This window comes from Aquila chrysaetos, chromosome 26, assembly GCF_900496995.4.
Source record: "Aquila chrysaetos chrysaetos chromosome 26, bAquChr1.4, whole genome shotgun sequence".
Classification (NCBI taxonomy): Eukaryota; Metazoa; Chordata; class Aves; order Accipitriformes; family Accipitridae; genus Aquila; species Aquila chrysaetos.
Genome location: NC_044029.1, coordinates 6,006,589 through 6,078,677, shown reverse-complemented (window position 1 = coordinate 6,078,677; position 72,089 = coordinate 6,006,589). Strand labels below are relative to the sequence as shown.

Sequence of the window (72,089 nt, the reverse complement as noted above, 5' to 3'; positions counted from 1 at the left end):
TGATAAAGGTTTTACAAGAGGCTTAAGAAAGGGTTAAGAAAGATCATAGACTGCTTTGAGGGAGGGGGAAAAGGAAGAAGTGGAGCCAAGGCAAGACCCAACACGTCTCAGCTGTGACATGACATGATGGAGCATGGCACAAATTGAAGCAAAGCAAAAGTTCCTCTCCTGAACCTCTGGAAAATTATAGTTTTCCTGGATGATGAGTGTCCTGGTTTTGGCTGGAATAATAAAGTTAATTTTCTTCCTAGTAGCTGGTATAGTGTTATGTTTTGGATTTAGGATAAGAATAATGTTGATAACACACTGCTGTTTTAGTTGTTGCTAAGCAGTGCTTACACTAACTCAAGGATTTTTCTGCTTCTTATGCCGCCCTGCCAGCAGAGGCTGGGGGTGCACAAGAAGCTGAGAGGGGACACAGCCAGGACAACGGACCCAAACAAGCCAAAGGGGTATTTCATACCATATGACATCATGCCCAGTATAAAAACTGGGGAAGTTGGCTGGGGACACCATGGCTCGGGGATTGGCTGCGCAACGGGCAGTGGGTGGTGAGCAATTGTATTGTGCATCACTTGTTTTACATGTTCTTTTTTTTTCCTTTTCTGTCCTATTAAACTGTCTTTATCTGAACCCACAAGTTTTACTTTTTTTTCCCGATTCTCTCCCCCATCCCACGGGGGGAGGGGAGTGAGCGAGCAGCTGCGTGGTGCTGAGTTACCGGCTGGGATTAAACCACGACAATGAGATTATAACTTGAGTGTAACAAGGACTTCCCGGTATCAGGAGAAAATGAATGAGACCTCACCGCCCTTTTGAAGGATGGCTTGCAATGTTGATCTGTGGTTAAATTCCACATCTAATGAAAGAAAAAAACTGAGGACATTGGAACAAAGCTTGAAGTACTGAGATGGCTAGAGAGCAAAAAACCTAAATACCTCAGCTCTGTGTGGACTGACTGCATGCTGATACTGTTCTTTAGCATAACCCATGGAAAAAAGAAATGAAAACTCATTCTTTTTGCTCTGCAAAGCTATGTATGTACTCTGCTTACTCTGTTGCTGCTGCAGATGTATGATTTGAACAGGCTATCCTGGACTAATTCCAATAGACTAGATTGTGACACTAATATCTGTGTGAATGTGTGGATGCTTGAATGTTAAAAGAGTCGGTTCTTTCCATCATAACAAAAAGTAGCTAGTTTGATTTCACAAGACAATAATACTGCTGAAGGCAGTTGCAGAATCTCATTATATTGGCTTGGGAAAAGCACACACATGTATTGAAATGGCTGCTTCAATGGAGTACATGCTAGTGAGCTATAAGATCTTTTCCTTTATTAGTTTTGCCAGGCAAACTGTTTGTGTAGCAAAGAAAGAAAGTATAACATAAGTGAAAAATCAGGATTTTCTTTTCAGCTGCTGCAGTGTATATATTTGACCACGAATTACATACAAGGAAAAACTTCTTCACTGTGAGCATAGTAAAATATTTGAAGAAATAGCCCAGAAAGTCTCCATTCATGGGAATGTTCAAAACTCAGCAAGTCTCTGACCAGCCTCATTTAACTGGACCGCTTCAAGCAGGGGTTGGACTAGATGCCCACCAGATGTCCCTTCCAACCTCATTTATTCTGTGATTAGAAATGTTGGGGACTGATTGTGCACCTAAGGCAAAAACATCAACTTCAGACTGAAAATCAGAGTGAAGAGCAAGAGAGACATCTGCATTCAGAACATAACTTGGAGTAAGGACGCCTATTTTCTAAAGCTGTTTCTTTCCAAACAGCTGTGCAAAATAATGTTAAAAATACTTGCCTTTAGGTCAAAGTTCAATTTTCCACTTTAAGTTTCTGATGTATTCACTATTCATTTAAAGTTAACATTATAGTAATAATTAAATAAAAGACACCTAAGTAGATTTGATGCTCAACTTTTAAACTAAAGTTAGGTGAGAAAGTGCCAGTCTTTACAGTTGCCTCTGTTTTTTTCCATGCAGGACAGAAAGATGAGAATGAAAAATGTTGAAGAGCTGCATCGTTTCTGGGATGCTGTTAGTTTTGAGTGCTGACTAAGGCGGAGGTACAATAAAGACTGGACTTCAGCAAAGCGTTCGACATTGTTTCCTGCAGCCTTGTCCTGGACAAACTGGCAAGCTACAAATTGGATGGATGGTCTGTCAGACGGGTAGGAAATTGGCTCGCAGGCTGCACTCATAAGGTGGGGATCAATGGTTTTCACTCAGGCTGGCAACCTGTTACAAGTGGGGTCCCCCAAGGATCATTACTGGGCCCCACGCTGTTCAACATCTTCATAAATGGTCTGGATGATAGGATTGAAAGCACCCTTGCCAAGTTTGCTGATGACGTTAAACTGGGTGGGTAGGTGGACATGTCAGAAGAGAGAGCCATCTTACAGAGTGACCTGGACAGGCTGAACGAGTAGGCTAGCAAGAACTGTGTGAAGTTTAACAAAGACAAGTGCAAAGTCCTGCACTTGGGATGAAATAACTCAAGAGCCCAGTGCAGGCTAGGACCTGTGTGGTGGGAGAGCAGCCTTGCTGAAAGGGACCTGGGGGTCCTGGTGGACAACAAGCTGAACAACAGTGCCCTGCTGCAGCAACAACGGCAAATCAGATCCTGGGCTGCATCTGCAGGGGCATTACTAGCAGGGACAGAGACATGATCATCCCACTCTACTTAGTGCTTGTCGGGCCACGCCTGGAGTACTGTGCGCAGCTGTGGTCCTCACAATTCAAACAAGATGTGGACAGACTGGATAGGGTCCAAAGGAAGGCCACAAAGTTGGTCAAAGTGCTGGAGAACCTGCCCTATAAGGAAAGACTGAAGGAGTTAGGTTTTTTCTCCCTGGAGGAGAGAAGGCTCAGGGGGGACCTCATCACAGTATTCCTGTACTTAAAGGGGGGCTACAAAGAGGATGGAGGCTCTCTCTTCACAAGGAGCCACATGGAGAAGACAAGGGGCGATGGGTACAAGTTGCATGGGGACAAGTTTCATCTTGATATAAGAAAGAAACTTTTTACAGTGAGAACAGCTGGTCACTGGAACAACCTCCCCAGGGATGTGGTAGAGCTCTCATTGTTGGAGGTTTTCAAGATGCAATTGGACAGGGTGCTACATAACCTCATCTAATGTCCCTTTCCCATGACAGATTGGACCACGTGATCTTTCAAAGTCTCTTTCAACCTGGGCTAATCTATGATTCTATGAAAGAGAAAGAGATAAAGCATATTTAACATCACCTGAAATGCACCTATGTAGTAAGATATTGCTTCATTGGGGAGCATGTGGTCAACAGCTGATTTCAGCAAAGACTTGTTAGGATTTGGCATCTGTGCTCTCTGGTTATTGTCTATATTGACTGTTCTCCACCAGCTCCCAAACTCACTGAACAGGTCTCACACAGCAACAAGCACACACTCTTCTGTGAAACAACTTTCTTTGCAGTTGCTTCCGTGGCACTAAAACTGCAAACAAAGAGACTGTCTTTCCAATGTTTCTCTCGCTGCCAATCCTCCTACATAGGTTACAGGAGGAAAGTTTCCCTGGGTCAAATATGAAGAGGAGGAGAATTAAAGAAAAGAGCATGGAGCTGGACTGGAAGAACTGACAATTTGGCAGGGAGGAAGGAAAGGAAAGTTAGCAGATATCGGTCCATGTTCCTCTCTGTCTGTTGGGACTGACCCCGGTAATCCCAAATCTCTGTTTCTCTTACTGTCTAGAAAGAAACTGTACAGCCCATGTGCTCTCAGCTCATGGCAGAAGCACAGGTGAACAGGAGATAATTTTTCCTTGCTATGAGTTCCTCTCTCATCTCATGCTGCCATGCCTGTTAAAAATATTTAAAGACCCTGTTGCTGCTGAGGATGTGACCATTGGGATCTTTGCAGTTCCATGGGATGGGGCCTTGAACCATGTTCCTTGTTAAACAGTTCAGGAATTTCACCTCGACTGCCTTGATTTCAAAGATTATGTTTGTGAAGTTAGCTCAACATTTGCTGGCCCATAGTATTTCAGTTCCTGCTCTGACATGTGTGCTGTTACAATTGGAAAAGTTAATGACATTTGAATTGTTCCCTAGCAAGGAAAGCTCACAGGAGTTGATCACTAAGAGCTTGTAGATCACTCAAGTGCAGACCACCTTCCCATATGTGACTAATAGAGTCATGTTTTGCTATGAACTTATGTTTTGCTTCAGCTATCTTTATTTTTCTGTAGGGGGGAGGAGATAGGCTTGAATGTCTAAGGGTCTCAAGGAATGATTCAAAATGATTGTTGACTGAATCACAGTATGATATATTGCAATTTACTAGAGAAACCAGGAAAGGATGCACTTTGTGTCTGTGGTGGCAACTTTCTGGTAACCTTCTCATATTGCCTGTAGTTAAAAAAAAAAACCAAACAAAAAGCTTCTGGGATTATTTATTTATTATTCTAACTGAGGCCTGAACCGGCCTGGAGGGATCCTGCCACCTCCTGAATGAATTACTTCTGACATTTCACTTGTAATCTGAAACATGGAACCAAATCTCGTTTCAGGCAAGTTTTATTAGCTGGTTTCCTGCACTAAATATACATTGTGTAGAAAAAGCAAAGGTTGGGGAGGGAAAAACAAGCCCCACTACTGGTATGGATGCCTAGCCTTCTGCTGCTCTTTCTTGTTCTCATAGATTGGTAATTACACACAGGAGGCTGCATGTTTTTGTGGGTGACTTTGATTTTAGTTTCATAGACATTTAAACTCTTGTTTGAGTGAAGTTGGAGTTAAAGCAGGTCAGAGCTTAGTCCATCGCAACGTGGGGCTGTAAGACAGTCCCACCCTCCTGTGCCTTTATGTAAGAGCTGAAGAACGTGCCCCAAGACCAGAAGGTACTCAGTGTCCTCAGGCCTTACAAAGGGAAGGTGAATCTCTGATACTGAACTCACTGCACCTCCTCTTTAAATTGTGCCATGGCTCCACAGTTACTTTGAGGCATCTAAAAGTGTAGCTTTTTATTCATCTTTTAAATTTTATTAACCTTTTTTTTTTAGATAAATACTGGATATCTGAGGTCTAACTCAACTACTGCAAGCCAGGAACAATCAAAAACATATATTGTGGTGATTTTCAAGTTTCCTTCCTAATTTATGAAGACTGTGTGGGAGAAGACAACAATCTGTACTCAGGAGAAATGCAGTGAATCAGCCTGTTCTTTATGGTGAAGTGTTCTTTTACGCAGCTGCTGTACCTTGGAGAAAAAACAAATAAACTCCAGATTCTACTTTAATCAATCTCATTAAAAAAAAAAAAAGTAAGTTAAGCTGTTGTTCTTAAAACAAAAATACTGCTCAACAATGGAATCTACAGTCTACAGTCTTAATGCAATATTTGGTATTGTTTTGAAACACTGTATAATGCCCCCCTCCCTTTCTCTTTGGCTGCAGAAGCAATACTGATTAATCACACGACTATTATGGAAGTTCAGCGAAGACACAGAGGGGGAATAGTGCGGAGACCTATTGTCCCAGGGAAGGATCTGGGAGGGTTTCTTCCCTAAGTGCCCCCACGTGCAAACAGCGCCGGTTGAGATGCCTTTTTAGGAAATTCAGAGTGCTATCTGCATACCCAGCTGGCCAGCTAGAGGCAGAGGGAAGCAAGCACAGCCCTTGCTGCCTTTCTACGCTCTGCTGTGCAGAGTGCCTGTCAACAATAACCACGTCTTGCCTTGCTCCGTTACTGAGCGGGGACGTAAAAGGTGACAGAAGAGGTACTTAATGCACACAGAGTCACCGCAAAGAGGCATCAGGAGAAGTCAGGGTTAGTCTCATTTGGCCTGACTTGAATTATCACCCTTTGTCTGTACTCTAGGAAGTAAAGGACAATATGGAAATGGGCTGGTAAGCTCAATGACAGCATAGAGCAGTGGCTGTTCCTCTATGCCTTTCTGGAACAGAAACTAGCTGAGAAATTAATACAAATGTCCTCAACACGACTGAGGACTGACAGTTTTCAGTTTCAGCCTAGCTTACCAGTGTTACTGTGCTATGAGCATAACATCATGGATTTTAAAGGCCTGGGAACTTGATGTAAAACGTCTGTAAAACTTGATGTAAAAAGTCTGTGATGACTCAGAAGACTACTTGAATGGTCATGTACTCTGACATCTCTTCTACTTGTTGTCCCAGTGTGAGAACCTCCAGGAGTAAGGCTAGAAGCTCTCCATTCCTAGAAACTCTCACCAGTGATGTCTTTGCTGGGCACAGTCCTCTGCGGTTCAGATCTCTCTGAAGGCACAGTAGGATCGTGTTCCTTTGTGCATTCCCGCTTCTCTTTCTGGTCTGACCAGGTACAGCGATGGCCGGGCAAAGTTGATGACCTCAATAACAACTGTTCTTGTTCACTGTGAACATCTGCTGCAAGTCTCAAGGGACTTCTAAGGCTTTTGGCAGCACCTCCATTCCAGATTGCTGTTATGACTACACATGCTTTTTAATTTATATGAGGAGAAAGGGTTTCAAGTGTTTTTTCCTAGTGGCAGACCTAGCCTTGGTCACCGTGCCTTACACGGTTATTGCAGTCACAGCGGGATCCAGCAGTCAAAAAAGGCCAGCCCCAATCATCCACATGCCAGAGGCCACCAAGAACTTCATGTTCATGCTCAGGACTTTTTCCTGGCTCCCTGGAAACTGCCACATAAGGTAGAAACTGCTAACTGCACTAAATAGAAAATGGCCACTCACTATTTCTGCCCTTACTCTCCCAGAGGCAAAACTCATTGCCACTGAAGCAGGACCTTCACATTTGCAATACATTCCTCCCACTCCCAGCCTCCTCCAAACACACCTTAGAGCAGACTTAACATCAGGCAACAAGAGCTACAAAACACTTTCCTCAGAGCAGGCTCTGCAGCAAAATATGAAATCCTAGCTGACGGAACGGATTTGTAAAGGCACTCTGTGAAAAGTCAGTGGGAATTAGCCACCAAGGCATATCTACAAATCCTATTTGGTGAGGATTTGGATCTGGACACCCAAAATTTTTCTCAGGTCCTGAGTTTCACTCAGTGGATTTGCCCTGTTTCTTTTCCACCTGCAAGGTGTGGAAGAAAGGCAACAGTTTTCTTTTGTCCTATTTCACAGGCATTGTAAATGCTCCAGTTTACTTCAGTCACATACATGTTTTTCCCACCACAGCAAAATAGTTTATGAATTCAGATTCATGCAGTTGTCTCTACTGCCTAGGTTAAAATGTTTCAGAAGCTTGATCTGAAATGCAACAGGGATAAAGTGACAATTCACCTATTTGTGTTCACAACTTATTTTACTGAGCATTGCAATAGTTTAACTTTTCCCAGCAACACCCAAATATGTTCAGATGCAGCTGATAATGTGCCATTGTGAGCTTTTGTTATTTTGTTTAAATTCTTATTGGGGGTCCAGCTGCAAAGTGAAGATCCAGATAAACCTGCATACGAAGGTCAGAGGTGTTTACATTCCTATGTTCAGTCTGGGAAACTAAAAACGTGGGATGGAATTTTATTCCAACCTTTTCCTTCCCTGACATTCAGGGTGGCAGCAGCTGTTAGTGTTGGTGTTAATGACTTTGTGCCCAAAAAGACCCAGCAAGTGACAGATTGTTAATGATTATGTAGGGTGATCATCTTTCAAATGCTTCTAAAGTATCTTTTTATTATTATTGGTATCATTCATTGTCATGTGTGCTTGCACTGACCAGATTTCAACCCCATCACTCACAAACAGCCCTTCATCTGAGAAGAAATTGGACTGCTTATTTTAGGTAGAGCAGCAAATCCCTCACTGGTGGGGGGAAAAATTAATTCTGCTATTTAAGTTAGACATGGGAATATTTTCCTTCAGTCATGGAATACAAGGACCAGCATACTATTACAAACTTTAATTTCTACGTATTTGCTGATATTCCAGCAGGAATAAGACACGACAAACAATGGCCAGAGTGTTGCAAATACTTATGCAGATGCTGAATTTTAGACATGCAAGTAGTCCAGTGAATTTCAACAAAGACAGTAACATACAAGGAAAAAGCAATGTTTATATTTAGAGAGAAAAAAGCCAAACACTACTCTCTCGGTTGCTTCTCAGGGATGTGGGTTAGTAATGACATTATTGATGTAAGAACATGTTTCCTAGGCATACGTCAGAAGCTGGCCATCTTTCATTCCATTTTCTGCAGGAAATCCTACAACAGAGGTATAATACGTGTTTCTGTAGGATATGTAAGCCTCTCTTTTCTCTACACTCTCACTTCCATTTTTCAGTTGTGCATTGTGTGTGTTGGGAGTGAATCAGGAACCCGCGAGTGTCAGTGAGTGCTCAAATAAACAACAAGTTCTGCTCAACCCTGTGGCAGAGAGAGGCTGGGGGTGAGTACCGAAGCTGAGTCAATGTGCTCAAACTGGAGAGATTTAGTGGGAATACGGCAGCATCAAAAAAGTGATGGCTGGAAATGCATCTGAGCTCTAGGGTGGGCTATTTTAAGTATGGAGAATTAATTGTATCTGACCTCAGAATTAGCCTGCAGGTTGGACGCTCGTGCAATGCATGACGGTGTTGTCAAGTACTGAGAATAGGCATGTGAATGCATCTGGCTAGTGGAGCTGGGCTTCAGATCCACTTTCTTTTCCTTGGGGGCTGGTACCCTGATTGCTTGACTCTTTTGGAGGACAGGAACAGGAGCAGCAAGATGAGGGGGGGAACGAAGCTCTCACTTGCTCTTTTTTATTCCTGAAAAAGTTGAAATGTCTCAATTTCATCCCAATATGGAATGGAAAACTGTTTCTCGACTTGAACATATTCCTGGAATGGGAATAAATGGTTTCCTACTCATTTCTATTCATGGTTCTTCATTCCTTCTATTTACAGCCACGGATTTCAGATTATGAAATCTGAAGTCCAAACACCTTTGAATAGTGGTCCTCCCAGGAGATGCTTAGCATGGTTGCTCATGGGTGAGTGAAGATGGAGGGCAGTTGCCTTATAAAAAGCATCCCACTGCTTTCCTTCCTTCATTTTCACAGTATTCCATTGGCCTTCAACTAACACCAACCATTTAGGAGAAGGAAAAAAAGGTGAAAGCCTGTCATAAATAATTATATAGCCCTGCAGTCCTCCTAGCAATGTTCAGCAGTTATTTTTGAAGCATGCCAGCACTAATACACAATCGTTAAAGTGCTTCAAGTTATTTGTTTTTTGTGTAGTGGTGAATTTTTCCACTGATGTTTTTTATTAGATGAAAACAATACAACTGACTGGGAGCCAAGAAGATCCTGTATTCTAATCCGTGTGAGACAAGGATTTGACTGAGAGCTTGTTGTCATAAGTGTAGTTGCCCAGGCCAAAAAAAAAAAAAAAAAAAGGAACAATGTTAGTAGATATGGGAAAAAATGCACAAACATCCTCTGATTGTATAATTGGCACCTCTGTTGAATGAACTCGAGCAAGATGATTCATAGTATGATGATTTTATTAGATCAGAGATATTGCTAATTAAGTAAGTAGCCATTGCAGCCAAGTGCTTCATCTTCCGACCATTTTTCTCTTTACTGTTCTCTGGAATCCTGTGTCTCTTATTACGTTGTCGGATGCAGATCTTGTTATAGTTATCCATGCCTTTTCTACCTTTAAATTAATCTAACATAATATGCTGCATGGGAACTGTCTGCCAAGACATTCTGGGAAACGTGCTAGAGCAGAGTGTAGCTGGCCTATTACTGAGCAGCAGAGAACTTTACCTCAGTGCTCCGTGATCGGCACTATCGCTTCTTTATTTCCATGTGGCATTTAAAGTGTTGCTTTTAACCAGTGAAACTGAAACAGGCCTCTTTTACCTGGTTAACTTAAGAACCTGACTCTGCTGTGCAATGCTATCTCTAGAAAAGATGAAAGCTAAAATACCTAAGACTCTTATAATTACCATCAAAATTTGATATCTGGTAAGCTTGACTTGACCAGTCTCAGCAACTTTTGATGTCAAGATACAGAAGTTGCAAGAAATACTGAACTGGAAAAAGAGAAGAAAAAAAAGAAAGGAAGATGAAATCTTTATTATAATGCATTATTTTTACACTTAGATAACTTTTAACATTATGGGGAGCCAACAGAGCTGTTGAAGAAATTTTGCCAGTTTATCTGATCAAAAAAGTATTAAGAAGTACTTATTATCAGTCTTTTATTATGGTTCTATGAGAGACTGGGCAGAACTATATAAAATTATCTTCCCCATCACCATGCTGGGAATCACTTGCATTGGTTGTAGGTTACCTCTGCAAGAAAACAAAATGCTGCAATGAGACTGGCAGAGTGCTCAGTTCAAGCCTCACAAGCCTTGAACTTCCTCAGAGGAAGAATTCATTTCAGATGACTTCAGCACTTGCAAAATGAGTCAGAGGACCAGAAAAAATTTCCTATAAATCTTAAGAAGTACTCTGGGTAGGCAAATATCATATACAAAATATTTAGGAATGCTTCTGCATAAACCACAGTTCACTTCTGATTTTGGCCATGCAACTAATGTGATCAGATGAATGGGTCCAGATAGTTCCACCTTCACTCCACTCCCAGAGTCTAAGATGCAACAAACATTTTAATCTTAAGAGGACAAAATAGTTTGAACTAGAGGGGATCCAGCCAGATTGGAGTTCAGGCAGAATGGATACGTAACTGTCTGTACCTACCTGTGTAGATGTGTCTTAAATTTGTTTACTTGCAAACACTGGGGCAAGTGAAATGCAGGTAGCAGAGGGGTTTTCAAGGCTCAGGTAAATGTCTTTGTGAAGAAGTGCCATTTTGAGAAAAGGAAGGATCACTACACAAAGGACACGTAAGGATTAATAGAACAATAACAAATATTAAAAGGTAACTTGCCAACAGGAAGAGAAATATTTGCTGTAAAAAATGAGCACATCTAAACACACAGAAAAGAAGTAATTTCACATGAGCCTGAGGGCTATCATACAGTTTATACACAAAATTAGGAATGAACTGGAAGCTAAATTTCATGGGTGAAGAACAGAACAGTTCTAGTTAAAGATATTGTGAAAGGAAAAATTGGATAGTTGAGGATGATGTGTAGCATTCAGAGCAGGTATAGGAGGGGACAACAGAGTGGAAGATGAAAATACCAGAGGTCTTACTGACAACATCAGAAAGATAGAAATTAGCAAGTAGTTAGGGTCAAGCCAGGGTGCTTCTCCCAGGTGCTTCAAAGAGTGTAAATAATTTCAATTTTTAAAATTATTTTATTTTATTTTATTTTATTTTATGAGACTGTGTTAAAATTCTGGCTAGAGTTTATTTTTTTTGTCCCAAATGATTGTTGATCATTACATATGAGCAATAAAAAATGTGACTGTGTGGGCTGGGTATAATGAAGCTGGGATTTTGTGTTCATTCATCACAAGATGTAACTCTTAAGTGCATCTGTTACCTATTTCAAGATCTTTTTTCTTATGGGTAGCTTTACGGATAATTGAGCTAATGAGGATCTTTGTAGAAAATCATCAGGAAAGAAGGTACATAGAGGCTTCAACGTGGTGTGTCTGTGGTGGGCTCAGTCATGACAGAAGAATTACATAAAAATAGGGTTTACCTCATAGAGGTTTAGTCACACAAGCTTTAGCATACAATTTCAGACAGTTGTCAGGGCCCTCTCTATTAATGCTGCGTGGAAATTCATCTGTTATACACCTATCTTGTGATGTGGAGAACTGGCATGTGAAGGTGCTTATCCTTCTCCAATTAATATAGAGAACCTAAGTAGTAGCTTAGGTGAGACACTACCAAATGGCTGATAACATAAATCTCACTTTAGGAATACAATAAAAATCTCTCTGCTTAGGTTAAAGCCTCCGAGAAGCCCTCCAAGGAGAGAGAAACATACAGGTCCTGCAAACAGCGAGTGGAAGTTGGGTACAGACCTCAGCAGGCACCTGTAAAACTCCCGTCTCGGGCGTTAGGCTGTCGCTCTTCCCTAGAAAAGGAGGCATATGGTAACAAAAGCCTGCGTGCAAAAAAGCCTGACCTCATCTAAAGCTCTCCAGTCATGTGTTGCTTATATATAATTACTGTGAACTTCAGAACCAACATAAGCGGTGAGCTGCTGACACCAGGGAAGGGAACGGAGGTAGGCAAAAGCTTGAACATGGTCACATGCGTGAATTAGTGCAGGGTATGGGGACTTGTATTCATATTCTCTGTGCAAACAGCAGAAGCTGTTTAAGGAAATACCTTCTCAGCCGTTTGCTCACTGGAGGTTACTGTTCTTGTAACTGTGCTGGTAGAAAGGAACGTGTATGTGTCAGCAGCTCCCACTCACAGACCTGCATCTTCATGCCAGACCACTTTTATTACTGGCATCAGCTAAGATGCTGGACCTGATGTTCCCATCAGGGAGATGGGGGCATGAACTGAATTATTCTGATTCTCTCCTGAGGAGGCAGAAGGAAATGGTGGGCAGTGGAAGGCTGTAGGTTAATAGCCCAACATCCACCAGAGATGCGGTGTCAAAGCCCTAAATCAGTGCGGAATTTGATTGTTCATCTCCTCCCAAAGCCTCTGTCATTCATTCGCGAGTGTGGTACTCAGAGGTTTGCTTATGGTAGGGGACACGCTTCCTGCTGCAGCAAGTGGTTGAAGACAACAGAAGTCTAAAGGCATAAACAAGGATTAAATACCTGACTCCTTTTGACTTTTAGTGTAAGCTAGTGTTTAATGCAGCCAAGTGTTGCACTCTGCACCTTTCAAATGCTTCCCTGTGGACCTCAATGCGCTGCTTTTCAATACATTTCTGAGATGTGTTTAGTCTTCTCCTAGAAATTGCTGTGCTATTTTTGCATATTCAGATCTCTGTATCTGTATCATTCCAGTTTGGAGAGGCCAACTGTTCCCTCTGTTTTCATATGAAGATAGAATGAATCAGTGTTACTTCCACCCGTATTGCTGTTCCCCCAAATGCTTTCACAGATGTACTGGGAACATGGAGTTCTGCGGTCTATAATGGTAATACCCCAGACTGGGCTGCTTTCAAAAACCACCCTGTAGGAACCGTGCAATTATAAGTAACTCAAGGCTGGTAGGAGTTATCACATGTTGCATGAGGAAAGACCCCATGAGGGTGCTCAGGTGATAGCAAATCTCTAACAGGAAAAAAAAATCACAGAAGCAAATAGGCTTCCAGTGATCTGATTTGCATCCTCAGGGGAAGAAAGTGACTGTGACTCCAAGACTGGCCAGCCCAGTACTTATGGAAACTCTACTGATTGGCATACCGTCTCTTTTCAATTTGTTGTGTACATTTTAGCTTGCTGTCAAGAAGGCTGGTACCACTCCGTATATTCTTTTCTCCTCTGAAATATGTTAGAAATCTAGCATATACTCCTAAGTATAAGGAGACCGCTGATTTTATATCCAGCCTGCTGTGAGAATGAGTTCACATCACAGCATTACTGCTCATCACTTGTACTAGCCCAGCACAGGTATCAGTGTGAGCTCAGAATGGAACAACTAATTAAACCTACATTCTTGATGAGGGAAAAGATGAGGACAGTACTGAAGATAATAAAGTACAGTGGCCTGGTGATGAAGACAGAAGGGAGAGAAAGGTCTTCAGCTGGTAGACCTTTAACCTCTGCAAGCTTGGGCATTTTTTTCCTGACACTCCAATAGCAATGACATCAATAACAGTTAAGAATAAAGTGAAGCATAACAGTCAAGAATAAAATGAAGGCCATGTAAGCCTTCCCTATCTGTGAGACACTTAGGCTCCACCAGCTGTGCTGGCTTGCTTCCTACATCTGGGCTCCAAAATGGGTAACAAGAAAACTCTGAGAGAACTATTTTAAGAACTCTGGCACCAAGCAGAGTGGGGAAAGGAAAAAAAAAAAAAAAAAAAAAGGAAAAAAAAAAATCCCAACCTTCCACTTCTTTACTGAAATCAGTCTGTTGAAAGCATTTCTGTTTGGCTGCCACAGTTCGCCAAGCAGCCTAATGTGCCAGCTATTAGTACCCAGCAGAGAGCATGTTTGCAGCTATTCAGCAAAACTATCACATGTCCTTAGCCAAGGAAAGAGGGATCAGCTGCCGAACACTGGAGCTGATGAAGAGCAGAGCTATTAAAGCAAGCAATAAAAAAAAACACAACCCAGAATGGAGACTGATTTTTATTATTATTTTTTTAACCTAATGGATGACATTTATAACTGGAAAGTATGAGTCAGAGTGTGCTGTGCCAGCATGGGGTCTTTATGATATTTTCATCTTGCTTGTTCTTCTTCCTTGGCCACGACCATTCTGTCTTGTTGATTTGTAAGTTTTAGGTTCCTTGCAGTGCTCAGGAGATGGGCACGCGCGTGTGTTTGTGTATGCTCGTAAGTAGTGACCATAGCTCAGTGAAGTGGAAGTTAAGAGCTAAACTACTCAGCTCAAAAAATTTTTAGGGAGTAGTGAGACTACTTTACAGTGCTAGAACCTCTCAGATAAATTATTGCTGCCAAAGTGTTATTGCTGCCAAATGTGGCAGTGATGTGAGTGTGGGAGGCAACCACCCACTTGCTAGTGAGGACAAAATGGACACAGCTCTGTCTCCGCAACCACTAATCTCATCCAAAAAGCTTTAAAAACAGAGAACTGTTTGTCCTTTTGTAGCACATGAGCAAATAGAATCCATTTGCCACAGAGCTTCTCTGTAATACAGTATCTGTAGCATGTAACCGAGAAACAAAATTATACTACTTGTTGCGATGACATTAGAGTCTGGTTACCTCAGAAACAACACGCCCGATTCCAGATTCTGGTTCCAGAAAGTTCTCTGTACGCTGGGAGATCAGCCCTGCAGCATTTCGCAGGAGGAATGCACTGGGGAACCCCTGGTACGGCAGAGCCCTGTCCTGACGTCGAGCCAGCGTTGTTTTTACGGCAGCTTCTCCCACCCCGCAACGCCCTGTCGCGGGATTCCCGTCGGGACAAGCAACCTCCCGCTCGCGGAGCAATCCCCAAGGGCAACGCCGAAGAACCCGGCGCGGCGGCCGGGCCCCCCCACGGCTTCCCGGGGACGCGGGGAGGTGCGAGGTGCCCGCGGAGCCTTTGCCTCCCTTTTCCCGCAGCTGATACGGGTCACGCTCAGCGCAGCTGAAAATTGAGCCCTGGGGCAGGGAGCTGTAATGAATTCACTCGACCAGGCAATGAAAGCCGGTGTGAACAAAACAACCGGCTGGCTCAAGAATATTTCGCGCGGGTTTAAAAATGCTAGAGGAGAGGGGGGGGGCGGGAAATAAGCTCCCAAACTGTCCCCTTTCATTCCTCTGAAGATCTTGCCCGTCTTTTCTTTTATACGCATTGTTATAGCCTACATATGGCTGTGAAACTGAAAAGAAATAAAGGTGTTTTCATCCTCTTTGTACTGTTGTATGTTATAGTCATTAAAAATAGTAGACTGTGTCCTCATGTAAGAACGTGATGCACCTTGGTAAAAGACTGTTCATGCAGAAACTCTATCCAAAGCTCTGGGATGTCTTTTTTTTTCTTTTTTTAATTTTATAATGAGTATTGGAATCCAACCCAGTTGTTCAGCTCTTTGTGGTTATTTTTTAATTCTGGATAATTAAAAGCCTTTACAAGTATTTATAATCATTATTTCTAAGAATCTGAGAAAGTAAAATAACATACATCGGGTAGCAGAATTCCAGAATCAGAAACTGAAAAAGTGTTTTACCTTTGTTACTGGAAATGGAACAATAATTTCAGCATAGACTAGTGTGAGAGTAGACTCCAGTTTATTTCTTTGCTTTTGTCCTGCGTCTAGGGTTGTGTCGAAACCCTATGCTTTAAAATGTTGTTGTTTTTCCTTTAGCTGAGAGATGTCTTTTCATATGTGAGCCAATCCACCCACACTCTTCCTGTGATTATCCTCAAGAAATGGGAAGAAAATTCCATACAATGTGCATACCCGATAGCATCGCATTTACACTTCAAGCCTAGTTTCACTTGATTAACAGTTTCCCTTCCTTTCCAGTTCCCAAGAAATACGTATTCCCATGAGGCATTTTTGGAAAATACATGGCAATTACTGTACTGGAGGAATCTCTCCTATGGATGCCACTCTAATCACAGAAAAGACGTAGGTAAAAACAGCCTCACATTTGGCATTTGAAGGAGTGAAAGGCAACACTTAGGAATTCCCGTACGGCATCGCCCTTACAATCTCCTAAGGAAATCCACCGTAAAATACAGTATGTGCTGAGGACGGGCTGGGCCACCTAAATATGGGTTGCTTTTGGCTTCAGCTATTCAGAAATCCCCAGAACAGGTGCCAAATTAAGTCACCCTACTAGCTGCTTTCCATGGCTGAAGGTCAGTAATAGTTAACATGGAGAGGAATTTGGATAGCACATCTTGCAATTCAAGAGCACCGCGACTGCTCTAAAACACCAATGCAGTCTTACCTCAGAAAACCTCCGGTGTAGAGCAGTTTCACTTTCCTTTGACATGGAAGCAGTTTACAGCTTACAAGGAAAACATATTAGTCTTCCGTATCAATGTTAATTTATGCCACATTTCCCAGCTATTTATAATTCAAACATTCTAAATTAGAACTATTAGATGCAAATATATTATAATCTGACAGAAGGCAAAATATTCCATAAATCTGATTTGGAAAAGGGAAATATTCATTCATATATAGCTGACTAATGGTTTTACAGTTGCAATTTCAGGAACATGATTTTCTGAAAGAACTGCTGACAACCCATGTTAAACTTTGAAGATTAGTATGTTTAGCCATAATTTGCTCCCATTTGAATCCTACTTTGTTGTCTGCTTGTTTCTTATTGCTTGCTTTGTTTCTTAGAACACTTGCATAAATAGAGAATTTTTGTTACTTGAAAGCTTTTTGATCTCCTTTTCATTTCCCACCTGCAATTATAACTCTTTCTTGGTGACATCACCCATTGGATGCAGCGAAAAGAATTCTGATAAATGGCTGAATAAAGAATTATTGGCATCAAGTGGAAAATAGCCAGCTGGAACTGATGAACCCTCAAAAAGCCTGTTTGCGTGCAAGAATCATAAATAAGAAAGAATACAATCAGAGAAATATAGAAAATACTCTATGCAGTGCAAAGTCAATGCACAGAATTGAAAATGTCATGAAGGTGGTTGGTAATACAAAGTTAAATATGTAACCTGGTGAGCTAGAGAATACTCACGAGCATGAATACAACAATAGTGATATATTATTATACTTTATTTCAGTAAACAGTAAACTAACATTTCTTTTTCTTCCACATTCTACTTAAATTCAGGCTGGGTGCACTTTTAAGAATATCCTTCTGCATAGGTGAATTTCATCCTCCAGTGAAATACACAGTAAGTGTATGGTAGGCCCATATTCCTATTGGTTTGCTATTTTGCCTTTTCCCTTATTCCTCAGACTATTAGTTGCATTATACCTAAGTCCAGACTCTGAATAAGTATAAAACAGTATAACTCTCTGAAAGTGAGTGGAGCCACCTTTAAACTGTGCCAGTCAAGAATCCAGTACTTTTCTGAAACAAGTGCTGGTATATACTACTGGGGTTTTTTTGTGTAAACTGGGGTCATATTGACATTAAGCACAGACCTTAATCATATTTACTACATGGACATGGAAGTATGGATTGCAACCCACTTCCCTCTTTTAGGCGTGAAATACTCTTTAAAGAGAATTAAAGAGCAGGTGTTGCTCCTGGGCTCTGTCCACTCTGTTGCAGTGCTTCGTAATATTCACAGCATAAAACTGAAGGCAGGGAATATAGCATGTACCAGTAATCCTAGTTTTGGCCTCTTCTTTTGAAAGAATTGGAACAGAAGAAATTGTAGAGAGAAGTTTCTGTCAGTTTACACTTTTGCCAGAGTTGACAGTAGAGTTACCTCTCTTAGTTTTGGTACTCTTGGTTTGCTGTCTAGACAGAATGGGATAGCTAACATATATTCTGGAAAATCTTCAGGTTAACAAGGAGTGCAGTTTAACTCACAGTTACAGATTATTATCATTATAGTGACTTTTTAGACAAACCTGCTATGTCTTTGTTCACTGAATAATAAGATATAAAAAGTCACTGGACTTCAGAGCAGGTTGAAAGAATGTGGCACATAGAGATTCAGTAATAACCCCTAAAAGAATAACAACAGGCATATACAGTCTTGCAGTCAGAGTTGGTTTGTGTCCACAATCACAAAGGTATTTCCCATAGTGCTTATACAAGCGCTGTGTACTAATAAGCATGGATAATGTTAAGGCTTTCCACTGTACTTTGAACTTACACAGCTTATCACTTCATAGTAGAGATGATCCAAATGCATTCTCTGGTTCAAAAGCAGTTGCCCTCTGGAACAACTTAATAGGTGCTCCTACTTCAAACCTAGTTATTAAAGTCTAGAAATCTCTTTCATACACAGGTTATATCTACTGTAAGTCCATCAAAGCTACTGTGGGTTTACACCATCGCAAAAGCAAAAGAAAAGCAGGCACTGCATATCCTCTTGTCCCCAAGGGTCTCTGCCTGCCTCTGTTTGGAATGGCACTTTTGGGAAACCCATGAGCTCTGCACTGTGAACCAAGCTAAACAGATTTGGTTTTAAAGCGGAATTTTCGAAAGTTCAGCTAGACAGGGTATGTAAATGAGGTGGTGGAAACCGCTGCCAGGCTGTCCCCAGTCCTCTGATAGTCTTACACACAAAGAGAGATGGAAATCAGAAGATGATTTTAGAAACTCTCCCTGATTCTGAGAGAGACACATTTTGCATATGACCCTTTAAAAAATGTCAGCAACACTGTGTTTGCCTTTCTCGATCTTTGAATCAATACCTTCTGGCTGCGTAAGATACTGGCAAATACATTTTGCGTCCAAGCAGATTCTTTCAGAACTGTCACAAGTGACTTTTCACATGGAGCGTCATTTATGTGACATTTACAGTTCCTGGCAAAAGCAGGCACAGACATGCCCGAGAGTGCCACTCTTTTCCCTCTGAGAGGACAAACCTCAGAATGATTCTTTTACCAAAGGAGACAGTTTGTTGCATGGTAGACTTTCTTTTATGTCATACATCTTATTTAAAATCATATATGTAGTCACTAAAGGGAACTCTGTGATCTCTTTGACTGCAACCATCAATACAGTGATGTCACTTCATATTGTCCAGATGACACAATTCCTCGGCTTTCTTCATGCTGGGTTGAGATCATTGTTTGGGTGAGAGAGAATTACCTGAAGCATGTCTGAGAGAAGCTGGCAGACTGAGAGGTACTTTCTGAGACTGAAGGAGCAATTTCCTCCCTTTTAGCCAAGGTTGTGAACTGAAAGTATCTTCTAGGACCTTTAGGTGCATCTTGATACCTTGGCGGCAATAGTAGCCAGGGAATTTTATTCTGTTTTGTTTTCTTATTTATAAACATATGTCCAAATGCAGACTTTCCACTGTTTTGTTTATCCAGACTCAGCAGTTGTAGAGTCCGGGTCTTTAAATGATTGGAAACCTTAGCAAGAGTAAAACATGGTTTGCTTTCTACTCCATGTCTTATACTGCATTGCTGCTTAATAGCTATCCTGACTTCCACTTCCATTCTGGATGCACATTAATTACTGGCTTTTTAGTTCACTGTATCTGAAAGACACAGTCTCTCACAAGGCAACAGGTAAGATCACCAGAGGAATACATGTTCATGGTCCTCACATTTGGAGTTCTGGATGGATGAACTTCTACCCTGGCGTGATCTTTAGTTCTTGGTCTACTGTACTGATTACCAATGAATACTAGTGACATAAGCTAGAATACCTTAGGATTTTATACAGAGGAAAATTGTCTAGTTTTTGCTGGTTGGGAGGTATTTATTTGAAATTGTGTCAGTTTGGTTTTATCAGTAAAGTGATTTTTGTATAACGCATACGCTCATCCAGAACATTTGGGACAGGTGCACCATATAAATTGATCAAATGCATAAATTGCATAACTGTTGTAGATATTAAAAGCAAGAGTTTACTGGAAAATGCCCGTATAATGGCTGGTGCAGAAACTAAGGCATGATTGCTGTTTATCAGGCACAGTCATCTGAAGGTCTCGCTTTAATCATTTGTGCTATTAGAGAAGATAATATTACTTCATTCCCCAGCACAGGGGAATGAAGCTATTTCACAAGTTGATGCAAACACAAGCAGTTAGCTGTAATAATTTATTGGGTTCTGTCCTTCACTGTTATGCAATGATACACAGCTGTTTTACCAGGTCAGAGAGTGCCTTTCTTTTTAGTTCACTGTTAAGGGTACGTTATAATCTCTGTATTAGTTTTCCTGAACAGAACATCCATTATAAATGTGTTAGCAATGCATTCAGAAAGCAGGCAGCACAGCTTGTCAGTTTTTTCAGACTATCATCCTCTGGTGCTGCTAGGGCAGGATGAGGTCTGAATAAGTGCTCTTCCATTGAGAAACTGTCCAAGATCTCACTTCCCCTAACAATTTCAGTTAAAGTACCTCTTAAGAGCTTAACAGAGTGGATGGTGGTATAAATGAAGCCAAGTTTTACAGTAGAGACCTGTTCCAAAGATGAGCCAATTCAATAGTAGACTTCTCAGGGATTTCACAGTGAATTCTGGGATTTTACACCAAGCCTTTGATGTAAAATTTTTTCTCACTGTAATTTAAGAGAGTGAGGAGGAAAGACAGACATTTCAAATGTATTTCTTTTGATTGGAAAGCTTTGTATCCAGTGACTGTATTTTTAGCATCTGTTAGTCAGGTATCGTCTTTCACCATTGTATTAACCTGTAGTACTGATACTTTCATTGCTGTGGTTTCTATGAAAAGACGGAAGTTTTGTATTAAAACAACAAATGTATGCTTGAGTATAAATAATGAAGACAGTTCTGCTAACTCACTTGAATGTCATTTTGTAAAGATAGCCAGATATCCAAAATTTTACAGTCCCGGTCGAGTTTGGATAAACATCTATGAAAGCAAGCTTTCTTATCAGATTCCAGAACTTCCACTTGGCATCTCAGCTGGAAATACCAGAAGAAAAGCCTTTTTGTTAGAGCATGGATGTTTCCAACTCTAGTCCCTGGTGGAAATCAGAGGTGCCAAAGTACTTTTGCTCAGAAGAGTTCGGTTTAAGTTCAGCTCCAAACATGGGCTAAGATTTCTTTTGTGTTTCTTCCTTGAAGCCTGTGTGGGGGCTTGATTTGTAAGTACTGTATTTTTATTTTAAACCCTAACTGCAAACCAGGAGGGCCTTCGCTTCTAATTGCTATCTAAGGATGTGACTCAAGCCAATAGTTTTGAAAAGGACCACTGATTTTGCATATATTAATTGTCAGGTTTTCTGTAAAAGAGAAAGGAAGTGGTTAAGGTATTGGATGGAATTTTCCTTAAGTTAATTATTAAGTCTAACCCTTTTCCACAAAATGCATAACTATTTTCTTCTGCCTGAGGAGGCTTGAGCAGCAATTGTTTATATCCCCAAAGACTACCCTAATCACTGCACTTCAGCACAGTCTGGGAGTGGGAAGGAGGAGAGTGTTCTTGGCCACTTTTGATGAAGATATTTCACTTTGAATAAAAAAATATGAATTAGATGAAGAGGTTTAATGCACATCTCTTTATACTCAGACAAGTGCTTAAGTTAAAAGAAAGTTTTATTCTCAGTGTTTACCTCAATGAATATTTAAATGAATGCATATGAAATAGAGCAGTTTCAGTCAGAGAGGTAGAGCAGACCTACTAGTCCAAAATGTGCCACATCCAGATATTAAACCACGCTTGCAGAAAGTGTGAGTTCAAGACTTCTGAAGCAGATGAGGAAGGTGAGTTCAAGGCTTTCAAGACCCTCCTGAGTGCTCTAATGGGCAACAATGAAGATGGCACCAGCACCTCTTCCAGCAATTTTTCTCTGTGTGCAATGACTGGTCCAGTAGCCATGTTCTGAGAATTCCCAAATCCCCAGTGGATGTTTAGTTGGATGTTTAGTTCAATGGATGTTTAGTTCATACAGACATGGTTTGGGTGGTCCTGCACTCTGAAGAGCAAATATCTGAGGTCAAATTGGGGCTGATCTCGGTTATTTCTCCCCTTCAGTCAATGAAGGCCCTGTCAGACGGTCATTCATCCTACATACCTGAGGCTCACACCTTATGATAGGACGGGTGGTCTTTTGAAGGTTTCTGTTTCTCTTCACAGTAGGAACCTAGACATACAGCTTTGATTATATTATCTTTTAGGGTAACTGGTAGCAATCCTACTACTAAACATTCAGGAAGCCTATCATCTTGTAAAAGTGGATACATTTACAAAATTCAGACATCTACACTGTTTGATAACAGTTTGTGGGGTCTTTGAAAGTTAAAATTTTGAATGTCAGCAACAAAGGTAGGAAGCAGATAGTGCAATCTTTTTGCTGACGTAGGTCTGTGTGCCTGTGTGGTATCTACTCTCTCTAGGCCTGAGGTCAGCTCTTTAGGTGCTGTTTTAAGATGAATAAATGACAATCCTTATTTGTCTTTGTAAAGTGGTTTCACATAAAAATGCTGTGTAACAGTAAAAATTATTCAGGATACTGCCTTTAAAACCTTTGATAAAGTTCATAAATATATATTTTTTATGTCTTGGGTTTTTTCTTGCCCAAATATCCAAAACAGTATTCTTTGCCAATTTGATACAGGCATGCAGATGGATTGGCTGGGAAAGATAGCATGAATTCTTTTAATAACATTTTCAGTTTTGCCTCCAAATTAAAAATGTTGATTACCTTTGACGATACTGTGAAAGTTGCAACATCTGTAATTCTTTTAATCAGTTCTTCTTTTTAAAGTTTAAATTAAAGAATCAGTAAATCTCTCAGTTCTTCATTTTGATTAATTCCCATTTATTCTTAGTTCAGGACTTCATCTGGAAAATGGAGCACAGAAGAACTTTGTGTTCTCATATATAGGTGGTAGACTATAGTTCTCCCTTACACCTGATCTGTGGAAAGCGTGCTCCTGTTGCCAGATTCCTAAGACTGTATTGGAATACTGTATTATCGATACTGTAGTATATAACCATAGGCAGCCTTATGCCAGCACAAGGCAGGGACAGAAATATCTGTAGGCCAGCAGGCAACTTGAGTTGCAAAGCTGGATCTTATCTTAAATCCATTCTGGTTTAATTCTGATGTTTATGTCTGAAAAAAAGGGTTAGCTCATTCTACAGAGAAGTACTACAGCCCTGAGTAAAGTGAACCAAGATTTTCCTGCTGCCTGAAACAGGAGAGCTGATGATGAGTGTTACCAGAAGGTCATCTAAGGTAACACAGCTGCTTTAGCTCAATGTAGCATCTTTGCCTAGAAAGCAAGAGTCCTGGATTACCTTCTGCCTGAAATTACTTTTTTTTGCTGTGTGTATTATCTTGAATTCAGAAAAGTGTGTGGATTGTACCTGTGAGTTGTCTGTACTATGGAACAGTGTGGAAACAGGCAATGACCCAGCAACCAAAGTCACTAACCCAGTTATCATGGCATTTCTCCTTTCTTCCTGTGGATTTCAGCTTCTTGAATAAGGAAGACAACAGTCTTTGAATATCAACATCATCAGGAGATGTGTTCAATATGGGCTGTACACTGCTGTGCTTATAATCCTTGACCTAAACTGTGAGCTGGGAAAGGGACAGACTCTTTCCAGTCCCTAACCATCCATTTGGCTCACTCAAGGGCAAATTTATTTTAACAGCAGTTGATTACCTGTCTGGAATAAGTGAACTTCAGAGGAGGCCAAGGAAACGGAGCCGAAACACACATCTGTTCAGATCACCGTGCCAATGAAGTTTGTGAAATGATGCATTTTTCCTGTAGAAAATCCCAATTGCTCCATTCTTTCTGCATAAAGTATATTTTTTCTCCAGAAGTTAATTAATTGATATTTATGTTTCGTAATCTGTTCCTTCTATTACTAACATTATAGCCTACTGCACAATATGCACATCAGGTGTTTCTTCTTTTTGCAGGCTTTCAAACAACTGTAGCGTGGCACTAGCTGTTTAACAAGACAGAGCACATGCTAACCATTGCTAATTTTTCTTCAAAGCTGCAGTTGAATTAACATAAGCTTTGAGTGGGCGTTATGTGTTCATTTGCACATTTTCTGCTGCTGCTTATGACTGGTTTAGCTGCAATCTGCTACACATGAAAGGACTACTGCACCTATACAGAGCCTTATAGAAGTGGCAGATGCTTCAAGTATCTCTGCATAAACTCATGCAACACACTGCAGGTCATTAGTTTTAAGTTTTTGGGCGCAGAGAGATACAAATCTCTTTCTCTCTCTTTCTCTACCCACAGCCTCACCCACCACCAGACAGACACATTAAATTGGTACTCTCTAAAACCTACCTTATCATCATGAGTCATGTTTCAGCTCATTGTCTTTTTTCTCTGTTGTCTATTATTCAGGTGAGATATTTGTTTAAAATATACCCAGGATACACCGGTCATAAAAGAGATAATTTTTTGCATTTCCCTCAGAAGACTGAACCTGGTAAAATGCAAAACATTGCAGCGCTTGCTTCTCTGCACACTCCTGCTGCAGTATCCCCAGCCTGAAGGACTCTATGCATAACCCCTCTGCTAAGCATGCTGAAATAACTTTGTTAAACTGTTTCCATAGAAAGAATAAGATGAAACCAACAGTATCATTCTCTGCTATTACCTAGACAAGATTTGAATTCAGATTTTTTGCAGAAGTTCCCGTGATAGCTCACAACTACTACTTGTTTCCTTTTTTCTGGATAAGCACCATTTGCAGAAAAAAATCAGTACTGTGGCTCCCTGAATTCAGATTAAATCAGGCAATATATGCTATTTCTAGTTCTGGAAAATATGATCTTCTTCTCTTGCCTTCTGCTTGGAAATGACTTTGCATGGCTTTTTCTCCCCAGAGTATATTAGCACATTATATTTTTTTGTTGATGTACGTACTGACTGGAAAAGGGGAAACATAACCCCCATTTTTAAAAAGGAGAAAAAAGGAAGACCTGGGGAACTACAGGCCAGTCAGTCTCACCTCTGTGCCCAGCAAGATCATGGAATAGATCTTCCTGGAAACTGTGCTGGGGCACATGGAAAATAAGGAGGTGATTGCTGACAGCCAACACGGTTTCACTAAGGGCAAATCATGCCTGACAAATTTGGTGGCCTTCTACAACAGGGTTACAACATTGGTGGATAAGGGAAGAGCAACTGTCTGGACTTCTGCAAATCATTTGACACTGTCCCGCACAACATCCTTGTCTCTAAATTGGAGACATGGATTTGATGGATGGACCACCGGATGGATAAAAAATTGACTGGATGGTAACACTCAAAGAGTTGTGGTCAATGGCTTGATGTCTGAGTGGAGACCAGTGACCAGTGGCGTTCCTCAGGGGTCAGTATTGGGACCGGTGCTGTTTAACATCTTTGTCAGCGACATGGACAGTGGGATTGAGTGCACCCTCAGCAAGTTTGCCGACAACACCAAGCTGTGTGGTGGGGTCGACACGCTGGAGGGAAGGGATGTCATCCAGAGGGACCTGGACAGGCTTGAGAGGTGGGCCTGTGTGAACCTCATGAAGTTCAACAAGGCCAAGTGCAAGGTCCTGCACATGCTTCGGGGCAATCCCAAGCACAAATACAGGCTGGGCGATGAGCGGATTGAGAGCAGCCCTGAGGAGAAGGACTTGGGGGTATTAGTGGATGAAAAACTAAGTATGAGCCAGCAATGTGCGCTTGCAGCCCAGAAAGCCAACCGTATCCTGGGCTGCATCAAAAGGAGCGTGACCAGCAGGTCGAGGGAGGGGATTCTGCCCCTCTGCTCCGCTCTGGTGAGGGTACTGCGTTCAGCTCTGGGGCCCCCACCTTTAGAAAGACATGGATCTGCTCGAGCGAGTCCAGAGGAGGGCCATGAAGATGATCAGAGGGCTGGAGCACCTCTCCTATGAAGACAGGCTGAGAGAGTTGGGGTTGTTCAGCCTGGAGAAGAGAAGGCTCCAGGGAGACCTTACTGCAGCCTTTCAATATATAAAGGCTTGTAATAAAGACAGAGAGACTTTTTACCAAGGCCTGTAGTGACAGGATAAGGGGCAACAGTTTTAAACTGAAAGAGAATAGATTTAGATTGGACATAAGAAAAAAAATTTTTTGTGATAAGGGTGGTGAGACACTGGAAGAGGTTGCCCAGAGAAGTTGTGGCTGCCCCATCCCTGGCAGTGTTCAAGGCCAGGCTGGATGGGGCTTTGAGCAACCTGGTCTAGCGAAAGATGTCCCTGCCCATGGCAGGGGGGTTGGAACTAGATGACCTTTAAAGGTCCCTTCCAACCCAAACCAGTCTGTGATTCTATGATTCTGTGCAGTGGTACTTTCCAAGACCACATAGGAACAAAGGCAAAGTGTGTACCATTTGTTTTGATGGCTTATCCAGTCATTGCTCAGCAAGGGTAGAACTCATTCATGAATTGCTCTTCATTTTGTATCCGTTACCACTGTGACCACTCTGTGCAAGTTACTTCACACACAGAGCTGTAGAGGCATGTTTAATCTCTTACTCACTGAGATCACTTCATAAAGCAATACATGAAGGGGATTACACAAAAATGTGATTTGATGTTTTTTTCTGGCCTACATTTTATATGATATATGTCAGGACAGCTTAGGCATTTTATAATAACACTTCTGTATGCACTTTCACTTTGAAACATCCTTTTCTACAGCCTGTGGTTGGTATGTATGAAAACCTGTGGACTGTATCACTGAAGGCATGTCAAATATTGAATGTCATGCAAGGCAGCAGAGCTATTCCGAGGGCAGATGGCTAAAAGTTAGACTGTGAGGAACAGTGCATTAGGCTCTACTGTAAGGTAAAGATTCTTTCTAATATCTCTAAGTAATGACGTAGCACAAACTGCCTTACTTCCTCTGCTTTTTTTGGTAGCACTGATTTACTGAGTCAAGCTGTAGTTGCGAGATATGATAGGAAGGTATTATCTGTATGAAATCTACCTCTGGACATGCTCACTTTCCATTGCAAATCATGCCTTATAAATTGTTCCTTTTGCTTCTTGGCTAGTGTCACATCCAGTATACAGTTTCCCACAACTAACAGGTTGCTATTTATGAACCCTACTTGATAAAGAAAACTATTAACATTTGAGCCTCACGTTGAAATGTTAAACATGCATCCTTCAGAGATAAGTAACTTGTTTATATTCCCACACACTTATTTTTTTCATGTTAGTGGCTGCTTAGTTTAATGACATATTTGTCCCTGAATATTATTTTAAATAATCCCAGCGGAAACGGCTTGGATGCAGTAACTGAATGATAAATTGACAGGTTGCTTTTCAGCTGTAGGTGAAGTGTCCCGGTTGTCGCATATGCTGTTTGACATTCGGAAAACTGTCTTTTGAAACAAATATTTCCCAACAGGGAAAGACAAAAAGTAATATCATATACTAAAACTTTTATTTGAACCAGAACAAAGGGGTGTCATACTAAAAATATTATTAAGAGATTATTTTCTTTCTTGTTTTTATTTTTTTTTTCACATTAGATTGTGCATTTTTTGAGTTTCTAATAAGTAACACATCCCATTAATTCTCATGAAGGAAAGACCCAAGCTTTTGACATGGAATGGTATTAATCTCACCAGGTTTTACCCATAAATTATGCAAACATTTAATCTAATCTAATCAAGCAGGCTCCATTTGCAGCTGAAACACCTCCATACCATCTTAATACAAGTGTCTTGGCCTTGTGGGATGAATGGCCCTCTTGAGATGCCTACCTCTCAATTAAATGCAGATGGAGCCTAGATGACCATCCTAGATTTGATGTCACGTCTAACTTTCAGATGAGTAAAGTTTGATGAAGTGAATTGCATGTGAATTCACATAAAGATTGATTCAACACAGTATGAACTCAAGATGTTTTTATTTAGAAGAAATTCTAACATTAGTTGCAATACGGAAGAAAATAAAATAAATTAGATAAGCAAAAGCTTTTGCTATTATATTGCACTGCAATAGGACTTCATGTGAAGTAAAGCAAGAATGAAGGAAAGAGGGCTGAATAACCAGATAAATTATCAATCTCCTCAAGAAAGCAAAAGGGCCCTCATTCCTTGCACCGTTCCCTAGGTAGAATAATGATTCACATTTCACTCCCATCCTCCCCTCTGTGGGTTTGGGCAGTAGAAGCAGTGAAAGAAGAAAGTTGTCCTTTAGGAAGATAGGATATTCCAGGACAACAAGGTAAATTAGGAGGACTGTAAAAGTGAGAAATTATGCAAAACTGGTCTTTCTTTGAGTTTAATTAACAAAAAAACATGCCTACCCTGGTACTATTTTCTTTTAAATGAGCTGGATCATCCATATCTACCTAATTTTGTCAAAATTATTTCAGCAATAGTTTGCTGTGTAGTTTTTTCATGGTGTATGTGATAAATTCATCTACAAAAGCATTCTTATTCAAGAACACCACTGCTTGTAAAATACAAACTGTCCTGTTATGAAGTAAGAGGAAAATATGAAAAACAAAACACTGTGGTGTTATTAACAAATCCACATTTAAATAGCTACATCCCATCCACTTACTTTCACTGTAATTTCAGCCATGTGATTCCTGTGTTTGCTAATTACTTCTATAGAAATGCTATGTGTCATTAAGCAGCTGTAATGACTGGAGAGAGTGGCATTTCAGTGAGGGACCATGATCATGCATTTGTATATAGGAGAGGTGTTAGGCAATAATTTTGCATCAGATATAAATAACAGAGAAAATTATTGCACTTTGGGGACTTTGTGTTATTTTTTTTCTCCAGAAAACTAAGAAAATTCTTTTGAAAAAGAGTCAGCTAGCTGTGCGATGCACATCTGTGTGTGCATCAGATTCTGTTGATGGAAGATGCTAAGCAAAACAGAAATTCTTAACTGCTATTGTAATGAGTTATCTGTGTTCACTAATGACCAGAAGAATTTTTTATGAGAAATCACTTTCTGATGTTGCAATCTTAGGCCATAATTTTCAGATACAAACAACAGAACTTAAACATATAAAAACTTATTTAGTTACGCATGTGGTCAGACCTTTACTGGTGTCATGTAATCAGAGTTTTCACTGGCCTCTGGAGGAGCCATTTTATGGCTCAGCACCTCTAAAAATGGGACTATAGAAAACTGGATTGAAAAATCTAATGTAAGTAATACTGACTGAAAAGCAAAGACATTTCAAAGCCAAATATTTTGTTTAATATATCAGTCACTGTAAATAATGATAACATCTGTATTTAGCTTTTGGAGGCATTTGCACTTTACACAAAACAAATGCCATTACTAAATTAGCTAGTTTGAACAGTCATACTTGTTAAAAGAGTTAACCCTGTGAGCGCTTGCTGAAAAGCCAGCCTGAAGCTTTTCCAACGCATTCCTTGTGTTTAATAAACTATGGGCTACACAGGGACTTACTGTCATTTGGATATGTAGTTACACCAGGGTCACTGAACAACTCAGAGAATCACTAGTCATTAATATGGGCATAGGTTTATTGTTTGTTCCTAAATAATCGTGCTTCAAAAATGTAAGCGGGGGAAAAAAGACCCTGTAAATACGTAAAGCAATAGTACACTCATTAAAATACAAGCGTTCTAAATAGAAGCAATTTGATTGAATTCAGCAGAATTGCTATCCCAGAAAGCAGATCTTCAAAGCCACATGGGGATTTTGTCTGTAAACTTCCCATTAACTTTGATGTGAAAATTTCTGATGATGATTATTACTGTTTTCCTTTTGTTCAAGTGATTCACCTAATTTTTTTAATGGAAGAGTTACTTTCTCTTAAATGTACTTCTCTGGCAAGCTCATAACATTAGCCTTCCTTCAGCAAATGTTTAAGATAATTACAGACAAGACAGAACATTAGAAGCAATGATAGACAGAGAACTACAGCTTCTCAGCTCTAGCTGATTTGACATTTGAGAGATCTGAAAGGGTGGTGGTAATGTGGGAAGGTAGCACCAAGACAACAGGTTTCACCCAAGGGTATAGTTCAGATTATGGCATAAGGAGCAGCTGTTACACCAACTCGCTTCGAGTGTTATTATGTCATTCTTGTACCTGCTAAACTGCAGAGGTCCATCAGTTATAGCTCCTTTATTCTAGCAAAGTCCCATAGTAAAGAATGATCAAAGGGGTAAAAAATGGGGGAACTGCAGACTATTTTTGCAGTTAAGGACCAAATAAGGTTCCTTTTATTTTACCTCTAACAGAACAAATTTGAATGTATGGTTAAATATTACTTTAAAATGCTACCCTTATCTTGCTATTTAGAAGCAGAGTTATACCCTCACACATATATTTGCATGTGTATGGTTATATGCCCTTTTACAAGAAAACAAATTCAGTCATAATGCTGTGCAGCTCCTACATTACGTAATTACCCCCAGGCTGTGCGGGTGATCTTGCCCTTTATTAATCTGAAAGTTAAAAGCTCACCCTAAGCTAATCATGTGGGCTGGAATTCTTCTTACCCTTAATTCATTTATTTCTAGATTCAGACTCATAATTTGCCTCCATGGCCACTGGTCATTTCTGGAGCACAGCCAACGTCTCCTGTCTTACAACTGTCCCCAAGGCCAGAAGAGTCTCTCTCAGCCGGTGCCCAAACCTCTGTATAAAATACAGCGGAAAGTACATGACTAACTTAGGCTGGACTCACATTTTAGATGACTAGAATTAGTGAGCTGAATCCTACCCATTGAAGTTCGCTATCTCTATGTAGACACTTTGTGTCGCGTGGAAAATGGGTATTACAACAACCACCCTTGTAAGATCCCAGAACTTCAAAACAAAGTCATGTGAAGTTCTTTTCCTGAATTTTTTGTTTAAACTGGGTGTGAAGTTTAAATATTTGACTGAAGTTTGAATAATGTCTTCAGCACTGGGCAGGCATTTTCAATAAGCATATACAAGTACATTTTTAAAAACCCCAGAGGCTCACCTCTTCTGCTAAAAATATTGATTAGATCTTCAACACCTTCTTGTGAAGTAAAGGAGATTATTGTAACAAATGCATTCAGCTGTGAGCAAAGACAGTGAGACTAGATATAATTATCTTGGTACAAAGTCTAAACCCTTGATTTTAAATTGGTAATTAGCTTTTTTTTTTGGCCTCCAGAATGTTATATTTCTGGAAAAAGAAAACAACAGCATGATTTTCTTTATTTAAAAGTTTCAGTCTCTGTTTGATGTGATTATATTAATGCACAGTCTATAGCAAAGTTGCCACCTGTGCAGAAAAGGCTCGTTATGAAAAGCATGTGAAAAAAGAAATAGATCATTATTAATTTGATATTTTCTCCAACTGTGTTTCTTGGATATTAGGGTATAAATAAGTTAGGTATGGTCATTCACTTCACATGTTCATGCTTTTGGGGATAGCTAAGATATTTAGAAGCTCAGTGCTGTCTATTCAGCAACTGATGCCAAGATTTTTTTAAATTAAAGACTTCTGTTGGTATACAATCTTTTTTCCTCATTTTATTCCTCCACAAAAGAGAGAGTAGCATATGAACCTTACACTGATTGATTTTTTGCACATGACTAAAAATCTCAGCTTGGAAACTTGGGGAAATAATGTGTGACATTTATGTAAAGTCTGCCTCTATCACAAAACAGTAAAAGCTTTTCTGGCTTTTCACCTCCAATCTGGAGTAAAGTCAGAGCAGAGACAAGTTTGGGTAGATGGCATCTTTCATATTTTTTCTTCAGTAGAAGAAACTAACTCCACCTGGATTCCTTGGCAATCCTTAATGACAGCCGTCCTGGTAGAGAGAACATATAGGAGATGCTCATGCAGTAAGTCTTTTGAACATGACAGCTTGCACTTACTTCTTAAAAAAAAGAAAGAAAGAAAGAATGTTTTCTTTAAAAATGACTAGTGCTAATGGAATATGCCCCTGTTCTGTCAAACTGCAGCATTGCTTGCATCGGGGCCCCATTTTCTTAACATACACTGGCATAAAGCACTTTCCAAAATATCATCTATTTTAAAGTGTTTACCTTCTTTTCTGTTCTCCAGTGAAACTTATATAATAACTTCCTGGTAAAGATGAAAGCCAATAGCTTCTTTATTCATCCCACATGAATCTTTCTTTTTTTAATTTACCAGAAAAAAAATCATGGCTTGGTGTTTCTCTTAACATGGGAAAGTTTTTGAGAATACATATTCAAATGTAAATTTTTGGTATTTTCAATAAATGCTGAAATATAGGCAAAAGTATTTTCTGTTGATACACCCTATGAACCCCACTCCACAACCTTGCTAGATAGCAACGCTGCTGGCAGATTTTTAATATGTGTTCGACTTCATTCATTTCGCTGCAAAAACAATGACAATGTTCATTTAACAATTTTTGGTTTGGGCTTCTTTTTTGTAACCCTGGCTCAGGAGTTACTGTTTCCTTAATTCACAAGCAATCCCTTTTGTTACTGCATACCTGGTGCTTCATAAGTAATATTTGGTTTATTATGCATTGCTCTAGCAGTCCAACTGATGCTCTAGAAACAGTCATTCCCCTGTATATGCCAGTCACTGGGTAGCAAACCTCAGCAGACTTCACCCAGTGGCCATCAGTCTATGATCTCTTCCTAGTTTTTGCTGCCTTAATTTTAATTTCTGCTTCATTTTCAGTTCCACTGTAAACACTAGTAGAAATTTCCCTGCCTATGTACATATTTTATATTAAGCTATCATAATAAACTCCAAACCATCAGGATTCTGAACCTCAGCTGAAAACCACATTGAAGGGCCATTCTTTCCTTAAACCAAATGTGAACTGCTTATACGCCCGTGGATTTTAGAAGAGTGTTAAACCAGCCACTGGTTCATAATAGTGCTTTTACTAAAAACCTCCAACCCCTCACAGGAATGTGGCCAGCACAGAGACTCTCTGTATGCATTAGGGTCTGCAGAGTGCTCTTGTGTCGCCTTGTGTTCTCATTTCTCTATAACCCCAGAGCCGCGTCTCCGGTGCCCGCTCCTGCAGCTGGGGTTGCCCTGAGCTGTATGATCTGCTTACCAGCAAAAGCCAGAGTCTGAGCTCGTGGAAAGACCTTCCTCTTGGAACTCTATGTCCTGTGAATATTCTGGAGCAATTAACACATGCTGGTTTCCATTAGGGGCTGGCTTTAGTATGGGGCATCATCTATCTGAGTAGGGTCACATAGCGGGCAGATCACAAACAGCACACAGTTTAACTGTCCTTCAGTACTGCCCTATTCAGGTGAAACCACCTTGGGACATTGGCTTGACCAAAATTAAAAGAAGCTGTTTTCATTTGTTTTCCTTTTTCCTCAAATTTTCTGAAAGAAAAAGAGAAAGAAAAGTAAAAGAGAAAGAAAAAGAGAAAGAAAATAAAAAGCACCCGAAAAAGACCAAGCACAACAGAAAAATGACAAGGCCACAGAAAAAGAAAACAAAATAACAAACAATAACACGGACAAGAAAAGAAAGAACAAAACAGGAAAAAGGAAAAGGAAAAGAAAAAAGAAAAAAGAAAAAAGAAAAAAAGACATGGATTGTGGAAAGGCTTGAGCAGGAAAGGAAAAAAAAAAAAAAGATCAAATTCCTTTAGAAAGACTGAACCAAAGAGGATCACTACAACAGAAGGACTGATCAGGCACTGGTGTTTTAGAAGCGGATATTTAGTCCTAGAAGAACTCAAAGTCAAAGCTAGAGGACCAAGGAAAATGACCAACAAACTGTGGGAGAAAGATCCCAAACACCTTGTAGGATATACTCAGAAAAAGTGATGAGGAAACTGTGGCAGGACAATGTATGTGAGAGTATTTGCTGCCATTTGCCTAAACTTTCCCTTTTGCCCAAGACTATGTGGATGCTGTGGAAGAGCACCCAGCAGAGCCGTGTGGGAGAGTGCCCTGTAGCAGGGAAGTCAACCAATACTCCAGTGGTGGTCAGAAATGGTGTAACGGGGTGTAATGGTGGACATAAATGGTGTAACGGGGCGTAGCAGTGACTCAGACAAGTGAACCGCGTCGAGGCAGCAATGGAGCACTGTCTCGTGTTGGAGACAACTCTCAGCGGTGCAGGTGAGCTCCTTCTTGCCTCTCTGCTTCACCAAAACAGTGCGAGTGGGTCCAAGCTCCTGATTTAATGACTTGAAGAGAGCTGTTCTCAGCTTGCACAGGTTTAAATCAGTGCAAGAGCACTGACTTAAAAGAAATTGTTCCTAAATGAATCCAACAGAGGAGAAAAAAGGTTTAGTTCGTGATCTTGTCCATAGCAAATCATGGCAGCAGAGCCCATGAAAGGGAATTTTCATTCACTTTTCCTTTAACAAACTTCTCAATGCTTCTTTTTATTGTTATATTGTCCTCTTCTGCAGCCAGTGGATAAGATGGCAGAATTCCCGCTCATTCAAGTATTGTATATAAATATTGTGTAAAAGAATATTTTCTTAAGGTCCAGAAGGTTTTTTCTCCTGCTGTATTATACCTGTCTGCAAGCCACTCCTCTCCGGTTCCTAATTTTGAGTATTTGTTAGAAATGTTTTTACATCAGCTGGCAAGGTGACAATAGAACAATCCTATCTACAGTAGAAAGAAATGTTCTCTTCAAAAGCATTATGCAAAAACAAAAGGGAAATAAGCATTACAATAAAGCACTTAAAAATATGTTACAGAGTCCTTGATGTGTCTTTCCATCATCTGAAGATGAAGTGAGATAATTATTTAAAAAACCCAAATAACATATTCCTCAGCAGATCACTACAACCTCTTGGGACTTGTTTGATGTATTTACATATGTATCATAATAGTTATCCTGCCTTTTCCTTTCTGTTGTTGTATGAGTTCATCTACATTGGTTTTAATACTGATACTCAAAATAGCTGCCTTGGTTATTCTTATTACGCTTCCCTGCCTTAACTGGTGGGCACCAATACATGAACCAAATACTCAAGGACATTCTAATTCTCTCTTTTGCACCTTACATTGCTTCTTATAAAAAAGATAAAATTGATTTTCAGAGACAACATGCTCTTACAGTAAAGCTTCATCTCAAAGAATCGGAGTATAGTTGAATGGAGCAACCACAGTTATTCTCTGATGGGGAGCTCCCTTCTGATGGGGACAGATAATCTTACGGTTTTCCCAACTCCAGACACTCAAAAATCATGGGTTAAGTCCATCCTCAACACATCCAAAATATAATTTAAAAATGCCAACCCCTTTTTTTTTTTCCTTTTGGGTTTTGAGGCTGTATGTGTACTCATAGCACACTTTCAAACTATTTTTTTCAGCCAAGAGTACTTTTTTTTAGTTTTTAACTAAAAACTGGAATTATGTTTTTGCTCCTCATCTCCAAGAGCTGAGGTTTAAGAAAATGTATTAAAGAGAGGAAGGCCCCAGATAAATTGCAGAAGCCGGGAACACACATATAAGAAAACCATGGAAGATGTAACATGTATTTCTATACTACAAAATAAAACTGTGGCACCAAGGAAATGATGCAAAATTTAAAGAATGAAAGTTAGATATTGCTATCTCATCTTTAAAAGGAATTGTACAAACATTCAAAGTGCCACTGTTTGACTGTTCAATTTAATAAAAGCAGTAAGAAATATGTTTCTCATTTCACTGCCTCTTGCTATTCATACAGGCTAATTCTCACTCTGCCAGTGGCTCATTTCTTCAATTACAGGATGTACTTTCATTACTGTTGATGTATTATATTAAAGAGTAAGTGTCTTATGTTAATATTCAGAAACTTGTGGTTGCCAGGCATCCTCCTTAAAGGAAAAAACCCTAGAATTTCCCTTTAATTAAACAGTTGTCTTCAATATGAATAGTTGTCATAAGCTATTGCCATTACCCAAGGGGTAATGTTTCCAAAGATCATTATGGAATTATTCAGTAAGAAATTCCACACCTGTATTTATTGAATAGTACATGGAATACATAAAACCAGACAAATTGCCAAGTAGACAGTTCTCTAGTGTGGCCCCCAAAGAGAGGAACTGTATAACAGCACTGAAGAAACTTTGGGGAGTTTCTACAGTTTCCTATTGTTTCCTGCAGTTTCCTAAGGCAAATAAACCTTAATAAACACAAGACTGATTGACAAAAGAATTTTTATTACATATGCTAAAATTAACAGAGGTCTGTTCTTGTTTTGACATCAGTAAGATAGTACATATCTCTGTAGCTGGCAATAAACATAATACATGGTCAAAATGATACCTTGTTTAAGTATTCCTGCATTTTCTTTTCCTTTTAGGATTGACTCAAAATTAACATTTTTTCCCATATCAGCCTAGGAATCAGTTGTAACTTTTAGCCAAGTAAATTCAAAAAGAAAGTTTCAAAGTATTAGTTCTTGGCACTAAATTTCATTAAGTTTTTAGAAGACATCAGGGAAAGCATCCAATCTAACCTCAAAATGCATTCTAATTAAATATTTTTCTGTACAGAATATGACATATCACCACGTACTTGACCTAGTACTAGACCTTCCTAAGAATCACAACTACTTCTAGTTATGACTAGTGTTATAAGACTATTTTTGGATTACGGCAACAAGAAGGATAACTATTTGATAATGATAAGGAAAATATACTGATTTATGAATCATAAATCAAAATAGAACATTACCCAGGAATTTTAATAAATGAAAAAATGTCCTTTATTATCTTTTAAATTTGTGTTTCTTTAAGAAGACTTTCATATTTGTTCTGTCTCATCACAGTAGGTTTATCTGCCACATCTGTCCCTGAACTTCTAATAACTTTTGAACTGTTAACTGATTTCAGACTAATTTGACACAGAGGTGGAAATTTCACAAAGAAATTCTTAAGTGTGTCATTAAAATCTGCCTGGGTAGAGGAATATGTGTCCTAATGAAAGGAAAATTACCATATGAACTTATATCTGATAAGGTACCGAAGAATTAAACCAGGAAAGAGCCCTTAGAAGTCCCCTGATGCATGGAAGGATTCAGGCAAATTTGGCCCCTTCTTGATATCAAATTCAATTAATGATGATAATGATGAGCTCTGAGAAGAGAAACACTTAATTAGCCCCAGTGCTTATGGAACAATGTCTTTGTTTATTCAAAGTCTGTATGTGCTTACACCCTGATAAGAGGACAGTAAAGTCAAGGCAAAGTCATTTCAATTCCCCTAGCTGAAGACCCCATATGGTCTCTGTCTTCAAACTGTCACTGACCTCATGCAGTTTCAGACTTAAACATCTCTCCTGATCAAAGTCAGGTTTTTTTAATGAATTCTTCTTGCTTGAATAAAGTTTTCTTTTTCCTTAATCTAGACTGTGTTAGAAGGGCTGAAATTAAATGAGATGAGCTTTGAAAGTTCTTAAACCTTCATGAGATTCCACTGGATTCTACACATGCATCAAATCTAATGGCCCAAGGTATGGAACAAGCCTGACTTGATCATTTAGAAATCTCTTCTTGCTTTAAGCTTTACAAATTTAGGAGCTAAAAGTGGCCTTGACTGTGTCTTGCAAGTCATTAGTACAGAATATGCAAAAGAGCTCCATTCTTTTCTGATCATAGAAGACTACAGATGGCACTGACTCCTGCATCCCTAACTTTTTATCTACTAACCTAAGAGTAGCTATCCACCTGGTTATAAGCAAACATAGGAAGATAATTCAAATGACCTTGACACCCATGATGTGAGCCAGCTAGTGTGTCTGTGCATTGGCAATGGAGATTAATGCCTCTTTAATGTACTCAAAAGAAAAGCAGTACACTGCAGTTGAAGTGCCAGGGGTTAAAACACCCAAAACTGGGGCTGGAGTGTATTGTTCTTTAATAGTGCAACAGGCAAAATCTTCTTAAATTAATTCAACCTGAATGAATACAGCCATTTGTAGGCAAGGTATGCCAACTCCAACATCTGAATTTATTTTTACTTCTTGATTCATCCTTACTTCAACTAATAAGGAAAATGTAAAAATGTTTTTGAAAGTATCAGAACATTTTGCCTAATTTTACTTATCATAGTGAAAAGCTGACGGAAGTTACAATAGAAATCTGAAACCCTTGGCCATATATTCTGTAAGACCTACATTTCCTGTGAAGGAGAATAAAAAAAGGGTCAGATGTGTACATGTGAGCTGAGAAGAACAGGAAGCAAAGGGATAAAAGTATGTTTTGCATTCTTTAATTAGATGGCCACATGTACCTATATTTCATGGATTTTACTTATTAATATTTAAAAAAAAACAGAGTTTGGTAGTATATATACACATACTTTTCATACATAATAAGTTCTTATTTTAAAAATATTCATAGTTTTTATTTTATAGATATTATTTAAGTGTTTATATATATACTTAAATAGTATTACAAGATTATTTAATATAATAATATTTTATAGTTTATAACTATAATACATACATACCTCAAGCACTTTTGGCAGTCTTTAACTGAAGCACAGATGGTGAAGTACCTTACTACGTGTTCCTTGATTTTATGATACAGTTATTAGGTGTTGTCTGTTCCTTTTTCAGACTACACCACTTCTGCAGAGGAAACAATATTGCTTATCTCGTAATAACCTTTGGTGGAGCCAAGCATGTACAGCAAACTCCAAAGGATCACTTTGGATTTCTGGATACAGTTTGTAAGGAACTTGTAGAAAAAAGCTTGGATGAACTACCTGGAGGAAGCCTCAATCTTTTTGCTCAGAGCTCTGCTAACAGTAGTTAGAACATCCTTGTAAATAAGTAATAAAGACACTAGAACTTTTAGAAGCACATAGCCCTTTCATGTCACTACCCAGCATATATGAAACATGGTGGCAAGGAGGAAAGCTAGTGAGAATGACAACAAGTGAGTGTGGTTAGCAGCAAAACAAACCAGCACTTAGAGTCTGAGTAGGTGACTCATATGGTAGGAAATGAAATAATTAACAGAAATAGAGCTCCAAACTGAGGACAGTGGAAAAACTGAAGTCTGTCACCTCAAACTGAAAGAGTGTCTGTGGTGGTAGCTTGTTTATCGGAAAGCAAAGAGCAGTATAAGCAATAGTGTTGAGAAACTTGTTATTATATGTGATTTTGCAAGCATTAATAATTTCCTAATTTTTGGCAGGGCTCTATCATGGAACTTGTGCCTCCTGGCTTTGGGGGGATTGGTCAGAGAAACAAATTTAAACCTCAAGAATAATCTGCAAATAACTGATGTAAGTAAATGAAGCATTCGGAGAAAGGGGCAGAATAAATGTGGATGCTCAAAATGAAGGAATTCACAGGGCAGGACAGAGGCTGAAAGCTAAGGAAAACAGGCAATATAGAGCAACATATATACTGCAGAAAGTAATATGGAAGTCTGAAGGAAGAAAAACCAGCTTTTGGGCAAAAAATATGAGAGACTGAAAAACCCCACCCTCTTTCTATCCAGTTAATTGCACAGCTTCTTCAGGAGGAAGAAAGTAACCGAGGAGGTCAAAACTGCACCTGGAGCAAAGGCTCCTTGTGACATGGTTTGCACACCCCTTGCCAGACAGCTGCTGTGCTCGCTGTCGTGCAAAAGGAAGAAAAGAACTGTCTTAGGTGTTGCCTGACAATGACTTCATGTTAATTTTTCTTTTTTCCGTTGAGGGAAAATGATGAAAGAGTGAAAAAGTTTTAAATAGTTCTTTTTCTGATGAATGCAATGAAAGAACAAGGGAAAAAAGGTGAAAAAATGGTTTTCAAGAAACAAGTTTTGAAAGAAGAACAAGTCATGCTACGGTAAGCATGATAAAATATCAATAAGCACAGCTATATCTGAAGTTTTGGAAGATAAGTTCAGGAACTACTGACCTGAAAAATAACTTAAGCTAACTATTGCAGGCATGATATAATTTGAGTAAGTACAAAAGGAATTATAAGCAGGACAAAATCTAGGTTAAGATCCCATATATGTCACAGAAATTATGATTAGTCTACGAATTCATCAGCATTAGTGCTTATGTCTCCTTACTCTGTACAGAGCCAAGCATGGTTTTCATGCTTAATAAATAGTTTGCAACAGTAGTAATATGGTAGATTCTATAAGTATTTTCACTTTCAATGGCATTTTTTTACAAGACCTGAACAACCAAACTGATAGTTTAATGATTGAAAGAGTTTAATTTTGTTTCTCTAGATATAGAGAAACACCACTTACTAAATAGCAGAACTGAAACTTCAACTGAAAAGTAATGCAGGAGAATCAGCAAGAGGGATGAAAAAAAGTTCCTGTCTTGGAATCACTCCTCTAGTTAAGCATATTATTTTGTTTATATCATGCACACATAGATACACATTTTAAGAGTTCAACTAGCTTTCTGTTTCAAACACCAACGGAAAAAGTTACTTAACGTTCTTTATTTTGGAGCATGAGGTTGCAAGGTAGCTCTTGAGTTTAATTTTTTTGTAAAGTAGAAGGATGCTCTCACAAATTCCACAGCTCTGCAGTTTATGGGTTTGTTTTAAAAAGGTAATTGCCAGCAGCCCTGTTTATCCCACTTTGTTCATCCCATAATATATCTTTTTGTTTCTCCACAAATTAAATTATAATTCATAATTCTATCTCTGAATTAGCTTCCCACAGAGTTCCTTGCTATAACAAATGTGGTTGTTATAACTAATTTTAACAATTTAGTCTATAAATTGGTAGAAAGTGCTTTATATTTTTCTGCTAGTGAAAAGAACTTATTTTTAAAGGGAATTTAAATATATTATATGTACTGCATGCTGACTGGCTGATAAATTTTTGCATCTCTGCCATTACAGTACATTAAGCATGTAATAATGCAGCAAATATGAATGTTAGCAGCAGACCTGAATGTGAATTTGAAAGAACTAAGACTGAAGAGAAAGAAATAATACTTCTGTGAAAAAAATGGAATTATGCTGATGTGTTAGCGTACGTGGAAATGTATTCTAATAAATACCGAGATTTCAAAGAAAAAGTGCTGCCAGAATGTTGAAAAACTGTCTTATTATGGCATACAGTGCTTCCCCTGCAGGCAATTCTGGGTGATATGGCAGATATTAGGCTTTATTTATAGACAGATAGGTAGACAGACTAATATATCTGTATTTTAGGCTATTCTTTAGGACTGGAAATTATTAAAATGGATACTGTTTGTTTTCTCTCTCTTAGTGTATCCCTAAGCCGTCAGGGAACAGCCGGGCAGAAGGCGGCTGCTCCAGGGCTGGGGTCTGGCAGGACATTTTTCTCATACCAAACTCAAAAACACAGCACTATACCAGCTACTAGGAAGACAATTAACTCTATCCCAGTTAAAACCAGGACAGCAGCGCCGTGTTCTCACCAGCAAGGGTGCAACCCTGCAGCACCTGCACGAGGTAGGCAGGGCAGGGATGGTGGCTCTTTCTTCTAGTTTGCACAATGAAGTGTTTTCTTTCTCTTATGCGTAACTCTGGCACACCGTATTTTATTCTTGCTGAACCTCTCGTTTGGCTTAAAGAAAAGTAAGTTATCATATGACTGGTTTTTTACTTGTTAATACTACATTGCTCAGGAATTTCCACCATCTATACTGGCATCCTTGGGTTGAAAAACTGCTTTAAAATATTCTTTTTTAGGAGGTAAAATGCCTTGTAAAGATGGGTCTCAGGCATTTATATGTCGCTACCCTTTTGTGAACAAACAAAAAAATCTCATGACTGTGCCTGGGATCTGAGCCCTCCAAAGTCAGAAGAATTTCCAGTCCTAACAGTCCCTGTTTTGCCTTCTCTAACTCTTTGTTCATGTAGTTGGTTGAAATGGGATTGATAAGGATGAAGAAAATTCATGGCTTTTAGATCCTCAAATGTCCAAATTGCTCTCTTAAGAACAGAAACCTTGATATTGCTTGTTAGTTCACAAATCTGTCAATGCTAAGAGATTATTTTTAAAGCAGGGATTGCACAATGCCACCTTGATCATACCAAGCTTCTGTTTTTCTGAACAAAAGTATTGGCAGTCTCCATCAGCAGAAAGCCCCCATATTTAGGTGTCTTTACCCAAAATTATTCACGCCATTTGGACAGGAATATTCCAAAAAACTAAAATAATTCAGTCAGTGTTACCTTCTGGCATTCTTGTGAAAAGTACATTTTCATTACCTCAGTAATTTTTGCTCTGATACCACCACAGAAGATCACTTGAAGGACAATTTATTAATGTCTGAGTAATTTCATCAAAGGTTTATTTAACACAACACAAGCAGTCTAGATTAATCTCTCTGGCCTATAATGGAAACAAATTTCTCAAGGTTCTCTGGAATACAATGTGTAACAGAGTCCAAAGAGAGCAGCACAAAAATCTGTCAGTCAAAACACATATAAATGCCGTAAGAATATCATCCTTTTAGTGTAAATAACTCACTGAGTTCACCCAGTTTGAATCTGTTCTTTCTTATGTAAGTCATAGCAATAAAAGCTAGGAAACAGCTAGTTTTTCAGGAACTTGAAGTCATCACTCATCTGTAAATCTGACAGTCCATGGGAAGGGAGGTTGGGTGTGGGACATTTGATTGCAAAATTGTCACTACTCGTGACATTAAAAGTTCTTTTAAAGTCATTAAAATCATCTCCTGATGGCAATCTAGTATGCTTCCCCTGTGCTCTCTAGGAATAGTTGGGTTCCATTTTAGACTATTTTGTTCAATTAGGCTGCGTAAAAAGTAGGACACCAGACAATAGAAACATTTTTCTTTTCAGGAATGAGCTCTCGGTACATTTTGAAGAGATCAATGGCAGAGGGACCTAAAGTTACTTATGTTACACAGTCTGCACCTTTGCTTCCCAGTTTCAGCATCCAGTGTTTTTTATTTGCTCTTTATTTAATACTTAGAATTAGACTGAATGTCATGTGTTCATGTAAAATGTTATTTAAATGGATTGCTTCTTAAAGTGCACTAATTGTGAAATCACATCATTCTACCTCCAAATAACTAAAATAGAAGCTAGGCAGAAAAAGATACGTTATTTTAGACAAGACAGAAATGTTAATTAAGAACTCTTACATGCTGAAGTTGAGAGGAAATATCCTCATGCCCTATCCCCCTGAACAGGAGCAATTGCCCTGACAGATTTTTGAAAACTTTACCCAGAAACAGCATTGTACTAGCTAGAAAAATTTTAAGATCTCTCACCATTTCCTTTCCAGGTATTAAGGGTTATTACATAGAGAATTAAATGGCATATTGCCTAGAAGTACTGAAAATCCAATCTCAATATATACAAAATTACAAAAACAATGCATGCCAAATAAGTTATGCAAGTAGTTGTCTGGCTAAATTTCTCATAGCCTAAACTGATCTGTCCCAAGTTGCTTTCCAAATGGATATGATCCGGGGAGCAAACTAGATCTTCTGCTCATAATATATGGCAGTCATTTACCTGTTACTTTTATTATTATTATTATTAATTAAATCTTTTGAAGTTTATGGCCCAAATGTCCTTGTTCTTGCTTTTAGATCCATACCACTTCAAATAAAGGTCAAAAGGAAAATGTGATTCTTCTATTCCAATTCAGTTATAACAATAATTTTCCCGATTGACTGAGAGATTGATTTTCCCATAGCTTTTTGAGGGTAGCACATTTATATATATATATGTATACACACACAGACATATCCACAGGTATATATCTATGTATTTGTATATACACACATACACACACAGATGCAGAAACTGGGAAGATTTTTAAAAGTAAAGAGACTGATTTTCTACACAGTTTCTACTAAAGATCAATAAAACCTGGGCATCTGAAATCCAATTTGTACCTTTGAAAAATCTTCTCTATAAAGATCATCTTCAGAGTTAATATTCAATAGAATAATCCTGTAACATCATTGACAGAAAGAAAAAGGGCTTAGATTCTGCTTCAATACTTATGCTGCAAAACTCCTACACCTTACTGGAAAAGAAAAATGAAACAAATTGTGTTCCATTTGCTGTATTTTCTTTTTTCTGTGTCTAAATATAATATCTTTATCAGTTATGTTCATGTCTTTTAGCTTCCTGTAATTTTGTCCTAATTGCAGTAGCACATCTTAAAACATTTAATACAAGACAAATCAGGGCAAAAACTTGACTGTTATGTCATGGCTCTTCCAGCATTTTTTTGAAAAGGAGAGGAGGGGAAGGGAATTAGTATTATGTTAATTAATATTGTACTCTAAAAATAAAAAGTAAAATTATGGGAGTAGACAAGAAGTCAATCTGTTTGTTATTGTTTTCCAATAGTAAATCACTATGAATTGCATCTTGTAATGAAAATATAATACAATTTGTAGTCATTTTGTGAGAACTGAGAGAGTGTTTAACAACAAAATAACTTTGCTAAAATAGCTTGGTTTTCAGCTGAAAAATATGCAATTTTATTTTCTGAAAAGGGAGGCAGTTCTTATCCGATGGCTTCAACTACAAATCTCCTCTTGATACTGAAACCTGGATGCCTTTTCTTCCCTAAGACAACGTTCCTCAGTTGCCCAAGGTCAAAAATGGCTCCTTTCTAAGCCACAGACTGTTCTCACCGCATTTTTCAGTCCTTTTGTATGCACATGGCATTGCCCATCTGTCCAAATCCTCTAACTACTTCATGCCACCTCCGCTCTTTCAACTTGATCTTTTCGGTCCTCAGTCCTCCTTTAGGTTTCACTTTTTCAAGCTTTTAAAATTATTCCATCTGTAGTTCCTCACTACTGTTTTCCTATCACTCCTCCCTACTTCTCCCATCTTTTCTATCCCTTCTCTAAAACGAAACCAAATCCTGGTTCCCTCATAGACGGAGTCCTGTCCCCATCCACACAGACTTCTGTCCCTGCTTTCTACTTTTGCACAGAAAACCGTTATTGCCTCCAACCTACCACTGTCGTGCTTCAACCCATGTTGATGGCTCAAGTTTTCTTGCTAGGTCCTTACTTCATTTCAAGCATGTACAAACTGTCTTGGTCTCTCCACTTCCTGGCTCTTGAGTTTCCATTTGAATTTCCTCATCTGGCACTGAATCCACACTTGTTTTCCTTTATGGAAAGCAGTATTTTTATCATACTGCCTTGTTTATCACACTTTTCCTTGTATAGCCCCCAATATCTTTCCCTACTTATAATTTCTCCTGTTGCAGAACACCTGAATCTTCTCTTCTCTTTTCCTTTGCTCAGAGATGCTGATAACTAGGCCAGACTAATCCCACCTAATTTTAGCTGTCTAAAAGCCAGCATGCAGCCTGAGCTGCTCATTCTACTTTTTTAATTCTGAAGTTAAGAAAGTAAGATAGGCAGTTTCAGAGACTGATTCACGATGCTTACGTATCTCAGGATGGGAGGACATCATCTGTAGAGGTGATTACTTTTCTATATTAATTGTCAGAGGAGTATACACAGCTAGATTAGATTACACAACTACTTTTAAATGGTTAAAATTAATCCTCCTAATATATATTCCATTGTAATTTCATCCCCTGACTTTCCCCCTTATGATCTCCCACACTTATTCCACAGATTTCTGTATAAAAAAAATATTTTCAATTTCTAAATTAAGAATTTTAAAGAAATTAATGACTAGTTCCTCAAGAGTAAAATTCTGTTTCTGATAATATTATTGATTATGGGGTTTTTTTTACTTTACCATTATTGAAAACACCTTTTTGTTGTATTAACTTTGGCTTCTCACTGTTGTTATCGGGCTGATGATCAGGATAGTTGAAAAGTATATCTGTCCCATAGTGAGGAAGGTTTTAATTCAGCTTTGAATATACAGTTGCTAACCAGGGATGAAAAATGTCCACTATTAGAGAAGAGGCTGGACAAATAAGACTAGTGGTATAAATTTACAGTGGTTCAGATTTGAGAAAAAAAAAATAAAGGTAACCTAGCTGTTCTAGACATGACACCCCCTTCCCAAACAACAGAAAACTCAGTTTGCTGATCATATTAGATGTCTACAGACAAGAAATATGAGGTATCAATAATTAGATCTGGAAGCCTTACTATTTAATCAACTGTATGACTTATTTGGCATAATACACAGTTCATGATGCAATACATATACTTAGGTCATAATACACAATTCATATGATATTAATGGTAACAAATCTAATAAAATACAATAATAAATAGAAAATATGTATTAATTGATATTCAATATTTATTAATATTAATACAAAATATTAAACCGCACAAAATTTTAAACCAATACAATCAATATTTACATTAATATAAAAGGTCAGACACCGAAAAGGGAAGAAGTGTTGCCATCTACCTCAAAGACACATATCTGCTCTGAAGTCCAGAACATTGCCTAACAGCAAAAGACAAAAAGTATATCATACTAAGGATTATGGTGATTGATTGAGCCAAGTGAGCTGAGGTGGATATAACTTTTTGTAAAGAAGGAACAAAATTCTCTGATTCAGAGGACTGAGTGGTTTTACAGGAACATTAAAAGGGCATATGTTGGGAGAGAAATTTTGAAACTATTCAGTAGAGTCATGGAATGAGCTGAGGATTTGACAGAGAAAGTAAAGGATACAGGAGAAGAGTGTTTTCTCCTCCTCACTACAGACTAACTGACAAAGGCTGAATGCAACTTGGGTGGTGATGGTGATCCCAAATCGCTGAGGTAGGAAGAAAAATAAGAAAAAGTGTAATAAACCCAGAAGACTTAAGAAGACAGATTTCAATAAACCCTGGGGAACTGGAAACTAATATCCCCCTCAGAGAAAGTCCAAGGCAAAACAAGTAAAGGAGAGTTGACGGTTTCTTAAGGCAATAATATTAAGTATAATTCCCAGATATATTTTAGGAACTGGGCTGAGCAGTCCCAGTATTGGAGATGTGTATTTTTTAGATCTTGCGGAGCATGACTGAGGGTCCAGAAGATGGGGAAAGGGCAAACAGATCCACCTTTTTCTTTTTAAGGAAGAGCTGGGAAAATTATACAGTCAGCTAAACTGTAATTCATGGGAAATACTGCAGCAAATAATTAAGCAAATTATATATAAACTAATAGAATGTATAAGCAGATAGATTTTAACGGGAAGATGAGTAACTCCCAATATGCATTTGTCAAGAAATCTTACTCTCACTGTTTTAATCAGAAGCACGACTAGTTTTGAATTTCTGCAATCTGTTACAGCATAGATATAATATATAGTGTCCAGAAAGACAACTACATCTGCCATTGCACAATATGGTGTATTAACATGAAACTCATTAAAAGTGACAATGTACTTATGTATGTGAATGAATAGTTTTGTTCATTTCCTAATATTTACCGATCTACTTCCCAATACTATCAGCAGAACTGACACTATAGAGCATTTTTTTGATTATCTAAATAAATTGCCCATCAATAGACAAGAGGCTATCAAACCTTTTTTTTTTCCCCAATAATATATACTCCCAGAAAAGGATCAAGTATGTTGGCAAAAGCAGAGAGAGAAAGTATATTGGGCTAATTTAGTTGAGGAAGAAATGACTGTTCTCAGGGTTGTCTTACACTTTATGAGCAAAAGCACTTGGAGTAGATAAATGTGTAGATCTTTGAATGCAAGAAAAGCATATGCCTGGAAATTCCTGTTAATGTCTGTTAATGCAAGAAGTTAAGTATTTTGACTACAATCCACTAAAAGACAACTGGGAGGGACACACACATTTATATAGTAAACCAGAACAATTGAAAAGAAATAATATATATAGTCTAATAAAAGTTTGTATTACTGCCAAGAAGTAAGTGTTCATGCCAAAAATGTTCTGGAGCACAGCTGCCAAAAAAAAGCTGAGAGCATTATGAAACACACTAAATCTATACATAGAGGGGGCTTAAAGAAGAAGAAAAAAGTGTATTTATTCTTAGGATTCAAGTATATCAAATCATTATGGTTATTTTATGCACAATTTGCAAGGCTCTGAGCATGCTGGCAAGCATTCAGCAAAGCATTCACGTTGCTTAAGAAGCATGCTGGTCCTTAAATTCAGGAGAAAGGCTCAAAAAAGCCATATTTAACTTGAGTGTTTGAGACAAGCTAAACATCCAAAATGACAGAAAATCTTCCATGTGTTGACGGACATGCCTTAATAACACTCCTGTCATTGCCAAGCCAACTCAGTCAGCTCCTGATGAAGGTGATTCAAGATGGGGGTCAAAAAAATCCAGACTCGGGGGTCCAGAAGGGGAACTGGAAACCAAAGGCCAGTGACAAGGCACGATGACTGGGAGATGGAGGTGCCATCTTCTGAGAAGAGACTAAAGGGCTGGGGCTCTGCTTCAGAGCAGAGAAGGCTGAGGGACAACAGACTGAGGTCTAAAATTCATGAAGGCAGAGGGTAAGGTGAATGCAGAACTGTTGTTTACCAAATCCCACAGTACTGGAACCAGAGGGCAACTCAATGACACTAGTAGGAGGTAAGCTTAAAATAGCTAGAAGAAAGTACTTCTTCACACAGCAGGTATCGAACTTTCGGAACTTGCTGCCACAGGAGGTTTTTTTATGTTCATCAATGAAAAAGGATTTCAGACACGTCCTCCTCCTTACTCCTTCTTGCGGGCTGGCTAAAGCGTCTCAGTGCTCAGAGCACTTGTGAGACCTGAGGCAGGAGCCTAGCCTTCCTCCCATCGCTGCGCGGCATCGTCAGCTCTCACCTCGACACTACGAATTCAGCGACCAGGAGTGTGCCCTTAACCTTGAAGCATTATAGCACTACAGTGTCTGACAGTTTTTGTTCGGTATGTGCCTTTTTGCCTATGAAGATACACAAGCAGGCACATTAATGTCTTTTCCAGGAAAGCAGTTTGGTTTATGTAGCATTCCAAGCCTCCCTGTGAAATAGGATGCAGCAAATATGCTCACAACACTTGGGGAAGAGAGTTAAATCACATGTATCTGTGATAAGTGGCTTAATACAGGTGGCAGGAGAGAGAAATAACTAGAAATTGTGATTTGCAAGCTGGTCATTTTAGTAACGGTACTCTTTCAGATTACAGCAAGACTAAATGGGAATTCCTCTTCTGCCATTAATAAAGCATGAACTTTAATGCTTTCTGCTTTTGATGGGGTGTGAAGTTCATGGTTAACTTCATTACTTTTCCCTTTATTTCAATACACACTGAAGAGAGAATACAGATTCAATTTTTTTTGCCCTGCAAGCAGGAGAGCAGAAATGACCTCTGAACTGATTTTGTTTCTTCATTATTGCTGATCCTAAAGATACAAACCTGTGAGACAGACCCAAGCTGAAGAAATTTATATTCATTTTCATGAGACAAGGAATTTTCCTTATTCTTGTATCTTTTTCACAGTTAAACATTTTTATCACAATTTCAATTATGATTTTCCATTTTTGTTATGGTCAAGCATCTTGGAATTAAGGTCAATAATAAACATCAGAATAAGAATAATTATGATGGTGGTGTCATGACATCTTAAATTCCAAATTCAATTTCAATCGGCCCTTTGATAAAATCTACATTGATTTTAATGGCTGAAGAAGGGCAGAGAGAGGACTCAAGCATTCTGCACAATAAAGAAATAATTAAGTAATAGTGAAAATAGTATGATTGAAACCAGTAGTTCTTTCTTCTACAAAGCCCTGGCTAGTAACATGGTGCTGGCTCACTTCATTTCCAGCTGCTAGATTTCAGTAAAAGAAGCTAAAAATAAATTCAATACTTTCCTAAAATGACTTTCCCATGTAAGCAAGTGCTGCAGTTGCCATAGGGATGTTATAACATCACAAATGGGAAGCAGTTCACATAGTGGTAAATAAGCACACTGGTGGGCAAGTTGTCCATTTGAGCATGTCTGAAAGAAGAAATCTCTCAGACTATATTTTTTGAGGGGGGAATGTTAAAAAAGAAAAGAACCCTTGATGTAGTCTGCAATAGAGCAAATCACTGAATGTAGGTTTCCACAGGTGTGGGCATCTGTGCAGATGCAAGACACATACTGCCTATGCTGAGTGCTGTAGTACCTAACCTGTAGGACCTACGCCTTCCAAAGAAAAGGGATAAAAATATTGAAAAGATCTGTAAATTCTGTGAAAATGAAACCATTATGGTATTCTTGAATTTACCATTTGTTCAGTGAGCCTGGAGCTGTCCAGCCCGTCCTCATTTTCCCTTCTCCTTTGTAATACATTAAGTGACTGAATTCTGGTAGTACATTTTTTGCCCTATACTATCCATTTATTTTGAAAGTCAATACAAATAAACACAAAGATGCCTAGCAAACCAATGGACTTCCTTCCAAAGGTTTCTTCATAATGTTCTACATCATAAAATTTCAAAGGTCAGATGATATAAATAAACAGTGACTTCACTGAAGTGGATACTACTGTCCTGATTTACAGCAAGTAGTAATCTAGCCCCAGCACTCAAGCTTTTCATTCTGTGCTCAACCCAGAATAGAAAGCAAATGGCTGGATAATAAATACCATAGAAACAAGAAAAAAAAAAATCCTATAAAGTATCAATTTGGGAAAAAAAGAAGAAAAGCCAGATTGTCTGTAGTTAAAATAGAATTCACTGAGATTCTGCAACAAGATCATTTAAATACAAAATATTATGATAGTTTATACAATTTTTCGTACATGCCTTTGGTACATGTCTGAAGTTTTTTTTTCTTTTAAGGCTGACAGTTTTACCAGTCTTACCAACTCATTACCAACTTGCTGTTCCAAACCCAGTTTCAAAGTAGTCCCTTTCCCAGTCCCATCTGCTGGATCAAGCCCTCTGAATTAGCCTCTCACAACTCATACTCACTTGTTTCCTCAGATAAATAGCTAAAATGTAGGTTTCCCCCTGAAGTGTGCCCCATCCACTTTGCAGTATATGTATAGCTACAGAGCAAGTAGTAGAGCTCAGGCTGGTCAAGAAGGTTGACCAGTAAACTTTCCCTCTGTTTGCTCATTCCTGTCTGGGATTTAACCTACACTACATTTATGGCTCCATTTTACAATATTAGGTCCACAGCAGAGGATGAGTGCTCGAACATGATATCACATCCCAAAGTAGTGCTCTGTAAGCAATTCATATCAGGATTTGTGTTAACCCCAGTGTCAGGACAGAATTAAGTTAGAAGAATCATCCACCATCTTCCCTGATCTATCTCAATTAAACTAATATTATTTGGGACCATGTGGTTGGCCAAGTGCAGCAGATGCAAACAAGCCCTCCAGAGTTTGAATCACAGTGCAAAAAGTAACCATACTAACTTGAAAATTTGAGATTTTTCCCTAGCCTTTCTGTGTCCAGTGTTCAGAGGCTGGTAGCTAGGAGAGAGTGAGTCTTAAGTGGATATCTAAATGGTACTTGGTCAGATTATTAACAGGGCTGCTAGCACCCCACAGACCAGTCCAGATTTGGAGTTAGATATGAGTCATATCTCAAGCTTTTAACAAAAAAGATTTGTGTATTGTACTAGTCACCTAGATTGCCTTTATGGTCAACAGGGAGAAATGACATTAGATAGGCTGAATTAATCTGATTATTTTAGACGTGTACTCAAGCATGAGATAAATAAGGTGAACTGTGCTCTGGATATGCCTATTTATCTCCTTTGGTTATTATGGAAACCTGGAATGAACAACTCAGATGTGTACATTTACATGACAGATGTCTACATTTGGGCAGACAAAATCAACTTGGCTGCTTACGCTGACCTTGCAAGCAGTCAGTATTCACTCTGAGCTTAGCTTGCCTGCAGATAACATGCTCCTTTGTAGAAGACAACGCCAGAAACTGCCTTAGAAGGATTTCAGAAGCCTTGCAGGCAACCACTGGTAGCAAGGGCACATGTGGCAGCTGGGGACTACAAAGTATGGTAGTGTCAATTCACAGAGCGTGTGTGCTGGGCACACAGAAAATGCTGCTGGTCAGCTCTGGGAATATCACCAGGATTGCCTCTCACCCTGCTCCGCTTGCAGGTAGCATTAATGAAGAGCCATTCCATGTACATGGCAGGAGAGAGGCAGTCCCACAGGCCTGTATGGGTACCCTTTTCATCAGGGTCTAGTGCCCTGTGTGTTGCCTTTTGCTCTCCTCCTTCCCCTGTTCCTGTCCCGCTTAAATAGCCAGTCACCCAGCGAGAGACATCATGCCCGTTTCTTATATAGCGACTCTTTTCAGAGGTGCCAGTATGTTTCTCCATGAATACTTTTATGCACGTTGGAATAGCGTCAACGGAAGAGCTGGAGAACGCTTTCCTCTGGAACAACCCATGATGTAGTCTTATCAGGCACTGAAAGGTAGGATTTGAAGAAAAAATCAAATTGAATACTTGTCTCCCACCACCTCTATTCTAAGCAGCGAGCTATTGCTCAAAAGCAATAATCCTGCTTTCTGCCCATACTTTATTAAGTTTGTGCTTTGTATCTTCTATTATATCACAAGTGGCTGGAAATGAAATATGCTGGAAATGGCAGGACCAGTTGGTTTCAATATTTCTGAACTATTTCTTTCAACCCAGCATGAATTCTATTCAAAAAGGATTTTGTAAGTTTTGCTTTTGGCTAAAATTATAAGAAGATACCGACCTAAATGTACAGTGATTATTGGCTGTCCCAGAAATGCGCTTTTCAATGAAGAAAGTATTTGAAAAAAATATGATCCAGCTGCCCTGTCCCTCTAACTGTCTAGTATGATGGCCAAATGAGCAATATGATCCAATATTTAAATTGAAGGTAGAGCTGATTTTTGTAGCCCTGGAGAAGACCCCAGGGTGGACAGCAAAGCAGAACAGACCCTTGTATAGAGGTTAGTGTTTTGAAAAGCCAGGAAGCATACTGCAGTGAGCGGTCCAAAAAGTCTCATGAAATGATGTGAAGCTCTTTTTGAGACTGGATCTGTTGAAAATTTTTGGAAGTAACACTAATCTGGAAGAAAAATAGTGTTCGGATAGGTGTCAGCTTCCATATTTTACTACATTTTTGTGTATATATATATATAGTTTATGTATGCGAAACTGTATATATAGTTATATGTACAGTTTTATATTAATCATGACTAGAATATTTTGCCTTATGTCGTGCATGCTCTCTTTCTGTTTTTGTGTATACATATGTGTATATATAAACACACACACACACACACATATATAAATATATATATATAGCATAAGAAAGCTGGATTTTCCAGTTTTGACCAAACACACTGAATACACATGAAAGTACATACAATCAGTACAGAGTGATTGTATATACATTAGAGTGGCCTCGGTAATGGTTTTTTTGTGGCATTTAAAGGGCACTCTGATTTGAAGGTTATGACTCAGGTAAGCCTTTTATATAACAAGATAAAGAAGGGAGAAGCCAGGAGAGATGTCTGTCAGATGCTTTCCCAAATGTCTCTAGCAGCAGCGGCTGAACCTTCTCTCCTTTGGGGAGCACTGGTGCTGTTACACCTCCAGCTTCTGCTGACACAGAGACTTCTGTTTCCACTTTGTTGGCAAGCAATGCAAGATGGTGATCAGGTGGGGATAAAAATTTAAATATTAAACTAATGTTTCATTTTTATTGTGTTTGTGTTAGCTGTTTACAAGTAAATAGATAAATGAGTAGAAACACAGTCAATCAGTTGAATATGCATGAGTGCATACCTTGGTTTACAGTACTGACTCTATCAAGATATGAGAGTGATACTGTTAGTGTCATCAAGGCAATTGCCCACTGAGGCCGGGTTACACACCCCAGTAGCAGAACTAAAAGAAAAAACTCCTTCGAAATGGCAGAAGTGTGTCTGTTGGGATATTGCAGTCACTGCCGTCTGTCCCAGCTATGCAAGATGTGGAGGGATGAACCAGTTCTGCTGACAGCAAGCTCCTGCATCCTAATTCTTCCTCTAGCTAAAGTTCAGTCAAGTTTCTCCCTGTTCCTGACATGTGAGGTATGAGAGTTTCTCATACTGAAGATGGTCACTGGGGAGGCTGCTGGACAGGACAAACTGCCAGTGGCTGCCCCGTATTAACCCTTTCCACTACTGGATTTACTGACAAGCCAGCAAGCAGCTGAAACTTCTCTGCTCCCAGACAGACAGGAAAAAACCTCACCTGGAAAACTTAATTCCTTCTCCTGTCAGGACACTTCAGAGAATCAACGCTGTCAAAGTTTTCCCAATCTGAAATAATGTTAGGAGGACCCCACGTTTTCACGAAGACCTTTGCCTGTCCTCTTAGAGTTTATTTCTTCTCTCTCTGCCTCTTGTGCAACATTTTTGCAAATGAATTAAATATTAAATTCTTGCCATAGTATATATGGGAGCTGACAGATATACTGAGCCAGCAGTACTTGCCAGATATATTATATGCCAGCTATCCTACATCGGATACTCGATGCTGGCAGGCATACCGTGCCAGCTTCTGACAGCATACGCTACGCCAGCTTCTGCAGCTTCTGACCAGGCCAGCTGGGGAGTTATAGAAAATAAGGCTAGACATGACATTGCAAGTCATATAGTTTGTCCCTCCACCCAAAGACAAGATCAGCTGTTTCTGAACCATTCCTGAAAGATGACCATCTTACTAGGTCCTAAAACCAAGCAGTGATAGTAATTGCACAATCCCAGGGCAAACTATTCTAGTGAAATAACCATCAGACAGTTGGTATTGCTTTTTTATAATGTCTAATATAAATCTTCCTTGCTACAATTTATGCTTATTACCTCTAGTTCTGTTCTCAGGAGCGTAGTTTATGTTCTTCTTCTTTGGCAGTTACCTTTAAAATATGTGAAGACTGTTAGCCCATCTTTCCTCTCACAACTCAGTCATCTTTTTTATAGACAAAATGAACATAATTCCTCTGGTCCTTCTGTATAGGTCTTATTCTTTAGATTGCAGTTCATTCTCATTGCACAGCCCTGGACTCTTTATGAGAGTTAAAGTGAAGAACAACCATTAAACAATATCAACTCATGACTTTGCTATAATCACAGAATCTAAAAGGAAAGTGTGAGGGTGAATTGTTATTTCTTTCCAGAGATGTAAAATAGTCTATTCTTTCATTTTTTCAATGAGATATTTTACCTTTGCTAACCTGAGACAATTGTTGAGGTGCTTTGAAGGCACTACCACCTTAGGCTCTATTTTGCTTGTAATTGTCATAGATGCACTCGTATAGATTTCTGCCAAACTCTCTGCAATGAAGGTATGACCTCATTAAACTGGGAAGAAAAGAGCACACATGGTCCCTTAATCTAGTAATAGATATTGATATTTCATTGATACTATTGTACATGGAGGAAATTTATTTCCTTGTGTTCGAAAAGATCACTGTGAGAAACAGCTGTATAATTCAGAGGTCGTTTGAGAACCCTTATTTGCCTGATCTGGTGCTGGAGGGCTGTGGGGAGTTCCTTATAGGTCTCATGCTTCCTTAAGTCGACACTCTTTGAGCCACTTTGAGTTGACTGAGTGGTGATGTCAGCCCGCTACATTGAGATAATTATCATGAATCTGCAGAGACTGCAACATGGAAGAGATTTTTCCACTCTGCTATTCAGAGGGCTAGCACACACACTCTCATTCCTGGTATCCAACTCTGACTTAAGGGAGCAAGCTTGAAACATGGCCCCAAATCCCTGCCTGCACCCTGCTGCAACAATAACGCAGATACAAAGAGGAACAGAGCACCTACCTGACATGGCTCCGTCATATGTCAGCAGTTGGAGCAGTGGTCGAAAAAGCACAAAACACCACAAACCCCTCAGCAGAAGAAATCCTAATAGTGACCACACTACACACTGGAAGTGGCACAGGTACAGATAGTGTACGGGTCCGCAGTGACAGGCTTTGCAGGTAGGTTTAGTAAAACTGGTTAGCCATGCCAGGGGCCTTTACTCGGCTGTAGTTTGCCATGAAGATGTCTCCTCACAGGAGAGCCATGATGAGAAGCAACAGCAGTATACACCCTTTTTCCCCCACAAGGATGAAAAAGACACCTTTTAGGTGGTGAATATGAAATTTGTTTAGCTGTGTTTACCCTTCTCTTTGCCAAAGCCAAGTAATCTGTTGAACAGACATAAACAACAGGTGCATTCTTGATATCTTTGCTACATGCAACAAGGTCAAATGCCATAAAAGCTCCAAATAATCCTTATTACTTCTAATGTCCTGTGCCAAAGCACTGTAATAAAAGACTGATCTGTGTATGGAGACAATTTGCATCTTTAGTCCCACTTGGACAGAAGGAAAAGACCTTTTCTTTCTTTATTTTTCCCCAAACTAAAATGTTTTTTGAGAGGTTGGTGTATTTTTCAATCTTTCCTATCTTTAAAAACAAAACCTTAAAAACAAGAAAGGAAACAACACAAAATAAAAAATAATCCTTAACCAAAGAACCTAAATCTTGATTGTTTCCTACTTTTTAGTTTTATTTTCCCAAGGTATTTCCCTCCCCAGTTCCCAACTGGCCAACACAGCTGAGTGAAATGATTTTTTAGCACATACAGTGCACTTCTGCATTAATAGTGTCTCTTACCTTTATATATCAGTACGGAGGGCAGCTTCTCATTGAAACATTTGTTCCTTGCAGATGTTCCCTGCCACAGCTCACTTTCCAATTCTGGATGTGCTGAATCTTTCTTTCCTCCTCTTTGGTCTGTGTGATTAGTACCATTATTCGGGTGTCTTTGGTACCTGTTTCCTCTCCTTCTTTCTACATGTGCTGTCAGGTGAGTGATGATTTGGGTGCCTCCATGAGAAGTTTATTCCCATCTCTCCCTTTTAAGTCGCAAACACTGGTTTTGTCAGACCACAAGGCAAAGTTTTTCCGGGCTCTGCCTGACCAGCGATTCCAGGGCATAATTTCATCACCTAAAGTGCAAGGAGGCAGAACAATCTGCATGAATCAACTTGCAGGCAGGAAGTTTACATGAGTGCAGTGGATTGTCATAGTGTTGGAGACTACACTAGCCTATGAAAGAAAATCTTAACCATCACTACTGTGAACTACGGACACATTCATGTTTGATCAGTTGCTCCTTCGACTCATACAGAGAGCTTATTCAAGCATGTCCTAAAACTACTACATGTTTACCAAGGAAATTGAGGAAATAACCTGCATATTTGTCTCTGACACAAATAACACAAAGTATATCCCCATGAAACCCTTTTTTCCATGTTGCTAAAATGAATTTGTTCGTTTACCCCATATTTAAATTATTTTGCCAAGCCAACACCCACAAGGCATGACAACTGATTCCAATCGCAGTATTTTTTATGACAGTAAGTCTTTTCCACTGAAATGTAAGCCAATCAGTAAAGTAGTAGCTAATCATACTGAATACTGCTTTGCAGTGTTTCACTGTCCATACAAAGGATCATTAGCAAACATGGAGCTTTATTCATAAATATTCATAAATAATATATCCTAAAAAAGGATTAGCTCTGTTTAAACCAGCTTAGTTGAGAAGAATTCATGGGACACAGAATTTCTTAGGTTTGTTCAAAATGGTAGTATACTCAAACATTTGATAAACAGTTGTCAGACTTCCGTTCTCTGCCTACCATTTTTTGCATGCAAATATCCCCAGATTATTTACAAGTTTTAGCATATGAAAGATTATTGATGACATCAACATTAATTGTCGTAGCCTTTGGGTTAGATTAGACTACAAAAGCAATGTCCTAAATCCCAAATTCCAGCAAAAACCAATTTCTCACGAGTACCCCATGCATGGGTCAAAGAAAACTGGAGGCCTGGGCACACAGAATAAAACACCAGCCACAGATTCCTTTCACTGAGCATGGCTCTAACCATTGCTGGGGAGTAGCAATATGCCTATACCCAGCCAAAGCTCTTCTTGGTGCATCAGACATACCAGAAACAACAAATTGTGTGTTTCTGAAGAATGTCACAGCTTAACCAAAGGAAGTTTCATTGATGGGATTGTACCCCCCAAACATAAGTGCCCTCTAAGCTCTCCTTGGACAATGCATTTTGATATCACCTTCTGCATGAGGGTTAGGAGTGCTAGGTACAATCCAATTTTAAGACAGTATAAATGGTTCCCAATAAAATGAAGAGTGAGGAAGCAAGAACTCTGGGGGACAAAGAAAACCCAGCATACAAAGTAGCTCCATTCTTCCCTCCTGTCAACTCTCCCTCACCTCAAAGCCAGCAGAAGTTTTTCCCTGCAGAGTTAGGGACCCATATCAGGACTTTAAAGCATCTCCTTATAACTGTCCTTGACCTTATTATGCTGGGAATTTTTACATACCCGTCTTTTACATACATTTTTATTCCTTTGTGGCCTAAAACAGGCTGCAGAGGAGTTAGCTGCTGTCTCAGTTACACTTTTCTTGTGCTTCCTTCCATCCCAGTGGAAAGATATTCTTCAGAAGCGGTGATCCCGCAGGAATTCCCTGATGTGTTTCCCTTAATTCATTTTTGTATAGCTTAGAGGACTTTGATAATTCACTAAATCAACTCCAGACTGTGACATTTCTTATTAAGCATCTGATGATGGCCAGCTCCATCCTCTTCACAGCCAAGCACAACAAAGAGAAGTGTGACTTCTGCTCGCCTCCCCTCCGCTTCAGAGACGTGCACCTTCTGGACATCAGGGAAAGCCACTGGTAGTACAACACTATCTGTGGGTGGCTCTCAGCCTCCTGTGCCGCCTGTTTGACCTTTAGTGGCATCTAGTGGCAAATGAGTTTGTAGGGAAAATCTTTGCAATTAAATGGCAATTAAACGAGCAAAAACTGATTTCATCTTCATATGTGAAAACGGGAAGTGCGGAGCTTGCAATGGATCAGGATAGTGAGGGCAGGTTGCTGGCTGCCAGGCTACCTTACTGGTCTAAGGCAACCTCCAGGCATTATTAGGCCATGTGACCAAATTGTTTCAGTGCTAATTTACAGAGCTTCTGATGAAACTCTCTAATTATGGCTTGGAACAAGGACTGTAGGTAGTTAAGAAGTTAGCATTAGCCACCTTTTGCAAATCAAAGTGTATTTTTGCTACTTTATTGATTAGAATTTCTTTGTTCCATAAAGCCATGTGAGACACTCTTTTCTATCACAGTGTGGGTGCCTCGTACTATTACCCTTAGAAATGTTGCAACAGATTTTGATTTTGCCTTGACAGAAAAACTGAGCTTCTCTTCCTAAATGAGATTCATCAGTATTTTGATTTATCAGATGTCACAATACTTTCTTCTCCTGTCTGGTATTAAAATATATATGAAGCAGTATGCTGTAGAGTGGCAACCCACAGTTCAGAGTCCAAAGACGCTTGTCTCATAAATACATGTTTCCATATTCAGGCACCATGCTGACAAAAGTTGATAGAGACCTCTATCTCTGCTTGAATAACAGTCTGCAATTTTTAAACTGCTGTGTTTTTAATTCATTAGTTTTACACGAGTCAACTGTATGTAAACAGAAGCACTGTAGATGAAATACTTTGCCCAAATGATTTTTTTTTAAATAATTCCAAATGTTAAAAATGCAAGCCAAAATATATATATGTGAAAACTTTTCATAGGAAGTATCTCCGTAAGTGCAAAATGTCATGCATGAATTAATGCATGCATATCTGTTGTTATTCTGTAGCTCTATAGGGTGTGAGAAAAAGGTTGTGAGTATAGCATTTACAATCCTTGAAATCTTCTGAAGAAAATTAGTATTTACATTATGCACCCCCTTTTATTCCTGTAAAAAAAGGTCTGATGCAAAGTTTAGTATTGCTCATCATTTGGGCTGACTGAAAAGGTATTGTTTGAGGATGCTTTTCAGTGAAATGTTTTCAACTCAATTCTTTCCTTTATTAAGGCATTGTTAGATTTGACCAACTTTGCATGGAAGCCTGGTGGGAAATGCAGGAGGAAATATTTTGGCCATTGTATGGTTGCAAAATACTATGTAGTCAAATCTCTTAGCACAACTAAGATGACAAAAATACTGTAATATGCCATTCTGGGAGTCGCTGATAAAGTCCTTTCTTCTGTATTCTAGAAGTGTCTCCTTTTTCCTGAGAGCTGCTACTTCCTAAAGGTGCTATAAAGCAGTATGCCATAATCTCTTAGGTCAGCTTTTTAAAAGAAGAAATGAGTGTTATTTTAGGACACGGAACATGTCAATGAGTCACAATTCACTATTTAAGAAAGAAACAAGAAAACTTTCCTCAGCGGATTAATGAATGAGATACATTAATACAGCAAGTCCTTCTTATTTCCTTTGCTGAGGGATATACTCACATTCTGGCAGCCAATAAAGCTTGGGAGGCCAGAAAATGTATTTGGGCCAGTTGAGTGTGTTTGTCTGCCAAATTAAATAATAGACCAGAGACACTGGAACAGGACTAGAGGATATAGAAGATAAGTGAAAGCAGTGCCAGCTGAGAGGTCTAATGGTCTTACTGGAAAGTGGCTTGAACAGCTTGCAGCTGAGATGAGACAAAAAGTCCATGTGGATAGAGAAGTCCATCTGTCTCTGAATGCGTTTTTCCACTTAGTGTTTAGGAAAGATGCAGAAATGATTTGGGTGCCTTGATTTGCATAGTGAAAGGAAAATGGGAAAAGATGGTTATGTTCTTCTGACACTGCACCATGACTTCAGATCAGCTTTTGCTTGAAGAAGCATTAAAGCATGTGCCTAGCTTCAAACAGCTCCCTATTAAGAAAACTGAATGAATAGTCAGAAAATTATCTACAACACATAGCTGATTCTAGCAGTGAAGAAACGCTATCCAGATGAAACTGATTGGACATATAAAAGAAATCCTTTCTGGGGTTCAAGACATATTGACTGTATACCTGGGAAGTCCCAGAAAAATGTCTCCTCCAGAGGAGCTGTGTTTAGAGGAAGAAAACCATCCTGGAGGCAGGAGACTGTCTAAAACAAGAGGTAGAGTCTCTAGTCATCTTCTAGCGTGCAATAAGCTGACGGCTGACAGCTGACAGCTGATCGGAGAGTTTATTATTTTCAGTGCGACGGTGGCCTTTAGAGAACTAATAGCTGCTAGCTAAAAGAGGACTGGTTGAACAATTTGGGTGTAATTCAAGCAATCAGTATACAGTTGGCAGGTTTAGGAATGCTGCTTAAACCGAGGTGGATTTTGTTCTTAAAGGCTTGTATTTTTCAAGCATTGTTCCCCAGCACTCTAAGCGTACTGTATGCTTCTCTCCCTCCAAAGCCAAGAATAGATGAGATTGAAGGAGAGGTGCAAACAAAGCTGAAATAATTTTTTAAATTTATCGAGTATCACCAGTTTGAGACATGTTTGTCTAAAAGATGTGGCAATACAATGTGTTTGCCAAAATGCTTAAAATCTGAAACAAATAGTTACATTCATATCCAATATGTTAGATTAAAGTAAAATATCCAAATAGTACAGATTTTCTTTTTTTTTAATATAACATTCAGGTCCAAGCATAGTGGACTAAACAATTGTTGTTAAGGCAAACATAAAAGTCCTGGTTAGATTTACATTAAAATATTTTTAGGGGAGATGATATTTAGAACACGGGTGTAGGGAAAAGTTCTAGGTACTGGTGGACAGTGGAATATGCTTCAGTGAGAATAGCAAAGAAGGAGCAATCTAATGATTATTGCTGCCCTTATAGGCTCTACTGTGCTAACCCTGAGTCATAAATAGAAAAAAAACCTCAACATTTTTTCCAAAGTAATTCCTTCCCTGAAGAATTTACCTATATAGAGAGAGGAAAAAAATGCAAGGATGAAATAAATACACAGTGGGAAAGAAAGCAGAAGCATAAAACAAATGATGAATATTCTTGCTTATTTTTAACTGATAGTAGCAGCAGGAGGGAGAGAAAGAAATGCCTTCGGGATAGTGAAGAGTGTTTAAGAGAAAGGGAGAAAATAGGAGGTCAGTATGGATAGTATAGTGTAGGTAAGGGCAAGTATAAGCAGCTTGAATGTGATGTCAAAGGATAAGTGGAGCTGCTCAAGGGATTCAAAGAGGAAATGATACTGTACTGCATGCAAAAGATCAGTTAAGATGGAGAAGATACAAAAAGCAGTCAAAGAGAGGATAGGATTATTAACAGAATCAAAACAACACGGATAGGGAGACAAGATATTTTTTATTTTTCAAGACTCAATTTGATAGCCTCTACAGGCTGTACTCTGTGTGCTGAGCACTTTTACCACGGACAGCCAAGAACATTAGGAAACTGTTGCTGCTACTCACTTGCAGAGAAAACAGCCCTCATCAAGCCCTTGTTGACACTTATTCCAAGGATGTACTCCATGCTCCAGGTTCTCTGAAAAAAATGCTTAAAACAGATATTACATTTATTAGCTATTCAGATATTAAAGTCTTCAGATAAAATAAGTCACAACAGCCTAATCACAGTGGGGCTATTGTCAAAACTAGATCAGATCAGCCTTGCCTTTGTCTAGCTGAATCTTGGAAATCCCCAAAGACTTTCAAGAAACCTCCAAGGATGGAGATCCCACAACCTCTGCGATTGCCAGTGTCACACTGTCCTCCCAGGTCAGGTTTTTCCTAATGATCCAGTTTGAGCCTCAGTTATTCTCCTTCAGACATGCCTATCAATTCTCATCATTTATAACAGAAGTTAAAAAGTCCCCTTGTTAAAGACAGTTTCAATGCCAGAAAACAAGTTCCACGCATTCAGCTACACTTCTCACAGACTCTTTCTACTGTTAGAGAAGGAGCAACAACACTAAACAGGTCAACATCTTAAAGGGGAGAATCACACAAACACGCCTAACTGTTTACACTGTTGAATTTATATACATTGTATTCCTCCATTTTCCCATTACCTATGTTATGACAAAAACGGCACATGGTTCTTGCAATCACGCTTTTCCCCATGATGCTAAGCAGGGCTTTAACCTCACAGCAGAGTGGTGAAAAGGTTTTTGCTGCATGCAAAAGCAGAGGTCTGCGATGACACCTTACCCTGGCTTCGTGCTACAGGCTGCCCCTGTTATGAATGAGGTTTTGGTCATTTGAGCTGGGGAATTGAAAGCAGCTGGATATAATGCTTGCCTTATGTGCTGCTGGCTACAGATGTTGGCATTCTTTAGCCACGCAAGTTTCCTCTGTCCTTGGAGGAGCGCTTTTTGAGGGCTATAATGCCAGGAATAGGTGTATCCTCCTACTGTCACACTCCAAGTTGTTCTTCATCCCATTCTTTCTTTTCCCTTCCCAACAAAACAGATTTCCCAGTTTGGACAAAGCTGGTATAGGCACGTATATTGGATGCCTGTGCTGCCTCTCACTTGCAATAGGAGCACATTTGTCAATGATAATGTTTTGTTTCTCTCTGCTGGTTCAGACAGGAATGCAATTTTCTCCAGATATCTGGGCAAGGAATCAGTCAGTACCAGCGACAGAGGGGCACTTAATAGGCTGTCAGTCGTTTAGCGTGAGTCTTAGATCTTACAGTTTTAAAATGCTGATCCCTTAATTAGTAGTCTTCATGTTTTTGTTTTGGTTTTTAATGAAATGAGCACTCTCTGTTGCGGAATCATTCATGCAAGTCTGAATAAGCCCTTATATTTCCCTCACAAATTGGATGACCACAGCGTTGGAACTACATTTGCGGTTTATTTCTAATTTGTATTCTCTCTTCAACATACATTTTCAAGCATAGAAGTAACTTTAAAAAGAATAACTCTGCCCTAACATAACCATCTGCAGTAAAAGAGTAAGCGCTTGGCAACACTACCTAGTTCATAGAAGTTCTTACTAGATATAAATAATCCCATTTTCTGGCAGAGAAAGTCCTCACAGTGTGATCTTTAGTTAGAGGAAAGAAAACTTATGTTAGTTGGCACATCCAGCAGCATAATGTAGTTATTATTAAAAAAGTGACCATGTAAAAATGGCACCTTGTTAAATAGTGTAACAACTCTCTGTGTGTATTCTGGGGCAGATTGGCTTACACTGTTTAAAACAAAAACAAACTTTTATTGCTTTCTACTCCTGTTAACACTGCTGAGCCAACACATCCACACAGAGCAGCAAGAGGCCGGAGCCAAATACTGACTGAAGTGTTTTAGCAGGACCAAGGTGGACTTTAAATATGTAAGTCATTAATACAGATTAAAAAAATGGGGCTACTGTGGACCTACGTTTCTAACAGAATCCTCTTTCTAACAGAAACCCTGATCACAGGGATTTTGAAGCACATGCCTGGAATTTCAAGACCTCTCATGGTACTGGCCGCCGTGATGCTTCCCACTCGGCAGCTGTGGGACCAGAGGTCTCCGACATGTTCCCCTGTTGTGGCTGCGGCTGAGATTTCTGGACATGCAGCTGGCTGGTCAGAGCCGCTTGGCATTTCTTCTCCACGCTGAGCCTTCTGCTTCAGGGGAGTTTCAGGTGGATTAGTGACACACGCTGCACAGCGGCTGCTTCTAGACCAGTGACTTAGATGTGCTCAGGATGGCTCTCTAGCAGGGAAGCCATCGGAGACAAATGTGCCTTATCCCTGCTCCTAACTCCATCCTCCTCCAGCTCAGAGCGCCTGTATTTCTCTGAAGGAAGATTCAAAGCCCAAGCCATGGAAATGTACCCAAGACACCAGCTTTTTGACAAGACTGGATGGCGGGTGGCATTCTCCGCTCATTTTCTTGAAGTTGGGTTGTTGTATTCCAGCAGATGTAAAGAGCATCAGGGCAGTGATATTACAGCTTTGTGACAAGGTCTTTCTTTCATTGTCAGAAGTCTCCAGTTCTTGATTTCGGGGTTGCCCATGTATTTTACATTAAGTAGTCCCTACACTAGGAAGAAAGAAACAGGCTCTATCCATAGTCTAGGACTGGTACCTAAATCTTTCCACTACAGCTAAACCCATAGGCTATCGAGCAGGTTTTTTTCTCTTTTCAGGCAGACGATGTAAAGAAAGCTTACAATACCCCTACCCTTGTGCAGAGCATACGACAGTAGATGTGCTTGGAAACAACCACTGGGTTAGGGACTGATGGAGAAGGATGGTCCACATTTAGGTGCGTAGGTGGTCAGCGGTGTAACAGCCGTGGTGTTTCTTGTTGATGCCCACAATCAGGGGTTTAATCACCTGGGGAACATTGACTTTGAAAACTGAAGTGCCTACACCCTACAGCCACCCTGGGGGCTGGGCGAGAGGAAGAGGAGCTGAAGATGCATGTTTTGAAGACCGACGTCTGATCGTATTTGAGTTTAATGGATGTGTGTTTTATCCATATTCTGGTTTAGCTAATTCATGCACAAAATTGTTATCTCCCCAAAATCGATTGTTCGCTTTTGTCATGGAAGATAATAGATACTATGGAAAGCACCCCACTGGAGGTAGGTTTGTCCTTCTGCATAGCAGTTAGTAAAACATTATTTTTACTTAAAAATTGCATTTGAATGAAAACATACCTGATCTACAGCTACTGACAGCCTGTTGTCTCCAAGAGATAGAATTTGTACTTCTTCAGCACAATAAAAATACAGCCGAACTTACTGTTTCATTTCCCTTTCTTTTTAAGGTTTTCCACTGCATTGCATCGCAAACTGTTAATATCACAGAATTTTCAGTACCTGATGTCTTTGAGACTTTTAGTCCTGCTTTACTAGAAATCTTAAATTCCTGGATTTTTCAGTTATTATTGGTCCCAGCCCTGGATGACTTAGGTGATTAATATTAACAAATAAATAGAATGAAAAGTAAATGTAGTATTTTGATTTGCTACAGAACTATACTGTTTGTGTGCCCTTATTTGTTCATATCATATCTCTTCTACCAATAAACTCTATTCTTAATTCTACTATTTGTATGCAAGGTGAAACCAATGTTTAAATGGGGAGAGTATTGATACGACAAAACCTAATTTTATTTAACACTGCAACTAAAAAGGTACAGATAAAATTGCAAAATTCATATCTTTTCCTAACCAGAAAATGACAAATTGCTACTGTAGCAATAAGCAATGGCACCTACCTTCTAGGGGATTTACAGTAAGCCCTCTATGATACACTTTTAGGATGTTTCCTAACACTTTCAAAGGAGCCTTTGCAATAGAGTTTTGGCCATTTAAGTTCTAATACCTGTTACCAACTTCAAAAAGCTTTGGATTTTTTAGTTTTCCAGAAGAAAACCACTATCCTGTGATTCACTGAAATCATTGCCACAGGTAATTTTGGTTATAAAAAATGTATGCTATGTAATTTATTTTTAAGCACTTTTAAAGGTCTACAGTGCTGACTCAGAGGTAATGGTCAGTTGTATGAAATGACATTTAAAGCGGCTTGTAGAGGACTGGTATGTAAACCTTAAATGCTACTATTATATTCTGGAAGGTTATTCTTACTTAAATGGTTAGAATAAACAACTACTTTGAGATAGTTGGAGTTAGGTATGAAAAATCCTACCCTTGATGTCCAGGGGAATATCTACTGGTGTAGACTAGAAGAGAGCTACGGGCACATACATGAAAAGTCGTATGTGGAAATACATTCTCTTTCCTCAAACGTGGATTAGTCCTTTTATGCACCAGGGAGATGACCAGTAAGCCACTCTGTAGTTATTTACCTTGAGTTTATTTGCCTCAGTATGATCAAATTTTAAACCTGTGCCTCTTTCCTTTAAATGGGTGAGAATGAACATGTGAATGAAAGTTTTAAATAGTGCTACTTCAAAAATAAACTACCTGGGGAGTGAAGGAGTTTTTCTCTCTCTGGAGAATGCTGAGCCAAAAGCGATGCTTCTCCCTGATTTAACTGGAACCAGATTTCATCAGAGGCACAAAAATGGTGACTCTAAGGCAGATAAGTGTAAATCTGGTTCTCACAGGTATCCAGCTTCTATTAAGAGATGTGGAAGTTCAGCATTTGAAAAAGCCAACCTTGAGTGATAACCCATTTAAATCTGGAAAGTTCAACTGGAAAGTTGGGTGTGTCTACAATAACTAAAGTAAAAGTTGTTCTTTTTTCAAATGAGAACTTGCAGACCGTTTCTGCCTGGTTTTCCAAAGCAGTACCGCTTTTGCAGCCACAGGTGTACTTTTGTGCTGCAGTGTTTGCAGAGCTCAGAGGAGCTGAGGGAATTAATTCTAACTGACTGGTAAAGGCTGCAGCTAGCGACACACTGTCTGCCTTCCCAGCTACTTCATATCATTCATTAGCGCAGATAGATACTGTCTTAGCAGGTACATTAGTGCCTAGCATTGCCAATAACATTTAGGTGAGTACTCGGATGCATTATGAAGAGATGGCATTTTTTACTGGTACCATTAAATATCTATAGTTATCATTCCTGAATCACTGCATTCTCTTTCCTTGTATCTTGGTCTTGTTGTACAGTGATTTTTTTTAAGCCCCTATTGTTCTGATGTGATTTTTTGACTATCGGAGGAGGTCAGGTAAAATTCTCCAAATCTTCCAAGATACTGCCTCACACTTTTTATATTTATGATATGTTCTAAGACAAATCTGCAAAATTCCTAGGAAAGTTTTGTTAAAGACCCAATTCTGTCATAATTCTGTCTTCAGAACTTCTACTTCTTGATAATGAGAGTTTTGAAATGTGGATTAATGGCTAGAGCTGACCCCTATCTCTTGACAAAGACATCCTCCTTACAATAGCAGAGAACAGTCTTTCCTTTTAACAAATGCTTGAATTCAAGATAGTTGCTTAAAAAATAAGATTAGAAAGAACTATATATATAGTGTTACCCACACAGGTCTCTAAAGGCATTTCTGAAGTCAAATAAATTGCCAGTAAACCCAGACTTGATCTTAAATTAGCTATTGGCTTAACCCTCTGAAAGGCTGAGAACTTTCTGCAGGGTGTTCCTGTGAGTATTTATGTATCTACTCTGCAGTTCAGCAGTCATAAAGGTAAGACCTGTGGCACCAAGCATATTGCCAGATGCTCTTGACTTCTAATATGGTGATTTTATTCACATTAAATCCTTCTGGGGAGAACTTACAGGTTTGGACTGACCTTGAATGTAGCATGGGTTACAAGGGGAAAGTCAAGCAGCTTGCTTTCACCATGCTTACTACAAAGCAGGGAGAGTGTCTCTGTTCTTATGTATGACCTGAGGGCACTGAAGGCTCCAGAGGAGCTGGGATTGAAAAATTAACACACTGTTCCTTCTCTGTAAAAATGAGCAAACTGGTACGAAAAAAAGGGTTTCTACAGCCTTACATCTTTTCTCTAATATCCATCACTGTGGCTAGTTTAGGTAAGAGGATAAAGAAAGGAAAATTCAGAGCGATATTTTCCTCATGGTGCAAGGGTGCCATGAGTCTTGCAGAAGCTGCCTATTCACCGCTGTGTTTATTAGCCATCAGTGGACCTTTCTTATACACATTTGTTTCATCTTGTTCCATCCTGTTCGTACTGATGGCAAAACATCCAGAGGCACGGAGTTCCCCAGCTCCTTTACACAGAATGTGAAAACAAGTACTTCCACTCTTCGCTTTTAACTTAATGCCTCATGATTTCATTTGGTTCCCTCCAGTTCCGGTATTATGAGAAACAATGAAAAATTATTCATCATTTACCTTCTTTGCCATGCTTCTGTCATGTGTTTCTTTCACTTTCTGTTTTCTAGGCTAAGTTTTAGTGAGTTTAGGCTCTGCTTGTGTAGAAAGAAACCTCTCCATTTTGATCCCTCCTGTTGTCTCTTGTATCATTTCTTTTCTTATTTTACTGTATCTTTTTTGAGGTGGAATGACCAGAACAAGGCATGATAATTAAAAGCAGTTTGCATCAGGAATTTGTACAGCAATATAGCAGTTTCCTGTATCATTTCTCTTCCTACTAATTCCTAGCATTCAATTTTCCTTTTGACTAGGCACTGAGATGGAGATTTCAAACACCTGTGACTTACAGATCTCTTCCTTCAGTGGTAGAAGTTCATTCAGAGTTCATCATTTGTATGTATAGTTGGGGTTGTTTTTACCATGTGCATTATGCAAATTACTGACAATGAATTTTATTTTGCATTTTATCACTCTGCCACTCAGTATTACAAAATGTTTTTGCAGAACACTATGGTCAATTTTAATTTTGGCCACTGAAGCTATTTTTGTGTCTTTCGCATATTTTTTCCTGTAATTGTTCAGTCTCTTTTTCAGACTGTTTAAGAATATGCTCAGTCCCTAAGACAGTTCCATATGGGACTCCCTTGACAAACCTATCCCTTTTTTGAGAAATATTATTTATTGCTGTAATTTGTTACTTATTTTTCAACCGAGTACTGATCCACAAGACAAATTCTGAATTTTCCACATGACAGCATAGTTTCTTTAAAAACCATTGTAACACTTTTTTGGAAATCCAAGATGGGTTAGATGGGAAACCTTCTCCATGTGATTACTGACTCCTTGAAAGAACTCATACCTCTCAAATTTGGGAGGCATAAATTTGCTCTTCAGATTTTAAATCTTCTCAATTATGTTGTGTTTATTTACTAAAAAGCCTGGACTGAAAGCCATATTCACTGCTTTGTGATCTTCTTTAATCTTCTTTAAAGTCTTTTTTTTTTTTTTTTAAATTATGTTATCTTTTTTCCCTTCCCTCTGACAGTAGATAGCATAAGAGTAGATGATGGTAAAAGAAACTGTGAAATGTATAATTCAGCAATTTTATATCTGGGCTTCTTTGGACCCCTTAAATGAATGTCATCTCGTCCTGCTGATTTGCTTTTATACATATTATGAGCTGATTACAAAATTCTTTCACCAATGCCAATCTTGCAGAGGAGGTGAGGTAAGTCAGGTGGAGTGATTCAAGATGGTTCTCTTTCAAACCGTACTTGTCTCCCAGGGCAGATTTGTCTCCCCTCCAAATCCACACGGGACAGTGAACCTCACGTTGCCTGTTGCTGCCTCTCATACCTCAGAGATGCAATGTAGCCTATGGTAGTGCAAATCAGGTTACCATTTCACATACACCATAAAACCATCATCCACACCATGTGTCTGAAACAAATGATAAGTGAAAAAGAGCAATGTATATTTCCTATTTTATTTGAAATTATTAAGAAAGTGGACCACTGTGATAAAATACTGTAGCACTACAATGTAAAAAGTTTAATCTACTATACATTTGTAAAGGCAGTATACAAAGAGACTGAAAATAAGGGGTCTAAGCTTTTTTGCTGTCTTTATAATACATAGAAGAGGTCTGAAAAATGATATGGAAAAAAGGGACTCATTCTCTTGTTACATATTAACAAAACAGATTTAGGGAAGGCGGGGGGCAATGAGAAGTGTTTGGCTTTTCTATAATGAAAAATTCAGATTTTGTTTCTGCATATGTCTTTTTCCAGACTTTCCAAAAAAAGTCAATTCATCTAAGACAGCATGTGTGATTTTTCTTTGCACTGATGAAAACAACCTTGTCTGATTATTTCCTTTTAGCACCTATGTACACATAAATACTTGGAAAAAAGGGTACATGAACATCTCTAATGACATCCCTTGTTCTCCTTCTCTTAGCTTTCATCAGCAGAGAGATGTGAATGCAGGTAAAAAAGTTGTTAATGAATCTTTCCACAAAACTGACATGACATTACTGATATTTTTATGGTTTAACAATGGCAGAGAATGAAAGCCTTTAGAAGGGAAAAGCAAAAGCTTTTTCACAGTGTCTTTATCATAAAGAAACAAAGGTTACCTGTTAAAAGAAAAGAAAATTGGGTTATGTGCTCTTTAAGTATAAATATGTGACAGGTTCAAATAGCCATTTGAAAATAGTCTTCAAACAAATTTCCTGGTACTGTGCTATAACTTTTTTTTCTAGCTTAACAAAGCCTCTCAGTAAGAATTTGTAGAAAATTTGAACAAAGCCACAAGCTATTAACTACTGTTAAAAATAACCACTATCTTCAGAAAGTTCTTTGCTACTTCAGCTACAGATGGAACTTGCTGTTCCTTAAGGAACATAAGAAGTAGTGTTGACTGAGAAACAAATCAAAATCACTCTTAACCACAACACTTATCTGGACCTAGTATCTCCATTATGGAAGAGGAGCTGTGTTGTTTTCTCTTTGTTTTCCTGTTCATGCTTTACACTTTTTTGTCCTCAGGATTAGGATTATGTCTATGACTGAAAAAATATCCTGGAGATTTAAGATATCTTTCATGTTTCCCTTGGAGTATCTCCTGTTGTTGGAAACATGAATAGTAACAGACTTTGCTATAATTTGAAATATAAATAAGTAAATACAGTGGTAGGCATAATGTCTGATTGTTGAAACTACATAGTGCCAAGTTCCTCAAGAAGGTAAACAGGATTCCAGAATATTTCAAAAGCAGGTATTTAAAGTCAATGCAGATTTATGACCTTTTGCTAATGACTTTTGCAGTAGGTACTGTCTCTTGGCTGCCATAAAATCTTACCAGTATTTTCCCCTTTAGAGTAAGCTCATCAGATACAGAGGAAGTACGTCTAAGAAAACAGTAGCTGGTAAAACTATGAATGTACTCACAGATAACACCATTTTTCCATTGCCGCTTCATAAGAAATTGCAGTAGTAAATATATGACTTTAGTTGAAGATTAGTGTAAGTATAGCTACATTTATAATCCACTAATCTGAATAGCTGTATCTTTCCAACATCTCTTTAACAGAGCTTTCATAAGACTTTGCATGAGTTAACAACCTTCATTTATGTATCACATTAAAGGGCAGAGATCATGGGTTGAGTAGTTTTCATTCATCAGGTACGGTGTTTTCTTACCTGTTCATTGGTGTATAAATAAACTCTTTAAAATAAGTATGAAACAAATGGGACTTTTTTATTCCCTTTTATCTTCTTCCTTATCTCACATTTGTTGCCCTCAATCTTTTCTTGGACCTTCTTTGCTAAACCACAGATAAATTGGAGCCTCCACCTGTTGCCACATCACTACTGAGTCGAGCTGATCAACCAGGCATGCTTACAGTCAATGCGAAATGCATCACAAACGCACTCTCAGGTTGATCCCAGAAGATGTAGTCACTTGGCTAACCTTTTCACGTCCATTCGTCAAAGAACCCACGGCATCATCCTGTCAGCCAGTCTGTGAAATCCTCCCCTTCA

At 39.0% G+C, this 72,089-nt stretch overlaps 2 long non-coding RNA genes across 2 annotated transcripts in view; one reads left to right on the top strand and one right to left on the bottom strand.

The window, feature by feature from the left end:
- LOC115336340 overlaps nucleotides 1-5,314 on the top strand; it is a 16,700-nt gene extending 11,386 nt beyond the window's left edge. The window contains exons 2-3 of the long non-coding RNA XR_003921722.1: nucleotides 1,999-2,219; nucleotides 5,051-5,314. This is a non-coding gene — a long non-coding RNA (uncharacterized LOC115336340). The remainder of the gene's footprint in view (nucleotides 1-1,998; nucleotides 2,220-5,050) is intronic.
- Nucleotides 5,315-31,237: 25,923 nt separating this feature from the next.
- On the bottom strand, nucleotides 31,238-45,244 carry LOC115336365. Its single transcript, XR_003921736.1, has 4 exons — nucleotides 44,959-45,244; nucleotides 43,873-43,930; nucleotides 41,220-41,353; nucleotides 31,238-31,884 (listed from the first exon to the last, which is right to left on the bottom strand). It is a non-coding gene; the product is annotated as an uncharacterized LOC115336365 (long non-coding RNA).
- Between the last annotated feature and the right edge of the window lie 26,845 nt (nucleotides 45,245-72,089).